A 72,089-nucleotide genomic window follows, 5' to 3' on the forward strand; every position below is an offset into this window, starting at 1 on the left:
AATCTGATCTGATCACCGAATCAGGATGTTTCTACCACATATCTAGGCGATGGAGAGGATTTAAGAGGTTCAGATGGCCAAGAATTCCATATGGGAAATCAAGGTCCAGGAGGCGTACAAAATATTTCCGACAAAGGAGACCAGGAAATTTTCACAAAAAGAACAGATGCTTTATTTGCCACAAGATTGGACATGTCACAAGAAATTGTCCCCAACCGAGTAAATCTGTCCAACTCTTGCAAGAAATTGAAGATTACACTGGCATACATCTTGGAAAAGAAGAAGACCTCGAGTCCATATTCTCTATGGACGATGAACCCAATGAAGAAACTCTATTCTCTCTTGATATATACGAAGATCATAGTGATACCACTATCAAATTTCCGTACCAGCCGCTAAAGCCCAAGAAGGGATCAATGCTATCACAGTCATCCCTCAAGTGGAACTCAAGGTTTATTCATCCAAACAGGATAAGCCAACTCGAGTCATTGCTCTCATTGACACTGGAGTTGCTTGTTCACTTATGAATCCTGCTGTTCTCCTTGAAGATCAATGGGTTCCCCACTTTAAGGATTTCAACACTGCATCAAATGGAATCTTGACTACCACCGTCATCAGAAAGCACCCAGTCACAATTGAGTTCTTTCCAGGATTGAAGTATATAACCAAACTGATAGGGTCAAATGTACCAGGGAAAGATCTTATTGTTGGATTCGACATTTTCAAACAACTAAAAGATCAACTCAAGATCAAAGCTAATGGAATAACCTTCAAGAAGCAGTTCAAACCTTATTATGAAATTCCAAGGCTATTCCAAATTACCAACGATGAATAAATCAAGAAGATTGAACAAAATCTCATTGAGCATTCATGTGCTAAACCCCACAAGGATTTTATGAAGAAAAGAAAAAACCCGCTATGGAAGAACGAAGAGTTTTTTGTCAAGTTCCCTTTCAAGAAGAATGACAACATCAATCTAACAAATGCCAGTCATTCATGCATGAATCCAGATCATCTTCAACTTGCAAAGAAAAAATGTGAAGAACTTTTAGAATTTGATCTGATAGAGTTGTCAGATTCACAATGGGCATGCAAAGCATTTTATGTCAACAAAAGAGCTGAGCAGACAAGAGGAAAACTCAGGTTAGTCATTAACTACCAGCCACTTAACCATTTCCTCCAAGATGATAAATTCCTTATCCCACTTAGCCAAGGCCAAATATTTTTCCAAGTTTGATCTTAAATATGGATTTTGGCAATTGGGAATCCACCCCGAAGAAAGAGCCAAAACGGAATTTTGCATCCCCGACCATCACTTCCAATGGAAAGTCATGCTTCCATTGCACCCTCCTTATTCCAATTAAAAATATTTAATTGCACCCTCCTTATTCCAAAAGGCCATGATAAAAATATTCCAGCCCATCCTCCATACCTATTTAGTTTAAATTGACAACATCCTGTTATTTAATGATACATTGGAAGAACATGTCAACTTGCTTTGTCAATTTGAGGCATTGTACACAGTACAGAATCGTGCTTTTAGCAAAAAAGATGGTTCTTGCTCAAAAAGAGATTGATTTTCTCGGAATGCATTTTGTCCAAGGTGCATACAGTCCAGGACCCCATATATATCAGGAACTACTCAAATTTCCAGATACCAGCCCCACAACAAAGCAAATCCAACAATTCTTGGGTGTAGTAAAATATGTAAGAGATTTCATCCCAAATATCTCTACATACATTTCTCCGCTCACAGAGATGCTCAAGAAAAATGCTCCATCATGGGGAAAGAAACAAGATGAAGTAGTCAGGGAAATAAAGGAGATATCTAAAAATGTTAAGTCCCTCTACATCCCTTTAGAAGGCAAGAAGATACTACAAACTGATGCCAGCAATGAATATTGGAGTGCCATTCTATTTGAAGAAAAAGATGGACAGAGGAAAATATGCGGATATGCCAGCGGAAAGTTCAAAGATGCCGAGCAACATTATCACTCCACTTTCAAGGAAATTTTTGCAGTAAAGAATATAATCAAGAAATTCAATTTTTTCCTGATTCATACAGAATTTCTGATAGAGATGGATATGAAGGCCTTCCCAAAGATTATCCAGATAAATGGAAAAATTATTCCCAATTCTCAAATTCTCAGATGGGCTCAATGGTTCTCTCCATACAAGTTTCAAATCAAGCACCTGAAAGGAAAGGATAATATTCTCGCAAATTTTCTATCTCGACCGGAAGAATTTTCAAAGAGATTTTCCCTAGCAAAGATGATGTCAAAGCAAAAGTTGATCAGCCACATCTTCATATTTTCAAATGTACCAGGAACAAGTTCATTAAAACTAACGGATCATCCACCGGAGTTATTCAACCTTATGGATCCCTTTGATTTATCAATTTTAATGGAAAGAAGAACTTATTATGAGCTCCAAGTTTTCCAACAATATGAAGGATCCATTCTTAAGCCTTATGGAGTCAACCCAGAATATCCATTCTGCCGTATATTCATAGCACAAGCCAAGGATTTTCCCCAAGAACTATTATGATTTTTCTGGTACCTATGACATCAATATTATATTTTCATGGAATTCAAATGCAACATCTTCAAATATTTTGATAACATTGAACCATCTCTTAAAGTATTTTTACTATGGTTCAAGCCTAGAAGATATTGGATAAAATGTTTCAACAATTCCTACACAACAAAGTTATTTATGTGCTATAGGTCAGTGAAGATTATTAATGGAAAAGTCCATGCGCAAGCAGAGGCATCGTTCTGGTGGAAATTTTCCGTGTCCATTTTATCCATGGAAGAAGAATATAGCGAGGCATAAAGAATCCTTTTCCAACAAAACAGGTGCATCCCGAGAGAGATATGACCAAAAGATTGGGCAAGCTAATTATACCAGCACTCATCCGCTCTGGGAAAGGGTCCGGGAAGTAGTAAAGGAATATCAAACCCCATACGAGGTCATCCGATAAAAGATCACTCACGACATTTCCAGATTAAGGTTTGCGGATGACATCTCAATCCAAAGGAGAAGGAACGCAGTGAAGAAGGACCATCAAGTTCCAGGCGTTACTACAGAAGGTCTTTGAAAAGATGCCTAGAAGACAAACCCAGAAAATTAATGGAAGATAATTATCTAAGTCTCTGCTAATCCCACCATAATCCTACATTACCTACCAAAAAACCCTAAAAAATCATCTACCCATACCAAGATAAATTTTTACATCTTTCTATACTATCCGGACCCCACTTTCACATGCTTTCACATGCTTAGTCACATGCAACACCCTACTTTCACATGCCATCACATGCTCCCGCATACTTTCACATGCTACACCATGTATATTTCACCTCTTTCACTTATTTTGAGGAGCTTTTTAGTTGCTTTGCCTAAGGTCCTTCACATGCCAAAGGGACCCACTTGTAGATACGTTTGCTATGTAAGATAGGTTTATTTTATAATATAGGTTTGTATTGTAATAAACTCCTAGTCCTCTGTAAAGGAGGCCATGTAGTAGTTGTAAGATCATTTGGTAACCTTTGTAAATCCTTTGTGATATATTACATATGGGTTCTTTCTAAATTTTTCTCTTGTTCTTTCTTTCGAATGGATGGAAAGGCCGGTCCATGTATGAAAATAGAGTAAGAATACTCTTTGAAAATTAGCTTATTGTAGTACGAAAGTTTTCTGAGGTATAAACAGCTAATGTTGATTATAGTACAAAAGTTTTTTGAGTTGTGTATCTTGGCAAGCCGTCCCTTATGGGCTGTTGAAGCCAGCTCCTTTGTAGGAAATCATTTGTGACTATAAGCAAATTAACTGTTTGTGTAGCTTGACAAGTCATCCCTTATGAGTTATTGAAGCCAACCCTTTTCGTAGGAAAACTTTCATATCTATGATTTAATTTGCATACTTGGAGTCTCTTGCTCTGTTCTTTATACCATGGTATCAGAGCCACGGTATAGTTCCACATATCGTTTTTATGTGCCGACAAAATTTTAGGCGATTTGGGTCCGGTCTACCGGATGCATGCAGATGGCGTGGACTATAGCACACGAAAATCTAGAAATTGTCCTAAATTCCTTTTTTTGGCCCTAAAATGACAAAAAATGAAGAATGGTCATGGTGAAGCGATGACTATTATTCATCGGATCATTTTTATGATCCCACAAAATTTTAGGCTGTCCGAAGCCAGATACCCGAATTAATGAAGATGACATTAGAAATGACCTATTGTTCATCAGGTCATTTTCATGTGCTATAGTCCATGCCATCTTTATGAATTCAGGCGATGGGTTTCGAATCATCCAAGAGTTTGTGGACCCATCAGAATCGACCTAATGAACAATAGTAATTACTTTGCCATAGCAGTTCCTCTTTTTTTGGGCATTTAAGGGTCATAAACAGGAATTCTAGACGACTTCCTATTTTTCGTGTGCTAATGTCAACATCATCTTCATGAATTCGGGCGACAGGCGACATGCTTAGAATCGTCTAAGATTTTGTGGGCCTATCAGAAATGACGTAATGAACAATAATCATTTATTCACCACGATCTTTCCTCATTTTTAGTATTTTAGGACCATAAAATAGGAATTCAGGACGATTTCTAATTTTTCATATGCAATTGTACACATTATCTTCGTGAATTCGGCGGCTCCGAATCGCCTAAAATTTTATGGGCTCATAAAAAATGACCTAATGAACAATAATCATCGTTTCACCTTGATCGTTCCTTATTTTTGGTACTTTAGGGTCATAAATTAGGAATTTAGGATGATTTTCAATTTTTCGTGTGCATTTTGTCCACGTCATGTTCATGAATTTGGGCGACAGACTCTGAATCGCCTGTAATTTCTTGGGTCTATTAGAAATGACCTAATGAACAATAGTCATTTCTTCACCACGATCCTTCCTCATTTTTGGTATTTTAGGGTCATACAATAAGAATTCATGATGATTTCAAATTTTTCGTGTGTTAATGTCCACACCATCTTATGAATTCGCGCATCGGGCTTTGAATCGCCTTAAATTTTGTGAGTACATCGGAATTGGCCTAATAAATAATATTCATTACTTCGCCATGTCTGTTCCTAGTTTTTTGGCATTTTAAGGCTATATAGTAGGAATTCAAGATAATTTCTAATTTTTCTGGTGCTAATGTCTATGCCATCTTCATGAATTTGGGCAACGTGCTCTGAATCGCCTAAAATTTTGTGGGCTTATCGAAAATGACTTAATGAACAATAGTCATTGTTTCGCGATGGTTGTTCCTTACTTTTGCTGTTTTAGGGCCATAAAACATGAATTCAGGACGATTTTCAATTTTCATTTGCTAATATCCATGCCATTTTCATGAATTCGGGCAACGAGCTCCAAATCACCTAAAAATTTATGGGCCCATTAGGTCGTGACCTAATGAATAATAGTCATTGCTTCGCCATGATCGTTCCTCATATTTTGGTGTTTTAGGGCCATAAAATAAGAATTCAGGACGATTTTTAAATTTTCATGTGTTAATGTTCACGCCATCTTCATGAATTCGGACGACAGAGTACAAATCGCCTTTAAACATATAGTTGAAACTTCAGGTCAAGTTGAAGGGATATTTATGTATTTTTCCTAAAGACAAATCCTCGTTTATTTTTCTTTTGATATTTCAAAGGTAGGATTAATGTGCTTGGAAACTACAATATGCCTTTGCCATGCATATTATGGATTTATATGAGTGCTCAATATAATATACAAATTTATAAAGGAGAAGAAATTGTGAGTAAAGCTCCAACTGAGCTAATTAGCGACAGAGAGAAGAAGGGAAGAAGAGAAATTATTTCTATTATTCTGAAAAAATGTATTGAATACATACCAGTACAAGAATATATATAGGCACATTCCTAATCATCACTTAATTAAGCTAAGTGACCCCAATTAGGTGCAACTAATTCTGACAAATGTAACTAATAGTGACAGCTGGCTAACCGTCTCCTAAACACAGTTAACTATTCTCACAGAAATATACCATAAGACGACAAGTTAGACTATAACAATTATTACATCTCAAACCCAATTGCTCATTAGTTATGTTCCTCGTTTAAATTCACCTCAGGTCAAAAACATAACATGAGGCAACTATAAAAAATTTAATTTGTCCCCCCCCCCCTCTCCTCCCCCATAAAAAATATACGATATTATTTTCCCAACTCACAGATATAAGCGCTATGGTATAGTATTGATTGGCATGCTTTGGTGTAATGGGGGGCTGGAACCAAAGAAAGACTTTTCTAATCGTCAAAATTATCTCCCCCAAAAAAAATCCAAATTTAAAAAAGAAAATGAAAAGAAAGGTTTCTAACCCCTGCAAAGTCCTGATCTTTCTTGTTCTTGAAAGATCAACTTGGAAGCTGACACTGAGCTGCCAAGTCCAAGCTCACTTCCATTACTCTTTCTTGAATGGAACTTCTGTTGTTGAGAATTTTTACAGTGAGCAATTGCAGCCTGAATTGGATTCTCATCTTCAACCTCGGAATAATACACATTTCTCCTCCTCATTAACAAATTATGCACATCTTGATTAATCCCATTTGAGTTATTTGAGGAGCCACAAGAAGAAGAAGAAGAAGATTTAGATGTCAAGAACCTTTTAATAGCTCCTGAGAATGATGACTTTCTTTGATTATATGCACCTTTATTATGAATAATTTTCCCAAATATTTCATTCTTGGCTACTAATTTAACACTATTATTAATCAAACACTTGAGATAACCTTTTGAAGACTTAATTTTTGAATCAAATGAGAGGTTCTTGATAAGCCTAAGCTTTCTTGAAGTCCACTTTGATTTTCTTGAAATAATTTCATCATCTGTTGAGTAGCCAAACAAGTAATCTTGTGGATTATTGAGTTCACAACTAACATTACAAGATTGGAAAAATGGGGTGTTAAAAGATTGTTCAAGATCATCAAAACTTTTGCTAATATGAAGAGATTTGTTTTTGCTTGAATTGCGAAGGATATTGCTTACACGAGCTGAGGGTCTTTCAGAAACATCCTCTCTACCTGCATAAGATAGGGGTAAGGTTTGCGTATTCGCTACCCTCCCCAAATCCCACCTGTGGGAATAGATTGGGTATGTTGTTATTGTTGAATTGTGAAGGATATTCTCAAGCATTTGTAAACGAAAAGGGAGGTGAAGTGGGAGGAGTTTGCCATTGTAAAAGAGTTCATCAGCTGTAGATATTGATGTATTAGTGTCTTTACTATCAATAAAATTACTAGACAACATTTGGAATTCAAATTCTGATGATCTTGGTGCTTGTGGTGGAGAGTTGGTTTTGAAATGGAACAAAGAAATGGTGGAATTTGATGAGTTAATTACCTCCAATTCTATGTAATCTTCTTCTGCATTATTTTGTGCATCTTCCATTGTAAAATCACTCTTTCTCTCACTCTCACTCTCACTATGTGTGTGTGTGAGTTAGAAAGTGTATTGAGTTTAAGAGGCAAATGAAAGAGAAGGGGGACATTTTAAAGATGAGCAAGATTTCACTCTTAGTGTAAAAAGAATTTTTACGCGGGTAGTGTATATAAGTTAAATTCGAAAAAATGGGACAACAACGACAATAATACATTCAAGAATTTTCGATAGATATAATTTTTCTCAGGATATAAAAGGGTCCTGTTCCTTGGTCATAAAAATGTGTATACTTTTGTTAATCTATATACATCAATAATGTAAATGATTTTTATGTGATCACATCATATTTACCTATTGTATCAGATAATATGTCATATTTTCAAGAGTACAAATCTCACTTTTTATGAAAGGTTACTTACAAAGGCGTATCTAAGATTTTAAAAACATGACTACACCATTATGTTAATTCAAAAGGGCAAGGGAATTAGGAATTTATTTATTTATTAATTATAAAAAAATTAATTAAAAAGATCTATATGGATATCGGACCCCTTACCCGAGGGACAAAAGGGACATTTAGTCATTAATGCACTAGAATAATAACTTGAGCATGGGCAGCTACAAGTATATTTAAGTATATAACTGAAAAATTAGTACTCTATGCATAGCCTAGGGGGAGAGCATGTGTGCATGTACCCCTCCCGCCTCCACATAAATCCTTCCCCGATTACTTATAAATATTTTTCGTGCTAAATATTATGTAAATTTTATTTTAACAATATCAAAAGATTCATGTCCAAATTAAGGTCGAAAATTAGAACCCCGTACCCGAATCTTTGGTTATTTTATTAAATAAAGATATACTAAGATCGAATAACAATTCTACTGTTTTTGGTTAAGGCTCATTTAGAACACTGTTACTCGTGGAGTTATGTACTTTCTGGACCTACGTATTAAAAGTCTCTTTAACAATTCAAGGTGGCTGAACAGAATACATTTAGAACATATTAATTAATACATCAAAATATTGCTAGACCCCCACCCAACACATTTCTTTTTTCCTTACAGGGAATTAAGTCTAGCCTACGACAATGACATAATTAGCTCATCTGTATACTTAATTTCCTAGTTGAAACTTAACTAACTCATTAATGTTATCTTCATTACGTTATTTAAGCGTGGTAGAGGTATAGGTGCAGATTGAACTTCTTGATGGTTCTGTAACAATTGTTACTAAGTCATTTAACCAAATTTGAAATTTAAGCTGTTTCAAATATTACTGCTATGGCCTCGTGTACGTGTTCGATGTACCACAACAAATAGTTCGGGCTAGCTAGCTTTCGGACCGGTAATCGAAAAATAGCTAGCATTTGCAAATTCATTGAAAAATAGTCACTGTTTTGCTGAAACACGGGAAGTTCCAGCATATTGCGGGATTATGAAGTTCATGTGTATAAACTTCCAGCATATTATGTTGAAACTCCAGCACACGGAAAGTTCCAGCATAATATGCGGGATTATGAAACTCCTGCATATAAATTTCCCGCATATTATGTTGGAACTCCAGCACATTATGCTGGGAGCTCATATATAAGAAATTCGAACTTTAGCATAATATGCTGGAATATTTCCGAATTTTTAAGGGTGTTTTTGTTAAGATTTTATCTCTATATAAAGAAAGGCTAAATTTTAATTACTGTTAAAACTGTGACTATTTTTCAATTACCAGTTGTAAATCTGACTATTTTTCATTTCCCCCCAGTATTTAGCTTTTATAAAAAGGTTACACACTATAAGGAATAATAGTAGAAGCTGATGTGTTTCCTACTTTTAATGGATTCTGATTCTGATGGCTGTTTAAATTCTATTTATGGTTTTCTTATCTTTGGGGAAAGGCCCCCATCAGTTACCACTTGTCCAACTGCATTGTCTCCTCAACTAGCTAAACAACTTATCCCTGGCAATTTGAACTTCTTGATGATTCTGTCACAATTGTTACTAAGTCAGTTAACCAAATTTAAGCTGTTTCGAATACTACTGCTATGGCCTCGTGTACGTGTCTGATTTACCATAACAAACACAGTATTTAGCTTTATAAAAAGGCCACACACTTATATGGAGTAATAGTTGTGTTTCCTACTATTAATGGATTCTGGTGGCTGTTTAAATTCTATTTATGGTTTTTTTTTTCTTTGGGGGAAATGCTCACATCAGTTACCACTTCTCCAACTGCATTGTCTCCTCACCAGAGGCGGATCCAGGACTTCAAGAGAATGAGTGCACTATTGTGAAGAGGTGGATGAGTGCACTATTGTGAAGAGGTGGATCTAGAATTTATATTTGACGGGTTTAACTCTAGTCTCTTACCATAAATCTACTACACTTTTGAAATTATAGGTTCAAAACTATTTTCTTTTTAAAATTTTAGTAATTTTCACATACATATCTATACTACATGTCAAAAACAAGACAGTTCAGAGTGGGATTTGAATTGTCAATTTCACTTATAGAGGTGCACCCAATAATAATTACACCATAAGAGTTTTTGAGCATGGGTTACACATAATATATTTAAGTAATTTTGAAAAAAAATATAACATTGTTATACACGGTTTAGGGAGAAGAGTATGGATTCACGTAAACCCATATCCCTCAACTTGGACTCATAGCCTGTTTGACCAAGCTTCTTTTTGGCCAAAAGTGCTTTTTTCCCCCAAAAGCACTTTTGGCCAAAAATTGAGGTGTTTGGCCAAGCTTTTGAAAGAAAAAAAGTATTTTTGAGGAGAAGCAGAAAAAAGTAGCTTCTCTTTAAAAGCACTTTTTTGAGAAGCACTTGTGAGAAAAATACACTTACAAGCAGTTTTTTAAAGCTTGACCAAACACTAATTGCTGCTCAGAAGTACTTTTCAAACTAATTAGCCAAACACAAACTGCTTCTCACCAAAAATCTTTTGAGAAAAACACTTTTGGAAAAAAAGCACTTCCCAAAATAAGCTGATTTTTACAGTTTGGCCAAACGGGTTATCAACTTGGGTACGCCGCTGCTCCTCGCCTAGCTAACGGCTCCTCACCTATGCATATAGAACGACCATATAATAGACGATTTCACTTATTATATATTTGAATAGAAGAAAATGACCCTAAAATAATCTCCTTTGTTTTATTTACAGATCTTCTATATTAGTTTTAATTGATTTCAAGTGAAAAGGATAATATAACAAAATACTTTTGTAATGAACTCTACAAAACCACAAAACATAAAAAGGAGAAAAAAAAGAGTTAATTTTTATAGGGCGAAAGTTATATTTTCAACTTTGTCTAAAGAAAAAGATGCTCTCTAATTTTATAGACATTTTTCTTCCCCGATTTTAAGATCCCACCATTGACCAGTCTTAAAAATACAAAACCACCTAATGACAAAGCAATTGCATACCAAACTCGTGGTAATAGATTCAACGGACCGATGCCTGCTACTTCATCTAGGAGAGGAAAAAAACAATCGATATGCGGTCGTTAGAAGTAAGAATAGCCATAAAAAGATTGTCTCAACATAATTCATCAACGGATATTGCATCCAAAATTTCTTTGTATTTTGGCATTAGAAGTGGACTTGGCTAAGTATACCTGATCTTCACAGACTCATGTATGTTGCATTATGAAGATACATTTGACTGTTATAATCCTAACAAAGTTCCTAAATGGTTCTGATACAATGCAGTTCTTTCACAACTTCGCAAATTTACACAAATAATAAATACATGGAACTACATCCAAAGATACAACTTGTAAGGAAAAGTCTGCTCAAGTTAGGAGGTTCGGTCTGGAAGTTTCTTATCCTGGTGTACATACATGACTGTCCATTCATTATTCGATATGGATCAAAGATTTCTGTGTTTTGTGTTTAGGTGTTTCTATCTTTCTGAGGTTTGCCCGAGTCCCCAAGATTTAACTCTTTTTCCAGCTCATCAAATTCCCAGCCACCAATCTCTTCTGCTGAGTAATCCTGGTTAATGTTTTCAGATTCAGATTCCAATTTTGCCAACTCTGCTTCAGACACCTGCACGGCTTTAGTAGCAGCTGGTTTCTTTTCCTCCTTTTCCCCAGCTGCAGGGGCTTCTGTTGCCTCCCTCGCAGGAATTGATACACTTTCATCTAGCATTTTATAGGATGGGGCATCAGATACCTGCTCCGGTTTGGTAGAAGTTGCAGTTGCAGGGGCTTCTGTTGCCTTCTTTGCAGTATGTGTACTTTCATCAGGAATTTTATGGGATGAAGCGTCCTCTTGGGTAGGGACCTCCGGGACCTCCATTTCCAGTTCTGGCCTCTCAATAGACTCAAATTCTTCTCGTAACTTTTCAATGTTCTCAAACAGCTCTTTAATCGTTGGCTCATCTTTCCTGAATGAAAAGAGAACAAGTAGCTCACTGGATAGAGTTTGAACCAACAAAAGCTACGTGAAACAGTTAAATTATCAAGCAGAAGCAAACCTGGACACTGTCCCTTGTTGAGCATAAAACTGTTCCATCATGTTGTCGACTACACTGAAGGTGGTGATAATCTGCAATAAGATGAGACATATTACCTTGGGAATCTACATTGATATTGCAAGGCAGATAGAAGAAAGTAAAAGGGGAGAGCAACACAAACAAATGGCCTCTTTGCTGGTTTTTCCAAAGTGAAACGCTTGGATATGGAAACTTAGAAGCATAAAGGGTTATGTGGGATTTGGAATGATAAAGAAGATTTCCAACTCACAAACAAGGGGAAGGTGAAGATAACAAGCTTCAAGTCTCAGAGACAAGGATTGTGCCATGTTGGCTACTCCAATAAGTGCAGCGTGCACAAACATAAAATATCAAATAGAAATCAAATTCTAGCTGTTGCTCCTAACTAGGCAATTAAAGCACTTTATAATTTTCAACACTAATCACAAACCAAGGCGCAAGTTGGAACAGATAAGGCTTGCAAGTCACCAATGACCTCCACCAGATTTAGGTCTTGGACAGAAAGAGTGGAGGCAGCTCGAAACTTGTGAATTGAAATGAATACCAATTTCATAAAGATTCATCAGATTGGTCTCCTGTAGTCAATTTTTACCTTAGCTTCATAGTCCAGGTACTCCAACTCCAGATTTTTCCTAGGGATCAATGCTTTTGATTCCCCAGAAACCAGACCAGATTCTTCTGCTGAGCTGCTATATGAAAACAAAATAAGCGTCAACAATGTGACCACAAAAATGTACAGGCTTATGAATGCCAAGAAAGACCTTACCCTTCACCTAAACTCTTTAAGTTCTCCACATATTTTCTAATACGATCAACAGAAGGCCTCAACTCTTTCTGTACAAGCAACAAACACATCATATATCCAAGAGTAATTCCAATGACATGATAGACAAAGCAACTACGATCATTTTTCAAGCAAGTACCTCGTAAGCAGAGAGAAGTTTCAAGACCAAGTTCACAAAATAATCTTCATGCCTTTCCAATTCAACGCTACAGGAATGCAAGGCAGCAACAATTACAAAATAAAGCATGCTCCAAGTATATCCATGAGGATAAGGGTTAACCGTTTAAAAAACAATAATATTAGGTGTAGTACTTCTAACATTTTTTTTCCTGAAATTTGGAAGAATGATCATGTGGTAAATCCTGTAACATACTTGGCCTCCTTCTCTTTGGTCTCTGTAAAAGAGGACTGAAGAGCCCAAGCGTCCTCCAAAAACTTGATCCACGAACTAAGAACATCTGCTTCCACTCTACATGAGCCAATGGACTTTGATAGCTCGTCTTCCTTCAATGATATAGAGAACTCATGACCAAATGTAAAAGAAAACAATTGGAGATCCATATTGGTGGATACAGCTTAAGAACTGGAGGTAGAAGCTAAGCAAAGAAGCATTGATTTTAAAAAGAAAAAAAAGACATACTCTAGTTTTTAGATGAGCAACAATCTCATCATTAGCGTCATAGAATTGGTCCCTCTCTTCTCGGACATTCTGAAGGCGCGCACTAGCTGCTGCCAAGGAGATATTGACCTAAAAGCAACCCAGTTTAGTCAGGACTGGGACATGGGAAATTAGAACAATTTGAATGCAAAAACACTAAAGCAATGTCAAGCTCTTTTCAGTTAGTGAAGATTGAACATCAATACCTTTTGCATTATCTCAACTTAAGAGGTATCAAAGATATAATGGAAACTTGCGTGGAGACACAGGTGGTGCAATTCAATAATCACATAAGTGGTTAGATATTAAAGTTGATTGAAGAATGCATTATTTAACCTCATAAACTATGTATTGCAGTTATCCACAGCACAGTCACATTGGTATTTAGGCTATGTTCCACCAGAACCTACATACAGTGAGCATTTACCACCATAATTTCAGAGTCAGCTTTTTGTCTAAATATCAAATCTTTTACATACAGTAACCTAAATATTTTTGTGGAAGGTATGTTACTCTTCTTAAACTAACCAAAGCTTACTATGTCAGAAACAGTTAAGAAGATAGGAGCGGAAAGGTGAAATTTTTTAATGTCATCAATAGGTTAGAAGCTTTCCTTCACAGATGATAATTTTTCTTGTCAAGACCTTGCCTATCTATCGTACCACCCCACATCATCAAGACAAATGATGCACCCATATTTCTAGGAATTTCTTTTTCTTTGATTAGCTCAATTTCACAACATGAAACAATTATTGCAGTATTAGGGAGAGCACAAAGTATCATATTATCTGAAATTAATAGATGAGCGCACTTGTCTTCATCTAACATATTAAACCCGTCTGTCTCTGGCCTACATCAAACTACATTAAATGTAGTGTCTAGCATTCTCCTTTAAAATACAAATAAGCATGAAACTTCATACACCTTTCAGTTGATATGATGAAAAGAGATTGTCAAAGGTAGCGCATACGTTAAATAACTTAGCTTAACTCCAAAATGTATGTTACTGTATGGAGGAGGGAGGATTTGTTCTATTTTTATAGGTAAATAATTAAAATATTTAAAAACAAAGCACAGATGGTGTCTTCCATGAAAAACTGATTACCTGTTTCAATTGAGCTTCAATCTCGTTCCTTTGTTTCTCCAGAGCTGAAATCTCGGCTGCTAATTCCTGAAAAACAAGCAAAGGAACCAAAACCTCAAAATTTTCAGTCCAAGCAAAGCTCAAACTGCTTTAACTAACTTGTAAAGTTTAATGCGGCAAATACACAGAAAACATTAGAATAAATAATGAAGGAAGACTGAAACTTCAGTAGACATAGTATAAAGGGTATTTCATATTATTATTTTGCGCAGGGTAATTCATCTTCTTATTCTCTTCTCGAAACTTATGACTACATATTGAAAACCTTCAGCCACGTCAGGAAATTCCAAGAGTAGTATGGGAAACCTATTTTTTTAATGTAAGTACACTTGAACATATGAAGCATTCCAACAACAAGGAAATGTCCTATAAGCACATTACCTTCTCTACTTCACCAACTTCACCGGTCTTGGCAACACGAAATTTTAGTGCTTCCTCTTTCTGAACTCTGTCCACAGTAAGAATTGACCATAAAACAATTAGATATGTAGATATATATTGACATTTTTTCCAAGAAGCAGCATAAAACACTTAATACAAGTCATCTTTGGATGGAGGAAATAAGGTGTTACTCTATATGAAATCATCAGAGATTTCATGCCCATAATCCCTTTAACACACATGATCATAATAGAAAATTTACTCACTGAGATACTTTGATTTGACACTCAAATCACTTCGCAATTTTCTAAAGAAAATCAGAACCTAATTATTAAGGAGAAAGAATTTCAATTCTCTAGCATCTTTTGCATGGGCACCAACAAATTAAATTCATCAGGTCAAGTACAGGTAGCCTGACCAGTCTGTGATTAAGAATCCATGCAACACATTGGTAGGGTCCAGCTTCTGTGGTGGAAGATAACCCCAGTAATTTCGATGCTATTCTCAACAGGGACCGGTACATTGACATAATAATTTCAACATCTCTGAGCAAAACAAAATATTTTTGGGAAAGAGGCATAATAATCTAGTAAGATATTATATGAAACTTCTCAAAAAACAATAACTTTCTTTCAAGCCTTGTTAAGGTGAGGAGCTTCCAGTTCTTGAATGCATACAAAACTAATCACAGAAGTGGATGATCAAAGCCTAAATTCAATTCCGACCTGAGAAAGCAAAATACGTGGTTTTTAACCTAGAGCCAGATATTACCCCAGAATATATGATGTTATTGGTCATGCTTTACCAGAAATGTTGGAAATAACCTCTGAGGTTGTTTTGAAAATGGAATATGCTTTTCATAACAGTTCCAAATTATCCAAAAAGATTATAATATGCTAACTTGGTATAACTCACCCAAACTAGAAAGCCCAAGTAATTTCATAGAAATGAGGCCATTGTGCTTTATCTAGCAATACACCGAATATAGTAATACAAATGCTCTTTTCTTGCTTAAAGAATATCTAAACTTTACTGAAGCATCAAGTAACCAATTAAATAAGTTTGCATTCACCTCCTATGCAGTTGATGGATACCCCCTGCATCACCCTTTTCTTTATTTGAGTTTTAGTATGACATCAATGACATTAAGTAGATGCAAATAGTACAAAAGATAATAAGAACAAAAGTGAGTTTATTAGCCCCATTACAATGTGCCCTATGCTAAAGATAAGGAGCTAACAAAGTCCAAAAAAATGTCAGGGGAGTTTATAGAAGACACTTAGTCTTGAGAATGTGATTAGGAGTTGATATTCCATCAAAACCTCTTAGATTCCTTTCTGTCCAGGCACACCAAAATATACAGGAAGGAATCATTTTCCAGATTTTCCTGACGGATCTACCAACTTTCCAAGAACTCTAGCATATGTAGGAACATCCTTAATCCTCTCAGGCATGACCCATAGTATTATTTTATTTAATTTGAGTTTTTTGGCAACTTATGGCATATTACGTTACAAAACCCTTCAGTTCATCTCTAATCCAATGAACCTAACATGTCACTGAAGTTTCCAAGTCTCATCCGCAATCCCCTCAGAGGTAGTCCTCTCGATAACTTGTGTACTATTTTCCGAATCTCAGTTGCACAAAATGATCTCTTGGTGTATGAAATTTAGTAGAAGTGCAACATGGAAATAAAGAATGAGATCAATTACAGCATAAATCTCGAAGTAAGTTCTGATAACAAATGAACTAGCTCAAGCCAAGAATTGAAGCAAAAAGAGTGCAGATTCTTTCTAGAGGCAGGGTACTAACATAATGCTACATACAGAAGGGATGAAGATTAAAAAAAGGAATATATATGAGGCCAAGGTCTTGGCCTTGTTAGTGACTAATCAAACAATTTGCAGCTTTGTCAACTTCCAAAACACCGAGACATAGAAATTGAAATAAGAGTTTTAACCTGTGATCTGAGATCTCCGTTTCAGCTTTGTTGGTGGAGCTAGCAAGAGATTCAGATAAGAGTTTCAACTTATCAACCTGCAAATAGTCAAATATTGCTTGAATCTTGTGGAAGATGAAAATCACCTATTTTTAAGAGGAATGGATGATTTGCTAGAAACAATGTGCCTCATCAATGTATAATGGGATCTCCAATTGGTGTTTGTGCTAATAAAATTTATGCAAACAGAAATTAACAGAAGCATGATGTTTTCTAAAGCAAAAGTAACTAGGACACGCAGACCTTAAATTTCAATCATATTGTACAGAAGACAAAGGAAGACAAAGTGAAAAGCTAGATTCAAAACTGATAAGAGATGCCTTGATATCCACCATACCCTAAAGGGTCGTTTGGTTGGGAGACAAGTTGTCCCAGGATTAATTATCCCAAGATTAGTTATTCCGTGATTGTTATCCCATCCTCCCATAGAGATAAAAATAACATTACAATCCCAGGATAACTGATCACGGGATTAGTTATACCGCGATTTTATCCTAACCAAACGTGGGATAAACTCATCTCAAATTTAATCGCGGGATTAATTATCTCTTATCCCTCGTACCAAACGAGCCCTAAAAGATAATAGATGTTCCCAACAGATGCAAGGGAAGAACCAAAGCAGCTAATTCACAAAATGTAGTTGTGGAAGTAGAACTTTAGAACACTAAGCTCCTCAGCAAAAAAGTGTAGAACACTAAGCCACAAAAACAAAATAAAAAATGAAAAACAAAACAAACTAAAAAGATAGAAAGAAAGATTTTATTAAACCAAATCACTCATGAGTGAAATTTTGAAATATGGCAAACTCAACCAACAATGGCATGCCTGACAAAAAAAGTAGGTCATAAGCTTGAGCCTAAAGGAATCTTTACATTGCCGTAAATAAGTGTCTCAAAGGTGGGAGTTTTACCTATTCATAGGAGAAGGCACTAAGAAGTACATAAAAATATGGACTGATGGGAAAAAACCCTTAAAATTGTAAAATTCAAAAGGAAAAAATGTACAGAAGTTAAATATCAAGGCCCATAACAATATCAAAGTCAATGAATTCTAAATTAGAGAACAAAACATACCATATAAGTATTTCGCGACATACGGGATAGACAACCCAAGGTATAAAGCATGTGCAGTCAGAAAATCTCACTCATTGCGGCACTAGGCCCAGAGACTTTCAAAACACGAATGTACATCACATATTAACAAGGTGTTTGACTGACAAGTGACAACATATGAAACAGAAGAGAAGCATGATGCACTTCCAAGAAGAGAGAACCAGGCCTTTTGTTAGAGAAAACAAAAACATAATCAGATTAAAGGGGTAATATACCTTTTGAGAATGAACTTCTGGAGAGTCCCCATATTTAAGAGTTTTTTTCTTCAGTAGAAGCCCTTCTAATCTGGAGCAGACTCTAATATGTGCGAGTGCCGCTTTCAGAGCCTATTGGAAAAATAACAATGGCACAATCAACTATGTCATAAATTTCTAATTATAAAAGATAAGTAGGTTTTCCTAACACATGCAGTGCTAGGAAAATTTCATTCATTTTAGTCTCTTATAATGTTCTTGATTAATGAAAGCCCCTAACACAACATCCATCTTAAATAAGCAAAAACTCATAAAATCACAGGGCTCTGAGTAATACTGTTTGTGGTAAGTCAATACACACTCATTTACCACTTATTATAATCCATTGCTTATGCAATGGAAATGAATCTCATGCAGTAACCTCATGTAGAACTCCTCACTTGCATAACAAAGCACTACAATGAAAAAAAGGCAATGTAAAATTCTCCTTCTAGATAAGGCCTACAGAAAGAAAATAACTCGCCAAGCCAGTAGGGTGAAGTATGCTTCTTCACTGATGTGAAACATATGTTACCATCTTATTACACAGGGTCAGACCTCATTTGAAAATTCTGAACGAGTGATCAGATTTGTGAATTGGAAGTGAATGTAGAGGAATGCCTGATAATTCCATTGCTTTCCTCCTATATAGAGCGCATTTCCACTTTATAAATAAACCAATTATATTTTATCAAATACTTACATACATATAACAACTCCTTCCCAGACAATATTCCATTCTGGGACATCTCAAAGTGTTTTGACACACTTCATCAAGTAACAATATTTCATAAAACTTTCATCTAAACTCATTTAACAATATAAGGTTAAATCAAGATGTGTAATTACTTGGTCAATCCAACTTTAACCAACAAATAGTTTCTTTATTCAACTGCTAACATAACATGCGTTTGAATTAACTTCTTAAACCCCGTGCCAGATTGATTGTGTATGACAAAATAGGGCGGGTGGAGTAAAAAGGGAATAACAGAACACCGATCAGGTTCACCTCTATTGAAGCAGCAGTCTCCTTGGAAATTGTTTCATGACCCTCACTTGCATCCTTTACTGTTTTTATTTCTTCAAGTTGTTTATTCAATGTGGAGACTTCAGCATCAATTCTGCAAGTGGAAAGCAATTATCACAACCAAAAAAACTAAAAATCGAGGCCGAAAGCAGAGATCAATGGCACAATATCAAGGGGTTGAGAGGTAGCTCACTTGTAAGCTCCTTCACCTTCAAAAGTAGGTGGAAGGTTCGAACATCACAAGTAGCATTCCCTCCCCCTATGTAACAATAAAAAGTTTCTAAAATGGCAGGATATCTAACTTATTACCTGTATTTTACAATCATTAATCACCAATCAAATTGGTTAAAAATGGTCAAAACGAATTCTTTGCTTGGTAAAAAGGTTATTGAAATGAGCTGGACTTTTACATATATGGCATTGTCCAGGACAGAATAGGATCATAAACAAATTTAAGATCACACAAGCCTCAAAAGATTCCCTGGTCATGTTTCAAGGGCTTGACTACCTCTGAATGATGTATCTTAATAAAAGAACACCTGAAATTTCCTGTCACGGCAAAAAATAAAACACAAAAAAGAAATGCCTTTTAAAATTGTATGTTCCATTTTTCACTCTTGATAGCGCTACAACTATCATTTCATTTACACCGAAGGAATCTTAAGGAATCGAAAGGAAATGAGACACCGTCATGTTTAAATACATTATCATCTTCTTCCCATCCTAAAGAAATTAGTTAGTAGGAGCTTTCCCATCTCTCGACTTTTTTTTGGATGATAGTGGTGTCCGAGCCAGCTTGCGCGCATATTAATCATAAAAATAATAAGATGCAGTTACTCATCGGCTAAAGAACTAAGTTCAATCAGCCAAAGCTCTAAAAACAAGGGAGAAATTCCACTTCAAATTAATTTGGCTCCACGCTGGGGGTTCATTCATACACATATGTCAAAGAATTTCAGGTGTTATAAGAAGTAATACCTTCCAAGATCTGCGTTAATTTTCAACCCTGTGATGGCACTTTCTGCAAACTGCAATAGCTCCTCACGTTTTACCTGTCAATGGATAGAATGGTTGCATAGGCTAAGAAGTCATGATAATAGGTGTACATTTTGATGTTTGTTTCTTTGATAAATAGATACTGAGGGACAATATCAATGAGGAAAATTACCTAAAATCTAGGTGGATGTGGAGACTAATGTTAGGCAAATGCAAGTGTTAAATAGCATGAGAGAAAATTGCTTCAGGCAAATGGAAGGGGGTTGGAGCAAGAGCTGCATCAATTCTTTGAAAAATGCAGCACAGAGTGTTCAAGACTTAAAATCACATGAAAACATCTTCACCTGAGCACAAACAGAAAGCAAAAGAAAGTATAACGAAGTCTCATGACACTCTAAGTCTCCGCATGCAGTTAACTTTGATTCACGGGATCAGAACAAAAGCTGCTGCAGCGAATGTAGCAGGAAACAATTAGCCTGACAATTTACTTAGCTAATACAAAATAAGATACGTGTTTTGAGTTGCAAGCTGTGTTATGACTATCTGAATGACCTCCATAACTTCCATCTGAAGGCTATGCTCATGCATTTTCGCGTTAATTAGAAGCCTTGTGCTTTTTGTTGCATCAATATCTCAAATGAGACTCACTGTCTGTAGCAGCTTTATAATTCACTCATGCTTTATCTAAAAGTCTTCATGTGCAGGCCTGACTCTTTTTCTTGAGAAAAACATGTGAATGTTTTTTCAAAGGTGTGGCAATGAAACTTGAACCAAGGAGATCTACCTACTCTGATACCATATTTAACTTATTGCCTACCTCGTTTAAGAGCTTAAGCTGATAGAGAGGGGATACATTTATTTATTTATGTAGGTATGCAACAGAATCAATAAAGTTTATTCGTTCTTACTTCAAAAGAGAAATGGAATAATCATTGGAAAAGCCCCTGTCAATTCACAAGCTCATAAATATTCCCTTTTAACAAAACTCTTTCATTTATCTTGATGGAATAGAGCTAAACATTCATGAAGGAGAAAATAGAAGTAAATTACGCATCCAAAGGTAACAGACTTCAGGAAACCAAACTTCCTAGAGTAACTGCTAATTTCAGTAGTAGTGTAGTCGACTCATAGTTGGGAAAGGATTTCGGTAAATCTACGCTACAAATCTAGTGGCCCATGAAGAACATAAGTTCACAATATGTGTCAGGGAAACAGAATTTTTCTCTCTCAATATTGCAATGAGAGATCTGGTGATCTGGAACTAAAGCTTGTTGAGGTGCTTTTTAGAGTGATTCTATTGTTAAGATATAAAATACAGAATGCTTTTTAAGGATAAAATAGTATTCAAATTAACTGGAGATCCCGGTTAGTTAACCAAACCAACAGAAGATATTAAAGAAATATCTGGTAGATGATTTACCGCAATTGAACTTCACACCAATTTTGAACTTCAGCATAACACAGATTCAACTAAAAATTATTAAACAGATATGAAGGACCATACGTCATTGATTGTCATGATAATACAACACAATGAGGAGAGCCACCAAAATCAAGAGCTTATCAATTATGGCATACGCTTATAGAAAATAGAAAGACTTTTCCTTACCAATACTTCATCTTTGTAGCTTGAGAAAGCTTTTGCCAGATCCTGGATGCTGCCGACTATTGCATTGTGAACCGCTTTTCCTCCAGTGAGACAGAGTCTGCACGCAACCAAATACAGTAAAGTTTCTGTCAATAACTGTACCTACTGTCCACATACCACGTACTGGACTACAGTTTACATATATGTTATCAAAATCAGATACATGCCATCAAAATCACATAAACTCACCCAAATAATTCAAGGAGGAGAGAGATTTCCTCTTCATTTGGCGTTTCAAGAATCTGAATCACAAAAAAGAGTTAACCTAGGCGATCAGCAATTTGAAATCCACGCGACAAGCAAGGTACATGCTAAAAGTCCACGACCAAAAGATATTACACAACCTGATGGACTAACTATAAAGGACTAACTATAAAGCACTAACTATTCTCCAGAGGTATCATCATCCAAATATAACTTTTTATATAAATATTGTTCAAATAAGGCATTCCCCATAGATGTCTTTACTCAAATAAAACAATAGCTGTAAGACTTTTTGAAAAGATCAAAGCAGTCATGAAGATCAAAATTGAGCCAAAGTGAAACAGGAACAAGAGTTACAAGAGAAGCCAAAAATTACTGCAGCTTCTTTATCCAAGCAAGCAGGACTTGGAAATGTTACATACCATACAAATTGATATGCCCTCCAAAGCTTTACTGTAAAGAAAGACATCACGAAAGTTCAGTGGCTCACCACCCATCTCAGAATCATAATAGAGAACCTATAAAATTGTAAACATGGTCTAAGTCAATCTGTATGAAACAAAATATCACGAATGTAAAGTTTTATGTCAAGGATGCAGGAGAAGAACAGACATTAAGATCAACCCTTCAAAAGATAATTCCCTAAGATGAAACAACGGCAATGAAAATCAATTAAGTCAACCTGTTAGAACATTATCTTTAACCTCATCTGAAAATCTAAGTGGTGAAAAAAGCATCTGAACTGCCTGGCGTCTAAGACATGGAAACCTTAAAAGAAGAAAAACTAGTTCACTAAGATTTTTTTTCTTATATACCATTAAAAGACAAAAATGGAGAAATTTTGTCAACATGGAGCAAACTCAATCCTGTTTCATGGTAATAGGAGAAAGATAACAGACGGAGAGCACTCAAGATCAATCTACTCACCAGTGATTGTTTTCTTGGTTCCTCAGAAGAATGCTGCTGCTCGTTGTTCTTCTCTTTATCTTCAACAGAAACCTCAAACATGTTATCAATTGCCTTAAGTGCAGCTAACCACCTTTTCATCAACTGAACTCTCTCTGGTCCCTTGCAAGAACTAGAAGCCTCTTCCAATCTTTGGACCGTCTGTTTAAAGCTTTTGAAGTTCCTATTCCCCTGTCACGAACAAATGAATTATCCATGCACTTTTTACTTCACATTAAAAAAAATGACGTGCAATCACAAGGGTGCCTAGCCACAGAATTGGATAGTTTGCAGTTTACAAAAGGTTTATTAACTGAGCTCCACTACAGCTCTGTGCTTATATGTGATAGCCCTGTAGCATTTTTTATTGGTCTGTAGCATTTCTTACTTTTACCAACCGTATCTTTTCTTTTTTTTAAACTCTTTTATGATTGATGTACCGCGACATGCTTGCTCCCCTGTCAATCATTCAGACGTGTTCTATTCTATTTGAACTTTATCTTTCCAACAACATCAGCCCCTAAATAAGCAGGAAAGATGTGGGAAGTAACTTAACATCATGTAGAAGTTCATGAAGGTTCAACTTCACTACCTAGTAAATAGAGAAAATTCCGAACGAGCTTGTTAAGTTTGATCCTGGACATAAATAAATCTAGTTTCCCTGATGAAGAACCTTCAGGAAGATAGAGGACTAGTAGGCAAAGTTAAAAATAGCACTCTAGAATGCAAAAGAACAACTTAACATCCGTTTCGTTTCATCATTGCTGCAGACCTAAATAAATAAACCCTATCTAACAACTATGCTATTTACGTGATGGTCACACAATTCAACACGATATAAGAGCACATAAAGATCTTAAATTCGAGTTTCACCACTACCAATCAATATAATATTTTCACATGCTTGGCCCAAAGAAAAGAATCAAACGCACACGTAAGGAGGTGAGGAGGCATGTTGCATATCTAAAACAATTTAATAAATAAATAAATGTGTCCTCTCTCTAACAACTTAATCTTTTACCTAAGGAGGTCACATAATTCAATAAAAGTGACTAAACAAGAATATTCAGAAATTCTTAACACGAAAAGAATCATATTTCTGATTATAAGAAACATGCATACGACACCCATTTGCTTCCTTGAATTAAACTGCCAATAATTTGCAACTCATCCTATTATCATTAAAGTGTTCATAACATGATTAGTTGGCACCCAACCCTTCCATTATATTGCTGCTAGTGTGAGCTTATGAAATTTCTTCTTTCTTTTTTACCATCTATAAAGAACTTACATGAATATAAAAGGCAAAAGACATAGTATTGCAATGGTGTGCTTTTTTAAAAGGTTGATTGAATTGATTTGTAAAGAACTCATATAGTCAATCTCTATTTACCTAGGATTGAGGCTTGGTTGATTGATTGATTCAATTAACTACAAAATATCACGTTAAGCTTAACCAGCAGGTTTAAGGGGCTAAATGCTCAGAAAGGCAAAGCTGATTTTACTCAAATCTTAATTGCTCGACATTCTAAAAAGAATGACTTGCTACCAGCACATCACATCTCGACAGACTACTTCACCAAACAACGATATACTTTTTTTGTTAGGATGGTGGTGTCCTAGCCAGCTTGCGCGCACCTCAACTATTCCACTGGGTACTTGCTACCACTCTCCAGCACAGATACCGGATAACTCTGCCACGGCTTAGGCAGATGGGAAGAAATGACCTAGTATTTTTTGCCTCTGCTCACCTCCCACTTCATTGACCACAAGGCCTAGACCACTGATGGTAGGCTATAATCCCGTATTTTAGTCGCTTATTGCACTCTAATTCACTGCACTTTACTTGTGTTGAGCTTTAATTGATAGTGTTTTTGCACTTATTGTGTGTTTTATGCCTTGTAGGAGTGATTCCGAGTTATGTAGATGCTGTGGAGTTAATTCGAGCTATTTGGAGCTTTGAAGTTTGAGTAGAAGCCCAAGCAATTAAGCCGGGATCACGTCCGGGGGTCGAAGACCAAGTCTGGATGTCAAAAAAATGAGAAAACGAATTCACTCTAAGAAAATTGCACTACTACCCCGCGGGGCATGTGCACAAAGTGGCCAGAAATAATTTCAAACGCTTTGGAATTTCCTAATGCGCACCGCATGGGGCGGCGCGGTAGCACAAAAATGTTAGAGTGACTTCCTATTTCGGCTAAAAAAGGGTAGTTTCGTCCGGGATTATTTTGGGACGGCTTAAATACACCAGAAAATACCATTTTCGAGACTTTGGACAGATTTTAGATCTAAGGAAGGTAAGGAGGAGTAGGAATAACATAAGCATAAGGATTCCATCATTCCTTCCTCACTCAAGATCCGGGTTTAGATTGAATCTATGTTTTCCTATACTTTAATTATATTTGTGATGAATTTCTCCATGTCTATGGAGTAATTCCTTTTGGGGTTTGACGGATTTGGTGTATTGATGATTGTTTGTGGATTATCTCTAGTTTTATGTATTTGAATCGTTTTCGAAGATTTAATTGTTGCATCTATATTCACTAGTTCATGTAATATAGAGAGGCATAACTTGTGATGTCTTTGCATCATTTTGTTGGTTGAATTCATAGATTCTTCTAAGTAGCCGAAAGAGGCTAGTTGAATCATTGATTAAACCTAGTTAGGAGAATAATCGAAAGAGGTTTTCCTAAAGATCGATCCACTACGCATTCTTGCACATCTTCACAGTGCCTAAATCAGTGTTTAGAAAAGCGTGTGCTTCGTCGCTTTAAGCGCGAAGCGACGCGACCCACTGTCGCTTCCCGCTCCCTGAGGCTACTCGATCTGAGGAAGCGCGCGCTTCACTTGGAAAAGCAAGGAAGCGAAGAAAGCGATGAAGCGATCGCTTCTGTGCAAAAAGCGCAGGGGGGTCTTTTTTTAAAAAAAAAAAACTTTGGGTCTGTTATTCTATTAGACAAAACAAACCCTAAATCGACAAAAAACTCCTTCCCCTTCGACAAAATAGAGAGTCACAAAACCTACGGTTTTTTACCTGCTGAAGCTAAAATCGAGAAAACAGAGACGCCATTGCTGACCCTTTCTCTCTCGCTCGAGCTCGACCCATTCTCCTTTCTCGCTCGCGACTCGACCAGTCCAGGACCCAGGTAATTTCTTCTTCTGTTCTTCAGTTTTTCTCGTTTTTTTTTCTTTCTTCTTCTTCTTCTTTCTTTCTCGGTTTCTCCAGTCCAGAATAGAGTAACCATTTTTTTCTTTCTTTTTCCTTTTCATTTGTGTATATTTCCGCATATAAATTTAATTATTATATGTATTACATTTTATTATTATATTTCAGCATATAAAATTAATTATATATATGTTATTATTACTATTATATTTCAGCATATAAAATTAATTATATATATATGTTATATTTTCAATTTATTTGATTAATTTTATATGTATTTCATTTTAGAAAATTCATTATTATTTATATATATTATATGTATTTTCAGTTTATTTGATTATGTATTTTCTTATATCTTAATAGGGATTTCAAAATGTCTCAAAGTTCTAAAGAGAAAGACCCAGCTTGGCAATATGGTGATAGAGTTAATGAGAAGAATACAAATGTTGTATGCAAGTTTTGTAACAAAACGACAACGGGTGGAATTTATCGCTTTAAATACCATCTTATTGGTGGCGATGGAAATGTCACAAGTTGTCTGAAATGTTCGCCGAAGGTGAGGGAAGAAATAAAGAATTTTGTTGAGAAGAAGAAGGAGCAAAAAAATCAAATGAGTCATCAACCAATGGTGACAAATCTTGATGATGATGATGATGATATTGAGGAATTGTCACTTCCAACAAAACGGGGAAGAGATGGGTCAAGCCATGGATCATCGACTAAAGGTCCTATAGATTGCTATTTCCCAAAGAAGCCGGAAGCAAAGAGCGGTGGAAAAGATGTACAAAAAATTGCTAAAGACATTTTGAGGGATCGTGCAGTTAGAGCTTATGCACGATGGGTCTATGATGCTGGGCTCCCCTTCAATTGTGTCAACTATGACACTTTTGGAGACTTTATTGAGGCCGTTAGTCAATACAGACCTGGAATGAAGCCTCCCACTTATCATGAAATAAGAGGTCCTTATCCAAATAAGGAAGTGGAGGAGATTATAAAATTGTTGAGGAGCATAAAGTTGTGTGGAACAAGTATGGCTGCTCCATTATGATGGATAAGTGGACGGCAAGAACGGGGGAAATGATTATTAATGTGTTGGTGAATTCTCCCCAGGGAAGTTTGTTTCTTGAGTCCATTGATGCTAGCGACTCATCCACTGACCACATCAAAATGTTCACCTTGATTCAGAACACCATCGAAAAGATTGGCCCAAGCAAAGTTGTTCAAGTGGTCACTGATAATGCAAGTGAAAATGTGAAAGCGGGTGGCATGATTGAAGGAGCGTACAAGAATGTCTATTGGACTCCATGTGCGGCTCATTGTATCAACTTGATGTTCGGGGACATTTTCAAGGAAAAACCCTTCTTTACAGTTTTTGGCCAGGGCATTAGGGTACATTCTTATATTTCTCAGCGACCCTTGTTATCGAATATGATGAGAAGATTCACCATGCAAAAAAATTTGGTGAAACCGGGCAAGACAAGGTTCGCCGCTGCTTTCTTGACTTTGCATAGTATCCACTTGCAAAAACGCAATTTGAGAAAGCTGTTCACTTCAGAGGAATGGAGCAAGAGTAAATTTGCAAAGGAAAGTGCGGGGAAAGAGGTTGCACGCATTATTCTTTCTTATTCTTTTTGGAATAATGTCCTTCATGCTCTTAAAATTGGTGGCCCTTTGGTTAAAATACTCCGTTTGGTGGATGGGGAGCAAAAACCACCAATGTGCTACCTCTATGAAGCTATGGATAGGGCCAAAAAGGCTATTTAGCATCATTCACTGATGAGCAGAAATATGCAAAGGTCTTTCAGATCATTGATGCAAGATGGAATGAGCAACTTCATAGACCTTTGCATGCAGCTGGACTTATTCTGAACCTGTCACTCTTTTATGATCAGTATGAGAATAATTCATTGGGTAAAGAAGTGTGGACAAGATTTCATCAGGTTGTTATCAAGTTGACCCCAGATGAAGACTTGCAAGAAAAGATAGTAGATCAGCTTGCTACTTACAAGGCAGTTGAAGGACTTTTTAAGCTCCGACTTGCTATTAAACAAAGAAAGACGAAGTCGCTAGGTGACCAAGTATTTCTATATTTTATAGCTCTAACTTCAATGTATTTTTTATACTTATTAACTCTTGAACATTTTTTTTGACTTCTATAGTTGAGTGGTGGGACCAATATGGTGTAGAGACTCCGGAGTTACAAACTTTCGCCATCAAAGTTCTAAGTTTAACTTGTAGCTCATCCGGATGTGAAAGGAACTGTAGTATTTTTGAACACGTGAGAAATAAAAAGAATTATTTCGTGTTTTGAGATAAAGTAAATTATATCTCAATTGTCCAAACTCCTACTAATTAGTTGACACATCTTGTTTGCAAATTCATACAAAGAAAAGGAATCGACTAACCTTGAAGCGCCTCTATAATCTAGTGTTCATAAAATACAATAGAGCATTGAGACATCGCTACAACCACCGCAATATAATTGATCCAACTCTTTTGGACAATATTGACGAGGCTAATGAGTGGCTAACCGGAATTCCCGAAAATTGTGAAGATGAAGAAGTATTTGAAGGCGACTCCGATTTCACTTGGGGTGATGTTGCGGTTGGTAGTGGAGTTGGGGAGAATCCTTATGGTTTAAGAAGATATACTCCAAGTTCAAGCTCGATTAGGAAGGGAAAAAGTGTGGCTACCACAAGTCGATCCTTATCCCTAATTGATGAAGATGAAAGAGGAGGGGGAAGAAGAAGATGACGAGCAATATGAAGATAATAGAGGAATTCAAGATTTTGACAATCTTGAAGAAGAAGAAGAAGAAGAAGAGTAGAAGAATAAGATGTTGATTCTAGTAATTTAGTAGCTTTGATTTTGCTTGTCCTATGGTTTGTGGATGATTTGGTGGTATCTAGTACCTACTTTTAAGTTTTTAAATTGAAGTTTTTGATTATTTATAATTTTACTTTATGTTTTTTAAGAATTGCGCTTCACTTTAATAAAGCGTGTGCTTCGCTTTTGAAGCGAGGCGGCCCTTGTCGCCTTTTTGCGTTTCGCGCTCTCAAAAACACTGGCCTAAATTGGTTCATCTCATAAGGTTAAAGACTTAATCGAGAGAGGAGTTTCTGTTGAACGTTTGAACTAATAATAAAGTGAATTCAAGAGACTCACTTGAAGATTGGAAGTGAATTATTTAGAGTTAGATCCCGAACAATTATGTTGCACCTATCCTGTCAAGACCCTATCTTCTCCCACTGATAACCTTAGTTGCTTATTCCTTGTCTCGATAGTCATTAGTCAATAGTTTTAGATTCTTAGTTAATTTCAATTCTTAGTCATATAAATCTCAATTGTTGATCCTCCTGGATAGCAATCAAGCTAGAAACTACGAGATTACTGTTTAAACCCAATCCACGTGGATATGATATTATATTATGCTATCTTTGATTAACGAGCACAATTTAAGTGTGTGTTTTGCGCTTGTCAACCACAACCTTGGGTGCACCAAATAACGACATAGAGCCCGTTTGGATTAGCTGACTGTAAATAGTTGATAAACTTGAAGTGTTGAAAAATATTTTTAAGTGCTGAAACTGATTTTTTAAATAAGCATTTACGTGTTTGGATACACATGCTGAAACTGATAACAATTAGTTGATGTGTTTGGTAGAAAAGTGATGATAACAACGGCAACAACATACCCAGTATTATCCCACATTGTAGGGTCTGGAGAGGGTAGTGTGTACGCAGACCTACCCCTACCTTGTGAGGATAGAGAGGTTGTTTCCAATAGACCCTCGGCTAAGGAAGAAAAGTGATGATAAGTTGTTCTTTTATTAAAATGACTAAAATATCCTTAAAAACTTTACAAAAGATTATAAATTAAAAAGTTTTTTTAAAAGAAAAAGATGAACAACGAATATGGAATGAAAATAAAGTTAGAAAATTTATATTGGGAATAAAATTTTGTGAATCAGAAAATATTATTAAAGATAAACTAGTAAAAGCCTTGGTCAAACTAAAAGTGCTTATAAGTTAAAAAGTCATAAGTTGGGGGTGACCAACTTATGACTTATGACTGATTTTAGCTTATAAGCACTTGACTTATAAGCATTTTGGGTGTTTACCAAACGCGTAGATGAGCCAAAAGGTGCTTATAAGCCAATTTTACCAGCTTGTAATCTTAGCCAAACACCCTCATACTTGCTTCTCCTTCTAATTTAAGTATACACACAAGCACAGTTTAAAAAGTGCAGCAAATTTGTTCCCTTCACACATGTACAACTATCAAATACCAATATCACTTAAATGTACTACATATTCATCCTCAAGAAAACAGTCTAGTAGCTAAGAGTCCATAACGATTTTAAAAAAAAAAAAAAAAGGAAAAACGCACTATGTTTTTTACATTTGATTCTAACATGTATTTACTAACTCAATAAATCGACAATAAACTTGAATAGTGAAGAAACTTACAATGCGATCCTGTAAGATTTTAGCGCCCTCGGCAACTGCGTGACCGGCGTGTTGAACGACGGAGTCGGCGTAGTTCTTAACAGTGCGTGTGAGGTTGTTATTCCCAACCTCCACCGCTTTATTCATGGCTGATCTCAACCACGACATTTTCAATTGAAAATTTCAGCTTCAAATTAGGGTTTCACAACAGAGAAGAAAGAAGGAGGAGGAGGAATTTAGAAAAATGGCGTCGTTTGTTGATTTTTATTATAGTGAAGAGGAAGAGTAAGATCGTGCATGCAAATGCTGCAAAGTGTTGCGCTGTGGACAAAGTTGGGATTATTGTGAATTGCGTGCGAAGAGCACTGTTTTAGACATATTCATGGTCCACCACCATGGGAAATTCATTTTTTGTAAAATTACACTTAGACCACAGAAGTTTTATTTTACTCCAATTTCCTTTTCTTTTCTTTTTTTGATAAACTAGAAATTTTATTCATTAGAAACTACTTAATAACAGTCCTTTGATCCATTGGATCATTACATAAAGAAGATAACCGATGCATGGCATGGAGATTACCAAGCTTAGCTAGTTGCCTACAGACATTAATAGAAACAGTCTTAGCATAAAAATCACCCACTATGTCCGCCAGCATCGTGGTCATGACATAAGGTGGTAGACCAACAAGACGATTAAGTTTATTAACACTTGGGAGCATAGTTGCATTCTTTGCCAAAAGATGAGCCACTTCATTTTCTTGACGGAAGTTATGTCGGATCATCACTATCTCCCTTCTGGAGGTTAGCCACCTGCAATTATTAATAAAAGCGTCGTAAGTTACACATCATGGTTAATGTAATTTAATATTCATGTTGCGTCTGTTTCCACTTCCAGTGGATATAGTTTCATATCCCAGGCGAGTTGTACACCTCGGTATAGTGCTTGTAATTCAGAGTGGATAGATGCTCTTGAGTAAGTTTTTATCTGGAATCCCACAACCCAATCTCCACTGGAGTTTCTAATTAAGCCCCTGCTCCAATTTCCTTAAGAGTAGTAGCATTCAAATTATACTCAAAACTGTAAGAAGTCTTGATTTCTATTGCAGTAACAAGGTTAACTATAGTACTCCCTCTATTTCATTTTATGTTAATTTGGGTGCGAAATTTAAGAAAGACAAAAGAACTTTAATTTATGATTCAAAATATGTACAGCTAAATGATACGCTCAAATTACACTTTAATAAATAGTGTAAGACGGTCGGTGTCAAATACAATAACCCAACAAGGTTGGGGTCGAATCCCACAGGGAATAGGTGTGAAAAGGTTACTTGATTAGTGTGTTGCTCGACTAGAGTCGTAGTTCTATCCAGTTAACGGTAGAGTATGAATTGAGTTTGATTTGAAGTAACAGCTAGTTGAAATATTGAGAATGTAAATAATTTGATTAAAGAAACCAAGGTTGTGTCCCCTTTAATAAAGTGTAATTCTATCGGTGTTAATATGATATATTTCTAATGGAAGGTCTTTTTGATATGCAAATGATGTCTAAATGTCTACCCAATATTTTTCAATAGTTGGGTAGTATTTCCTCTTTATAATTTTTTTCCAAATATAAAAGAGTTGCAATTAAGAACAATCAATATATGCCAAATAAAATTCACTTATTCCTAAGCGATTCTATTAAACAAGGTTTAGAGCCTTGAGTCTTTGATATTTACTTCTTCCAAATTCCAACCCACTTTCCCAAGCAAAGCAAGAATTTAATGGCACTTGTTAATGTTTGCAACCACCAACAATAAATGAAGAATGAGAAGTAAATAAATATCACTCAACCATTATATATATATTCAATGTTAAACACCCATTAACATAACACACATTTAGGGTCCACAACCTTAGTATTTAAAGTTAGCTACACATGCTAAAATACAAAAGGAAGATACTATTTAATGCCATAAAGCTTACAAAGTGAAAGATTCTTGACCCAAAAGCTTCCAAAAGAGAGGAATATTAATGCATTGTATTGTAGCTTCAAAGTCAGACCCGATGAGCCCACAAAATCACAATAAATCTATTTATAAAGGGCCAAAAATCGAGACAGAAAACGGACAAAAATTCCCTTTCGGGTCAAGTGTGCGACCGCATTTCTGTCGCAAATCAGACATGCGGTCCGCATTCTCTTCATGCCCATCGCACTTCAAAATCCTAATTTCCAGGCCGTCGTCGCATTGTGGGTTTGCGTACCGCATTCAAGCATGCGATTGCATTCTGCGTCGCATTTTCCACCATCAGCACTTCTCTTCATGAGTTTGCGGTCCATTATGCGTCCGCAAACCTGTTATGCGATCGCATTCTGGACCGCATTTCTTGCACCAGATTTTGGCTAACTTTCTGTTTTGATTTGCGATACTTTGCACCTTATGCGGCTCGCATGTAGGATTTGCGATCACATAATGCGTCGTATATCCACATTTTTGCTACATTTTGCTCTTTTCTTGTCTTTTTGTGGCTTTTTGCTTTCATTTCCATGCTCTTGGGCCCTTAAACCTCATGTACTGCAAAAACACTAAAATTACATAAGTAAGGGAGGTAATTGCATTCAAAACAAGCTAAAATCTAAGTAATTAGTATTGAAATGTGTCGAAATTCTCCGGCACATCAACACCCCCAACTTAAACTCTTGCTTGTCCTCAATCAACTAAAACAACACTATTCTAGTCTAGACTCCATCTACCAAACATGAAACAATAATGACCATGGATGGTGTTTGTTGCTAGTACTTCAAGCATGCATCTTCGGTTGTTTTACCCTTCCTGAACCGTCAATATATACAAGGAAAACTAATCAACTTGTGAACTTTGAGCCTCAGACAATGTGACCAAATTCTACCCTCAACTGAGTGCACTTGCATTTGAATCAACAACTCAACTTGTGTTCAACCTTACAGTTCATGTGTCCTCACTAGAAAGAAAGTCCCAAAATCACAATATGTACAATAACAACAAAAAGGGACGAATTCACAAAGACAGTCACTCTCAGAAAATTTCAAGTGTTTCAACATACTATATCATAGACTTGCCCTTATTTTAATTCATCGCTTTATTCTAAGAACGCTCGGTTGGGGATCCCATAAGGACTTTTTAAGTTTGTAATGTAGGCTTAGGGAAGGGTCGGATAATATTTGGATACAAGTGACTTCATCCTCCTTGAACACTACTCATAATTGTCATTCTTTTTACGCTTTTTTTTTCTTCAACCCCCATAGCCTCATTGGCATCTAGTTCCCAATATAGAACCACCTTAACTGCCTCTCTAATTTTCTTCAAGGCTCCATAATTTATATACATACAAATATTTCTCTCTTTTTTTTATAATTTTTTTTCTTTTGGAGCTTGAATAATTTCACATTTTGAGGTTCACTTTCCTACGCTCATTGTACAATCTTGCCAATTTCTAACTTTACACCACACCCCCAACTTAGACTTTTAGCCTCATTCTCAATGCTCAAGGAGGGACGGGTTCAAAAGAGGGAATTATTTCACAAAAAGGGAAAGTTTTGTAATGAGGTAGCCAAAGAAAAGGTTAAAGGCTCAAATGGGGTAACTAGTGATACTATCTGTACAATTGGTGGCTTGAAAGGCTAACTGGGTTTCCAAAAAAATCACAAAGATTGCCTAAGGTCATTTCTCTAACCAAGTGTAATTATTATAAGCATCGAAAAACCAACGGGGCAAGTTCTAGATGGCAGAAGCAAATACAAGAATTATTTACACAAAGAACTCACACACATGGCACACGAACTGTTTGGCTAACATAGTTTGAAGCCCTCGAGTCAACACTTGGCAACTCAAAACTTTCATCAGATATACAAGTATAACTCTAGGTAGACATAGAGTCACAGAGCGAGCTTTAAGTTCACACAGTTGATCTTTTTTTTTTACATATATATGGAAGGGTATATGCTATATACAGTCACACCTGCTTGAGACTAGATAATTACACCAAACCGGTCAATATGTTTCATTCTACTGTCCTGGTTCTACTATTACACCCTTGGAAAAGAACCTGGCAAAGAAAAACCAAGGGAAATTCATTGCTAATTCTTTTTGTTGTTCTTTTTGCACAAGGATAACATACTTTATGTACAGAGATCACAAAGCACTAATATATACAAATTACGAACTATACAACATAACTTATGTACGGAAATCACAAAACACTAACATACATAGAATCACAAAATACACATGAGTACATAAGTTTGTTTAATACATAAAGGCATAAATATGTACAACAATTGCTAATGTCACAAAAGTATAAACAAGGCTACCACCCCCAACTTAAAGGCATGCATTGTCCGCAATGCATAAGAACATAGAGTAGAGTTTAAGGGGCTCCCTGACACGCACTAAGCGCTATGGGAGTCGGCAGCCAGCTGAGTGATGGTGGGGTCACCCTCTGATGCTGAAGCTGGGACCGATGAGAGGTCGGCCTGAGGAGTGACCTCCACTGATGGAGGAGGGATCTCTGGCTGGTCTAGAACTAGAGCCGGGGCCTGTGAGCTGCTAGCCTCGCCCACTGAGGGCTGAGTGGCCGAAGGATCTACATGGGCGGCCAAATCTGCTAGCGAATGTTTGATTGCTACCTGAAGTTCTGCTTGCTCTACTTCCTCAACTGTAGGAGCAGCAATCTACTTACCCTTCTTCTGAGGGCCATCATCATCCGAGGACCATGAACTCTCCTCATCCTCGCCCTCATTTGCCTCCTCCTCCTCGGACTCAGTAGATCGTACGAAAACCTCCGCATTAGGAATATCAATACGTACCGGAGGAGCTGGAGGCTTGGGAGTCCCAACTGTCTGAGGCGCAATGTCTGCCATTAGGGTAGTAAAATCAAGACCCAAGTCTGGAGCTGTTGTGCCTGCTCCCTGCTCATCATCTTTGGACAGAAGGGATGATAGATCGAACTCCAAAGTCTGCATCTTGTGGAGCTCGGTATTCATAGAAGCAACCTCCTCCATGAGCGTAGGTAAACCACTAACCTCACCGCGCTCTACCTTCTCAACCCTTAACTCAAGCTACTGCAAGCGATCCCCATACACTGTTTGTTGTTGTTGGAGAGCTGTCATGGAGGATTGTATAGGAGTTAGGGCTTGTTTGATGAGGTTGGGCAGGGTATTCAAAAGTTGGTCTACTTTGGCATTGTCATGCTGAGCAATGAGACCAAGCCTCGAGACTGTTGGTAGTGCAGCAGAAGTTTGAGCAACGGTGGACTGAGAGGCAGGCTGTGCAGTGGAAGTAGATGCAATCGGGGTCTGAGGGGACACAGGAATCTGGGACTCTGAGGGCTCTACTGGAATTGGGGTCTGAACCTCCGGGGGAGTGACAACATCACTAATGCGAGTGATGTCAATATCTTTTAGCACCTTCCCTGTCTTGTCGGAATGGGACATGAGTGGGACGTTTACAACCTTGCAGAGGGCTGTGATTAGACGGGGGAAGGGCAGTAAAGTGGATTTTTGCCTTGCTCAGATCCCTAACTCTTGGAAGATAAGGGCACCTGCATCGATCTTGATGCCCGTCATAATGCATGCAATGAGAAGAGCCTTCTCAATGCTGATGTCAGTTTCATTTGTGGATGGTATCAGTCGAGATGTGATGAAACTGAGCCAAAATCGACCCTCTCTAGTAAGATCCTCTTTGTAGATTTTGTGCACAGGGCTGATCCATGCAGGGGTCCCCTTTGCGATCATAGATGCTATCCAACCTCGCTCATTCTCCTGGTTCACCCATTTGGCTTGGTACTCAGCTGTTCCTGGGCTCTAGTCAGGGATGTAGAATTTTTTGATAGATTTAGCGCTGCAGCTCACTTCTTTCCCCCGAACTAGCACAATATCATAGAAGACCATGTTGCGTTTGTGGTGAGCAGTCCGGGAAGCTCCGTATGAGGCATAAAACTCATGGACAAGAGTTTCATTATAGTCATCTGGCAGCTCAGTGAAACACTCCCATTTTCTAGCTGTTATGTTCTCCCAAATGTGGGGGTGTTGTTCCTTAAGTCCGTTCATGCTCACTTGCTTCTCGGGAAGAATTTTTCTTTTTGTTAGCCCTTCTCGATAGAGTTCTCTAGAACCCTCGACTGCAAACCGAAGTTGGTAATCATCTCCTCTCTTTCGTCTTGCCTCTGCCTGTAGGTCTACTACAGGTAAGGTCTCCTCATCATCATCAAACTGGAAGGGACGTGGTATGTTAGGATCCGTCCAGGGTCGTTTTGATTGTAATGCTTGACGACTGGTGGAGGCCCTTTTTAGTGCAGAAGATGCATATTTCTTGGCAGCCATATCTGCACGAAAGTGAACTGTGAGTGACATGGCAAGCAACAGTGCGAAAAAGATAGAAAAAATTAAAGAAGAAGTTAAGAATGCGACAGGTATGCGATCGCATAACCACTATGCGGACCGCAAACCTGTCGTAAACTTGCAGCTCCCGAAATGATACAAATATGCGATAGGTTATGCGATCGCATAACCACTAAGGGACTTCATAACCATCGCAAACCTGATTCCGCAGAAAACCAAAACCTAAAATGCGATCGCAAATCCTACCGCAAAGTAGGAAATGCGATCGCAAAAATCATGTTGAGAAACTGGGTGCACTGAATCAATATGCGTTGAGTTTGCAGTCCGCATATCAACTATGTGATCGCAAACTCGCCGCATTTTGTCATCTGCCTTAGCCAACCTAGGGTTCTGATATGCGGCAAAAATGCGAACCGCATCTGGGTTTTTGTGAGCCGCATAGTCCATCGTCCCAATAAATTCAACCTAACCTTTAACAATGGCGGCCCTGTTTCTTGCTACCCAGCATCCCAATTACATTTTCTACCCAGAATCGACAACGATATGTACAAACAACTATGAAAAACAACACGATCAAAAATGCAAGAACGAAAATAAAGAAAAACACAGAAGAGATAGATGTGAAATTGGAACTAGAGAATTAGACCAAGCATACATACCAGTGAAGATGAGTACATTCCTTATGGAGATTATGAATGGGTGTTCATCCTTTGTCAGACTTGATCACTAGCTGTTTTTCCCCTTTTTTCGGTCTGTGTTTGCCTCTCTTTTCTTTTCGTTCCTTTTTCTCTCTCTCTTTTTTTATTTTCTTCTATTAGAAAAATATTTTTTTGTTTTGTTTTGAATGTGTGAGAGATGAGAGAATGCGACGACTTACCTGACCACTTTACGGTTGGAAAGTCACCGCATAACGCACTATGCGACCGCATAAGTGTTATGCGGTGGATTCAATTAACTTGCTGAAGGGTGATAATGCGGTACACAATACGATCGCATAGTTGAAATGCGGTCCGCAAAGTGCACCACCTTGTCGCATTCTGACCAACGATTTTAGCCAAACTCACTGTTTTGGTTTGCGATAAAAATGCGGTCCGCATAGTGAAAATGCGACCGCATCTTTGCAGCAAACTTCACACAGTGGTTTTTCTTCCATTTCTTATGCATTCTTACCCAGTGTTGTGATCTTTTGGATCCCCTGCACTCTACCTCACACTTTAAATTGCTCCAGGAAACTTTAAAGAACAAAAAGGGTATTACCACACATGGGTTGTCTCCCATGAAGCACTTGATTTAACGTCGCGGCATGACAAAGTTGTTGTTCTTTTGGATTCATTCAATGGTCCGGCACAGACCATCTTTGAGAGCCAGCTACTCCACCAAATGTTTTTCTCCATTTGTGCCCAAGTAGTGTTTGATTCGTTAGCCATTTACTTTGAATGTCCGGAGCCCATCTTTCGATGCTAGTTCCACAACTCTAAAAGGAGAGACAGTGACCACTTTGAATGGACCAGACCATTTTGATTTGAGCTTGCCCGGAAACAATTTGAGCCTTGAGTTAAAGAGCAATACCAAGTCACCCGACTTGAACTCTCTTTTTAAGATCTTCTTGTCATGGACGAACTTCATCATTTCTTTGTACACAGCTGCACTTTCATAAGCCTGGAAACGGAATTCCTCCATTTCATTGAGTTGTGTTAATCTCAAATTTGCAACTTCAGCCCAGTCCAAGTTCAACCTTTTCAACGCCCACATAGCCTTATGCTCCAATTCCACAGATAGATGACAAGCTTTTCCGAAGACTAACCGATAAGGAGAAGTACCAATAGGAGTCTTGTACGCCGTGCGGTACGCCCACAATGAATCATCTAGCTTCCTTGACCAGTCGGTCCTGTTTGCATTAACAGTCTTTGCTAGAATACTCTTGACCTCCCGGTTGGAAACCTCAACTTGACCACTTGATTGCGGATGATAAGGTGTGGCTACCTTGTGCTTGACGCCATATTTCTCAAGTAGCCCCGTGAAAGCCTTGTTACAGAAATGAGACCCGCCATCACTAAGAATGGCTCTAGGAGTGCCAAACCGAGTGAAAATGTTTTTCTTCAAGAATGTGGTCACACTCCTTGCCTCGTTGTTTGGTAAGGCAATCGCTTCAACCCATTTGGACACATAGTCCACAGCCACCAAAATATATTTCATCCCCCAAGAACTTACAAAGGGCCCCATGAAATCAATTCCCCATACGTCGAAGATCTCTATCTCCATCACAAAGTGCATTGGCATTTCATGCCTCTTGGAGATTGAACCTTGTCGTTGACATTTGTCACAAGCCTTGACCATTTGATTGGCATCATGATAGATTGAAGGCCAATAGTAACCACATTCAAGAACCTTAGCCGCTGTTCGATTTCCTCCATGATGACCCCCAACCGGTGAGTCGTGGCATGCTTTTAGAATTGGCATAATCTCTTCTTTCGGAACACACCTTCCGATAATATTGTCAGCACAAACACGGAACAAGAATGGCTCCTCCCAATAGTATTTCCGACAGTCTCTCAAAAACTTCTTCTTTTGATAGGATTCCAATCCATTCAGGATAAGGTCACTCACTAGATAGTTAGCAATATCGGCATACCAAGGAGCAAAAGTGCTAGATAGTGCCAATATGTGTTCATCAGGTAATGCATCGTTGATTTCAAGATCTCCCTTTGGTCTCCCTGCCTCCTCAAGCCTTGACAAATGATCCGCCACTTGATTTTGAGTTCCTTTGCGATCTTTGACTTCGAAGTCAAATTCTTGCAACAACAAGACCTATCGAATCAACCGAGGCTTTGCATCCTTCTTTGCCATGAGGTAGCGAAGAGCCGCATGATCTGTGTACACTATCACCTTGGATCACAACAAATAAGCCCGGAACTTCTCAAAGGCATAGACAATGGCAAGAAGTTCTTGCTTTGTTACCGTGTAATTCATTTGTGCCCCATTGAGTGTTTTGCTTACATAGTAGATCAGGTGGAGAACTTTGTTGCGATGTTGGCCAAGCATTGCTCCAATAGATACACCACTGGCATCACACATGAGCTCTAAAGGAAGGGACCACTCGGGTGTGACAATAATAGGTGTCGTGGTGAGCCTTTGCTTCAATTCCTCAAAGGCTTTGAGGCATTTCTCATCAAACACAAACTTGGTATCCTTCTCAAGGAGTTTGCACATAGGGTTTGTAATTTTGGAAAAATCCTTGATGAAGCGTCTATAGAACCCGGCATTCCCCAAGAAACTTCGAACACCTTTCACGGAAGTAGGTGGAGGAAGCTTAGAATAATCTTGATCTTTGCCATGTCGACCTCTATGCCATGCTTTGAAATTTTATGCCCCAACACAATGACTTCGTCCACCATGAAGTGACATTTCTCCCAATTGAGCACAAGGTTGGTTTCTTCACATCTCTTAAGCATTTGTCTAAGATTGTGAAGACAATGCTCAAAAGAATCACCAACTACCGAGAAGTCGTCCATGAAGACTTCTAGAAAGCCCTCTACCATGTTGAAGAAAATGGACATCATGCATCTTTGAAAAGTGGCCGGAGCATTGCACAAACCAAATGACATCGGGCTAAAGGCAAAAGTTCCATAAGGGCAAGTGAAAGTCATTTTCTCTTGATCCTCCAAGACTATGTTGATTTGGTTGTAGCCAGAGTATCCATAAAGGAAGCAATAGAATGACCTTCCCGCTAGCCGATCAAGCATTTGATCAATAAAAGGCATAGGGAAATGGTCTTTGCATGTGGCACTGTTAAGCTTTCGATAATCCATGCATACCCTCCATCTGGTCACCGTTCTTGTTGGGATGAGCTCATTTTTCTCATTTTCGATCACGGTCATGCCTCCCTTTTTCGGCACACATTGCACCGGGCTCACCCAAGAACTATCGGCAATGGGGTAGACTACCCCGGCATCCAACCACTTGATGATCTCCTTCTTTACCACCTCTTGCATTGAGGGGTTCAATCGTCGTTGATGTTCCACACTTGGTTTTGTCTCGCTCTCTAGTTGGATCTTGTGCTCACAAATTCCCGTTGGAATCCCACGGATGTCTGCAATTGTCAATCCAATGCTTGCCTATGCTTCTTCAAGACTTCCAACAATCGTTCTACCTGCACATCATTCAACAAAGAAGAAACTATTATCGGTAAAGTATCATTTGAGCCAAGAAATCTATACCTCAAGTGCGGTGGAAGTGGTTTGAGCTCTAGTTGTGGTGGCTCAATAATAGATGGCTTTGCGGGAGGTGTGGCTCTATTCTCCAAGTCGAGAGAGAGCTTTTCTGGAACATAAGTGTAAGAACCAAGCTGCTCCAATGCATTTACCGATTCCATATATACCTCCATATCCTCACCATCAAAGTTCACCAAAATAGCCGCCAATGCTTCGCCGAGGCATTGTTCTTCCCTTTTTATTTCAACCTCATCCTCTACTTCATCAACAATATCGATCACCGAGATGCTTTCATACTCATGCGGTAGTTTCATACCCTTGCTTGCTTGGAATGTAACCTCTTCATCATTCACACGAAATTTAATCTCATTCCGTTCCGAATACATGAGTGCTCTTCTCGTGGCAAGGAATGTTCTCCCCAAGATGATAGGGATCTCTTTGTCAACCGCACAATCAAGGATTATGAAGTCGGCGGGTAGATGAAATTTTCTCACCTTCATAAGTACATTATCAATAATTCCCACCGGGCGTTTGATGGAACGATCGGCCATTTGCAATCTCATACTTGTGGGCCTTGGCATACCCAATCCTGCTTTCTTGTAAATGGCAAGAGGCATCAAGCTGATGCTCACTCCATTATCACAAAGGGCTCTTGCAAAATCATGTACCCCGATGGTACAAGGAATGGTAAAAACTCTTGGGTCCTCTTTCTTTTGAACAGGTGATGTTGCAATTATGGAACTAACCCGGTGAGTCACATTCACCACTTCATTTTTGGTGGTTTTCTTCTTGGTGATCAAATCTTTCAAATACTTAGCAAAACCCGGCATCTCTTGAAATGCTTCCACAAATGGGATATTCACCAATAATTGCTTGAGAATATCATATAACTTCTCGAGTTTGCTATCATCAACCTTCATAGCGAGTCTTTAAGGGAATGGAGGAGGAGGTCTAGGAATAGGTGGAAGAGTTTTTGGAGTCTCTTTTACCTTTTCCTTTACCGCTTCCCGGTTCTCTTCTTGCACTTGCGCATCTTCCAAAATTTTCTCAATTTTGACAACACTTGGATCTTCAACCTCAACCCCTTTCTTGAACTCTTCTATCTCAACCACTTGTTCACCCTCTCCTTGTAGTATCTTCCCACTCCTAGTAGTAATTGCCATGACATGAGAAGTTGGGCCACTCCCACTACCATTTGGGTTTGCAATTGTGTCACTAGGGAGTGTTCCCTTTTGCTTTGGATTTTTCTCCCTAGAGAGGTCTCTCATTTGCATCTCCAATTTTTGAATGGATGCGGTATGAGAGCCAACAAGCTAGGTCATGTTCCTCATAGAAGTGTCGGATTTTTCTTGATTTTGCAATACCTGTTCAAGCATACTTTCCAACTTAGACTCGCTTGAGGAACCTTGATTTGAATAGTGACCCTTTGGGGGGACATAAGGGTTTGAACTCTGGTTTGAGAAGTTGTTGTTGTTGTTGTTGTTGTTGTTCCAATTTCCTTGGTTTGAGCCACCTTGGTGATTTCGCCATTGTTGGTAGCCTTGCCCTTTGCGGGTTTGGCCTCCATTGATTTTGTTGTCCTTGACCTTGGTATTTTTGCCTTTGGTACCCTCCTTGAGAGTTGTTGACATAATTTTCTTCCTCAAAATCCTCATTGGATACGGGTTGCACATCCTCAATCACATTTACCTTCTTTGTTTGGCTTTCAGTGAACATCTTTGTCAACACATTAACATTTGTAGCAAGCCCTGCAATCACTTGATCTCTCTCTTGATTTTCCTTGATCATGTTGCTCAAGGAAGGAGAACCATATGTAATTTCACCTTTGGTATCCTCGGAGTGTCATGCTTGATTATGCTTTGTCATTTTGTCAAGTATTTGTGCCACCCTTGCGAATGATTTGTCCATGAAAGATCTGGCAGCTGCATTCTTAGCTATAGATTGGTTCATAGGATCCTAGCCCATGTAGAATTTCTCCAACAAAATAGAATCCGGAAAACCATGTTGGGAGACCTCACCAAATATAATTTGAAACGATCCCATGCCTCATGTAGATGTTCTCCCGGTACTTGCTTGAAAAAGAAAATTTTATCCCGGAGCTCCGACTTCTTACTTTGCGGGAACCATTTAGACAAGAAGGCTCGGACAAGTTCGGCCCAAGAATGAATGGAGTTTGGGGGCAGATTTTGGAGCCATTTCCTTGTGTCCCCAACTAGAGAATACTTGAAGCATCTCAACCTTAGGGCATCATCAGAGACATTATTCTGCTTATGCATTGCATACACACCCAAAAAGTTTCTAAGATGTTATGTCGGATCATCATCAGTGGAATTCCTAAAAAACCCATTCGCTTTGAGCATAAGGATTAAACCATGTTCCACCTTGAACGTTGCAGCGCCAACAATCGGAGGTACAATAGCATTTGTATCCTCAATGTACTCCTCAATGTCCGTAAAAGGATTTTCTCACATTTCTGCCTCTACATCATCACCATACTCAGACATGTTTTCCTATCAACACTAAGCAAAACAAGCAAAGTGTGATAGAATAGAATAAGACGTAAAGTAAAGCACACACTAATTAGTAATTTCAAAACCGTATTCCCCGGCAATGGCGCCAAAGTTTGATACACTCAAATTACACTTTAATAAACAGTGTAAGGCGGTCAGTGTCAAATATAATAACCCAACAAGGTTGGGTCGAATCCCACAGGGAATAAGTATGAAAAGGTTACTCGATTAGTGTGTTGCTCGACTAAAGTCGTAGTTCTATCCAGTTAACAGTAACAAGAGTATGAATTGAGATTGATTTGAAGTAACAGCTAGTTGAAATATTGAGAATGTAAATAATTTGATTAAAGAAATCAAGGTTGTGTCCCCTCCTTAATGAAGTGTAATACTATCAGTGTTAATATGATATATTTATAATGGAAGGTCCTTTTGATATGCAAATGATGTCTAAATTTCTACCCAATATTTTCCAATAGTTGGGTAGTATTTCCTCTTTATGATTTTTTCCAAATATAAAAGAGTTGCAATTAAGAACAATCAATATATGCCGAATAAAACTCACTTATTCCTAAGAGATTCTATTAAACAAGGTTTAGAGCCTTGAGTCTTTGATATTTACTTCTTCCAAATTTCAACCCACTTTCCCAAGCAAAGCAAGAATTTAATGGCACTTGTTAATGTTTGCAACCACCAACAATAAATGAAGAATGAGAAGTAAATAAATATCACCTAACCATTATATATATATATATTCAATGTTAAACACCCATTAACATAACACGCATTTAGGGTCCACAACCTTAGTATTTAAAGTTAGCTACACATGCTAAAATACAAAAGGAAGACACTATTTAATGCCATAAAACTTACAAAGTGAAAGATTCTTGACCCAAAAGCTTCCAAAAGAGAGGAATATTAATGCCTTGTATTGTAGCTTCAAAGTCAGACCCGATGAGCCCACAAAATCATAATAAATCTATTTATAGAGGGCCAAAAACCGAGATAGAAAACGGATAAAAATGCCCTTTTAGGTCAAGTGTGCGACCGCATTTCTCTCGCAAATCAGACATGCGGTCCCGCATTCTCTTCATGCCCATCGCACTTCAAAACTCTAATTTCCAGGCTGTCGTCGCATTGTAGGTTTGCGTACCGCATTCTAGCTATGCGATCGCATTCTGCGTCACATTTTCCACCATCAGCACTTCTCTTCATGAGTTTGCGGTCCATTATGCGGTCCGTAAACCTGTTATGCGATTGCATTCTAGACCGCATTTCTTGCACCAGATTTTGGCTAACTTTTGTTTTGATTTGCGATCCTTTGCACCTTATGTGGCTCGCATGTAGGATTTGCGATCGCATAATGCGTCGCATATCCACATTTTTGCTACATTTTGCTCTTTTCTTGTTTTTTGTGGCTTTTTGCTTTCATTTCCATGCTCTTGGGTGCTTAAACCTCATGTACTGCAAAAACACTAAAATTACATAAGTAAGGGAGGTAATTGCATTCAAAACAAGTTAAAATCTAAGCAATTAGTATTGAAATGTGTCGAAATTCTCCGGCACATTACTAAATCACATCATTAAGAATAAAATAATAATTTAAAGGTTGAATGTTTTTAAATATAAAAAAAAAAGTCATTCATTTTTAAAGGACTAAAACAAAATAGTGTAGAAATTGGATTACTGGGAAATCAGTTGCTCTAATTGTTTTATATATAGTCTAGCAAGAGTTTTCCTTGAAGGACATATTTATCTTGAAGTGAGCAATTTACGCATTGGATGATAAGATAAAGATATATACTCCACTTTAATATGCAGCTTCCACAAAATTTTAGTCAAGTTAAAGCAGCTGAATTGAGCAGCATTATATATATATATATATGAATGATAAGATTATTTCATGGATAGTCTATAACATCAGTTTATTGATATTAAAACACATTATGTCTGTAGTAGTAAAGTTTATCTGATAATTTATGAATGACTCAAACATGTCTTTGTCACTTATATATGCAAAGTACAATATAGTCTATCTTGATGGTCTCATCATGGTCCGCTAGGAGTAGGGCATAGGGATGTTCAAACCGAACCAAAAAATCGCACCAAATCGAAAAATCAAACCAAATCGATTAAAAACCCCGATTAGGTTTGGTTTGATTTGGTTCGACTTTGGTATTGATTAAAAAAATCCAGACCAAACCGACATATAAATATATATTTTTTATACATACTTTTAAAATTTTAGAATTTTCTTATCAAAAAAAAATTTAGGATCCTCTAATGGGATGTAATATTTAACAGAGCTGTGAAGTTCATTCATATTTATTTAATTTAAATAATGGATTGTATCACTTTTTTATCAAGTATTCTTGAAATGCATCAATCATTTTTTGTTCTTCCATATATATATATATATGTATATATATATATATATATATCATGATTTCTTATATATTTTTCGAATTTGAAATAATATTTCGATAATTCAAATTTAAATAGGACACATCATTAGTCGGGTATCATATTATATTTAATTATTAAATTCGGTTTACCTTGAAAAGCGTACATCAACAAAAAATTATTGTTAGACGATTAAGAAATAACTATCATGTATTACTAAAAAAAAAATCTCCCATAAGAATATTCTAATAGATCATATATTTGTCAATTTTTTAAATTTTTACTAAACACTTCACTTAGCAAAATTTTATTTATAGCTTTAACAAAGTAAGATTGAAATAATATTCATGTAATAAAAAAAATCCGAAAAATCTGACAAAACTAAACCAATCCAAATCGATATAATGGGTTTGATTTGGTTTTGATAAAAATCGAACTAACCCGGTCTATGTACACCCCTAGTAGGGCATATATTTTTTTTTTCACTCCCACTACAACACGAGTAAATACCTTAGGGTAATGCACCAGGTGCCATAGCTAATCAAGTAGCTCCAAAAGCATATGTACAAGCTCGTATGAAGGACATGATCTTGCTCATAAAGGTAATGAAACTATATTTTATATATAGGTCAATGAGGATTAATATAGTTGATCCAGACTTATTTAGAATCGAGGTGCAGTTGTTGTATTCTACAGGTCAAAATGTCGCCCATGGGTTCTGTTTAACCAAAAAAATAGATTTTTCAATTAAGTCTATATTTAGAAGAAAACGGGTTACTGATAACCAAACTCTACTTCACTTTCTCAATGATATTTAAAGAAAATTTACAGAATGAAATAAGGAATAAATTAATGGAAAAATTATAGAATCAAGGCTGGGAACTTCGAGAAAGCAGAAAAGTAAAGAGTATATTTCAATAGTACTTGGGATCTGTCCTTACAAATAAAATTTTGTATCCTTATATAGGAATGTACAATCATAACAGTTTTCTCACATAATTTGGGTTTATTATGGGCATTAATTATATTGATTGTTCATTACCACAGGTAGCCATAACTAGCGTATTTACTGCTATAAATGCCCTATAACTATTCTGATTCACCTTCCTTATTTACTTCCAGTTTATGTATCTTTCCTTCTTTTTAATCTTTATTCATTCTGTCCGCACCTCTTCTTTGATAACTATTAGGCCCGGTTCTCTTCTTTATATTGTCCTGTGGGTGTTTCTCCCGTGCCTTTATCTCTTAATTAATAGAATTAATTGAAAACACCACTTGTCGCTATATTATTGATCCACGCATCATTCTTCGTTAGCATACTAATATTCCACGTGTAATGCCCTTTTTACACCATTACAGATAATCCCCCCACCCCACTTTCTGAATATTCACTACTGAATATTCGGGAAGTGAAAAGATTTTACGGCGGGAATTCTCTGCCGCCGTTTTTCGAATATACTCATGCCTTCTTAAGAACTGATGCGACGTACATCACATATATTTAATGCTCATGCCACATGGGCTCTGTCAATTAGTTCTACAGTTTCTCTGTGCTTTTTAGGGATTTTCTGCGGCCGCGTCAGTCACAAAATGACGGTTCCATTATGACGCTTCATAATGACCAATTTTAACAACGGCCATGCTTCCTTATAAATACTCCACTCCTTTTCATTTCTTAGAGTCTTTTCTCTTCCATATCTGTCTCCTTCTTCTTGCTTTTCATTTTTCTGCGTCTCCCTTTTGTATCTCTCTAAACAGTCATGTCTTCCCTAGATCCTCGTAAGGTTGTGATTGTTGACGAGTTTGCTCCTTCTAATGCTCCCACTAGAAGTAGGAGGAGTGGTAGGCTTTGTAACCTTGGTTCAATATCCAATCGTGGTTCCCCTTCTCAGAGTAGTGCTTCTAAGCCATCTTCCTCTAGACCTAGGGCTCCTTTAACTCCTAGGTCTTCTTTTAGGAATAGAGACTCAACTGATACTGTGCGTGAACCCACAATTGCAGATATAGTTCCTCAATAATTTTCTTTTGTCAATGATCGTGAAACCATAAGAAACCAAGTTTCTTCCGTGGCCTCCTTAACCCTACTGATCTTTACCTGAGTTTAATTACTACTGGTCTTCTTTCCCTCGTCCGAAGAGAGTGTTACTGGAAACAAGATTTTCCAATTTCAATTCTTGGTGCCAACTAGAGAATTACTTCCTACTATATTGGTTTTTCTTTTGTCTATACCTACCCCTTCACTTTAGGGTTCAAACCCCCTATTGATCTTGTAATCCTTGAATTCTGCCACTATTTCAACTTGTGTCTTGACCAGATTGACCCTATTGTATGGAGGGTTGTTGCATGCTTTCGTTATTTGGTAGAACTAGTTTCCGTGCCTTTTACCTTTCAGCACTTGCTTCATTTATACTACCCCAAGTTGTTTCGTGAAGGTGTTTTTACTCTCGTGGCTAGAAGTAAGAGAGTTTTGGTTAGTCCTGAAGATGATCGAGATCGTGAATGGTATGCTCGTTTTGTTGCTGCTTCTACTAGTGGGTTAGTGGGCGAAGAAAACTTGTCTTTTCCAAAGAAATGGAACTTTGCACGTAAGTTCTTTTTCTTTTGTTTTTGAAATATCTCAAAAGATTTCATTATAATAAAATACCCAACCTTTCAACATCCATAGAAGTTTTTGATGAATTTCCCAACTTCCGTGCTTGGATAGAAAAGATGTTGACTGCTGCACCTATAGAGAGAGGTCTTGGAAATACCTTTCTCAAAAATTTGGTTGGAAAATGAATATGCACGATGATTTTTACCTTTATTATTTCTTTCTTCCTCTCTCTTGTTTATTCAGAATTTCACATCTTTCCCCTTTTTACTAGGGTTTCCCATTCGTGGTATTAGTCACGCGTCTGTTTCCTCAACCAGGCTTTTTGTGAGTCTTGCTCAGGAAAGAATTTTAAGTGCTTCTACTTCTAAAAGGAAAACTGATGGAGTCCGTGGCTCTGAGGGTGAAGAATGTGGGTACGTGATTTTTGTCCTATATGAGTTACTCCCACAAATTCAAAACAAAATAATCTTTTCCATTATTCGCAATTTCGTGGATTTTTTGTAGCATTTTTCATTAATTGTTTGCATTTGTTTGCACATTTTAATTTTTGTTTAATTCATGAAAAATACAAAAATTTGTTGCATTTACATTTAGGATTTAATTTTACATTTTGGATAAAGTAGTAAATTAGTTATTTTATAAGAAAAGGAAAAAATCACAAAATAGTCTTTTTCCACCTTTTTAATTTTAATTTTAATTTTGAATTTTGGTAGTTTTTTCCTTTAATTGGTTTTTAATTAATTGTGGTAATTAATTAATTTAAGTTGTTAGGATTGATTTAAGTTAGGAATTAGTATAGGTTTTATTTCAAAAAAAGAGAAAATTTGAAAAGAGTTTGAAAATCAAAGAATTAATTTGAAAAAAGAAGAAATGGAAAGGAAATGAAAGATTTCAGGTTTTTGGGCTTTTCATTAAATCTTCCCACAAGCCCAAACGATTTATTCCCCTGTACCCGTCCAAGCCAATCAAACCCGACCCAAGAACCGTTCCCCAACCCGGCCAGCTCTTTTACTCCAAAACGACGTAGTTGTGTGACAAAACTACGTCGTTTCCTTTATTCCCACCCATTAAATGACCAATGCCCCTTCTGTCTTCATTAGTTCCCATTTCTAGACCAAAACCTAATTCCTTCCCCTTCTCTGAAATCGCTGCCCATCTCCACCATAGCTCCGCCGTCTGGAAATCGCCTCACGGCGGCGGAGCACCTCCATATCCATCCAAATTTTGACTGGACAATCCCCATTGTCCCCTCTTTCATGTCCCGCTACCAATTTCTCCAAAAGACCACCTGATTTCTCCGAATTTCAAATCAAAGAATAAAAATCCAAGCTTTTCCTCCTTTTCTCAAATCTTTCGGATTAAACCTTCAACCCATAGTCAACACTCTATGAATTACCCAGCCTTTCAACAAAATAACTCTGTTTGAACAATTAAGAAGGTCTTCTTATAAATTTGGTCAAATTTCAGAAATCTGGTGCTTGAAGCTTTTCAGCCTTTCGAGCCTTTGTTCCTTTTTCTCCTCGGCACATGGTGAGGATTGCTGCATGAATTATTAGCTATGAACGAAAGTTCGGCCAATATTCGTGTTACAATTCTCACCGTTTGGTCGAGTTTTTGGATTCGTCGGAGTTCGAATATGAGTCCTCTTTGTTCTTGAAAATTCTGAGCTTTAATTGGACTCCAATGGTATTTTCTTGTCCCTTTTTTCTCTCTTTAAATTCAATTGATAGTCATAAAATTTCTTCTCCTTTTCTGTAGATTAAATTAGATTTGTTGGTCATTAGTTTAGTGTTAGTTTGCATTTTTCTGTTAAAATGTTTTATTCAAAAAAAAAAGAAAGGAAAAGAGTAATTATACTATCTCAGCCACGACTTGGTTTACCATTTCTTTTCTCTAGTTTTGTTTTTTCCGTTTGTTTGGAATGGGTTTGGGGGTTTGTCAGTATCAACCCATTGAACGAAAGTCCAAATTTGGAGACCCGTCCGTTGGCCCAAGTTTGGGATTGGGTCTTTGGTCAATTGACCCCGTTTGGTCTTAAGGGTAAATACCAGGGATTGTAAGGGTAGTTTAGGGATTATATGGGAGGGAATAATTCTGTAACAGAATAGGAAGCTTCCAAGAAGTTGGGGTGGGGACCCGAGAGAATTTCTAAATTTTAACTTAAGGACTCTCCTAAGCAAAAAAGAAAATTCAAAAAGGGTAGAAGTACAAATCTAATTTCTTTATTGTTGCCCTACTTCCTTGACCATAAAGGCACACTTCCTTCTAATCCAAGGCAGGGGGAAGAGAGAAAAAGGTTCAGAAAATCAGAAACGACTGGAAAAATATTAGAAATTACTGTTCCATTGAATATTTCTGTAATTCTTGAGGCTCTCAACTTCTGAAGCAATTTCTGGTTCACTAGGTATTGAAAAATGGATTGAGAAGTTTGGCTTTGAAGTTTGCTGTGGTTAGTACTCGATTGAGACTGGTTTTCAGATTGTTTCACACTATTTTTCTGGTTTGAAACTGGTTTTGCTGGTGCTGGGTTCTGCTTATTGCTGCTGATCTGTACTGACTTCCATTTCCTTATTTCCTCTCTTATCCCAGGTATATTTTGGCCCTTATGGACATCACCTAAGTGTAACGTGAAGCATGAATCTGGAAATATGACAAAGTTGTTGTTGTTTGTTTTAAGTCTTCTCTTCCTTTTAATCTCATGTTCTGGTTTCTAGTTAGTTTCAATTTTGTCTAAGTTATATAACTTTGAGCTTATACAATGCCCTGCAGCATGTTAATTGCTAATGAGATCCCTCTAAAGGGCTGTATTTGATCTGTACTTAACAAGGATTCATTTTTTTCCCCACTTTATAACTAGATGTTTGGTTTGTAATAATTGGACTCTCATTATAGCAAATCAGTGAACTATTTTTGACTAAGTTTTGTGTTCAGCTTTGTTAAGTAGTATATATATTGTATTGGGATCCTTTATTGTTGCAAATTTCAATTGAATGCTATAACATAGTGCAAGAGGTGGTTTGATTTCTTTCTTAGATAATAATTAGTAGATGTCGTGTTATGAGAAGGAGAAACAGGTTTAGTCTGCTTAAAAAAGGAAAACATGCACCGATTTATCTTTGAAGGGTATGTGAGTATTTTCAGAATTGGTATTTGAAATCTAGAACACGCAATTAGTCTGTTCAAGTTTGAAAAGTAGATCACAATTAGTTGTTTTTTTTTTAGAATAAAATTTTGTTTAGAAATGTTGGTTAGTTTAAATTGGCGCTGGCTGTGAATCGAAGCTGCATAGCTGATACCCTTTTACTCTACCAAAGTTGGGCTCACCTTGGGCCCATGCCCGGAACGACTTGTAACGATTGTGCCTATGATGTGGTCTCATTTAGGCTGGTGCTGCACTGCTGGCTCAATTTGCTTCGTTTGGTTGGCTGTTGAAGAAACAACTTTGATTTAGAAAACTGCCGGTTTAATAAATTGCCTATGGGCAATTGATTAAGTTCGAACTTTTAACACATAAGGTATTCAGAATTCTTTTAGGCTTTTCCTTAAATAATTTGATTCCCTAAAATGAATTGGAGGTGAGCCATATTAGGTGACACACATAGTTTATGACCCTTCAAAATTTAGTTTGAATTCCCTTGTTAAAATTGGAAGTAAGGTGCGCCGTGCCAAATAAAATTTCAATTGCCTGGCCATCGTTGAATTAATCTTGTTTATCCTTAGAAATCGAGGCATGCCATTTAGCGAATTTTCATGGCCCTCGCAAAGTTGCAAACGCGTAGATGCTTTAGGCGCGTTATTTTAATAATTTACCTTCCTAAACTCGGGTGCGCATTTATGTGACCCAAATCCAAATCTCAACAATGTTATATAGAATGTGTTGCGGACCATGGGTGCATTTATGTGACGTGGTTCAAGACATATTTTATATGACGTTAAATCTTCCTAAAAAATATTAAATTAAAATGGTTATAAAGCTAAAAAATGCACATAGTTTTCAAAGTGTTTTAAAATCAGATAATTAGGCCAATAATAACAGTTGAGCGACTGTGCTAGAACCACAAAATCCGGGAATGCCCAACACCTTCTCCCGGGTTAACAGAATTCCTTACCCGAATTTTTGTGTTCGCAGACTGTAAAAGAGAGTCAATCTTTTCCTCGATTCGGGATTTGAACCGGTGACTTGGGACACCCTAAAATTATCCCAAGTGGCGACTCTGAATTTAATAAATAAATAATCCCGTTTTGATTGTCATTTTAAGTTGGAAAAAACTCCCTTATATACCCTTCCGGGGTGTAGGAAAAAGGAGGTGTGATAGCTCTGGCGACTCTGCTGGAGACCGAATCCATAATCTCTGGTTCAGGGTTCAAGAATTCGAGCTTAGAATAATTGTTATAGTTGGCTTTGTTTATTATCTGATTTTATTACATGTTTGGTCCTAATGTGCTAAATGTTGCTTTTTACCGCTTTGATACTATTTGAACTGTATATAAACTGCTACGAAACCCCTCTCTTCTCTCTCTTGAGGAGTGCACGCTGGCGTGACTTCTTTTTGTTAGTGTCATATCCCAAATAGAACGAGGTTCAGACAAGTTGCAAAGCCGGATAATTTTTTGGTTACCGGTACGCAGCCCCCCCTCGGCTCGAGTTGTCTACTCGGGTAAGCCAGGTCTAGAACAATACATCAGGTTTTAAACCTAGAATAACTCAGCCTCATGCCGTATCCCTAGTAGGAACGCTTATCTGCATCATGTGCATTTGACTTTGGAGACTCAACACAGGGGTTGGGTCTGTCTAGGACAGGTATACCCGAAATAAAAAAGACCATCCTGATGCATCCTACTTGCTACTTGTGCATTCATTTGCTTCGGATTTGCATGTTGACCAGCTTATATGGAAAAGGTTGAGGGAAGGAAAGTCAATGTGAGGGCTAAGAGAGATAATTGCTTGTTTTTGAAAAACTGATGTCCCAAAATATACTGAAACTCTGTTGAAATTTTGAAAAAAAAAGAGAGAGATTTTTTTTTTTGTTTTAAGAAAAAAAAAGTTCGTCTTTGTTTTGTCAAAATTACCCGAATTACGCCAATTTGAATCTCACCGGATGTGGGATACGTAGGCAACTCTCATCGGGTCCAACTTCCTTTTTGCAAAAATAGCTCAAAAGGCACCAAAATTTTATTACTTTGTTGGAAATAAGTAAGGTGAAGTCATTCTTGTCAAAAATAGCCGAGCGTCCCTAAAAGGACACCGGAAGGCTGTTTTTGCAAGAACAACCACATTTGGTCTCTTTTTTGGCATTTTGGCCGGTTAGCAAGCACAACCTTAAAATCTTCTCCCCGAAAGTGCTGAAAGGCCGTATTTGCAACACCGGGTTTTATTTTGAAATAAAAATTTGAAAAAAAAGAGAGAGAGAAAAACAGTGTTAACTTTGTTTTTGAGTGAAATGAGTCTTGATTTTGCTTAATCACCCTAATAAATATGCAGAATGAGTACGAGTCAAAGTTTGCCAATAACAGTCATGAACATGATCCCTTTGGAGTTGCATATGTGGTGGGAAGATCTGGGTAAATCAGAGCAAGATAAGGTCAGTCTACACTTGGGATGTCTCACCGGGTTATTGAAGATCAAGCCTAGAGGAGATATCATAAAGGCGTTGGTTACGTTTTGGGACCCAGCTTACAACGTCTTGTAGTTCTCGGATTTTGAACTCACACCCACCTTAGAAGAGATAGCAGGTTACATGGGAAGTACTGAAGGTCTGAGGCATAAGTATCCGATCGCTCCAAGAGCCGTTAATTCTCACAAATTCATGGATTTACTAAAAATAAGCAAGGGAATCCCGTACTCTGAGTTGGAAGATGGTTTTTCCACCCTACGTTTCATATACCAGAGGTACGGGTATGTAGGAGGATTCGACAACCCGGAAAGCGGGGTTTGTAGCAAAGGGAACCGAGCAAAATGGGATGAGCATAGGCGTTTCGCCTTCATGGTAGCTTTCTTAGGCCTCGTGGTGTTCCCCCGGAAAGATGGGAATATCGATCTGCGGGTGGCTAGGGTCGTCAAAGTCTTGATTACCAACGCCAAGAGCACCTTTTCCTATATGATAGTGTCTAAGATATACCGAGCTCTCATAGCTTGTAAAGCTGGGGCAGATTTCTTCGAGGGATGCAATTTGCTACTACAGATGTGGATGATCGAACACCTATGTCACCGCCCTTAGTATATGAGTTATGGGTCCGCAGAGAAAAACTGCATTGAAGAGTTCGATACAAGGATTTCAGGGTTCAAGTTACCAGAAGGGTTTGGAGATTGGGTATCCCGCCTTCGCTCCATCACTGCGGGGAAAATAGAATGGACACTGGGTTGGCTTCCTATTGAAGAAATTATGTATATGCCCGCCACCGGTCCTTACTTCCTCCTAATGGGTCTTCGAGGCATTCAGCCTTACGCTCCATACCGGGTGATGAGACAGTTGGGAAGGTTCCAGGTGACGCACCCAGATAACGATCTTAGTGTTTATGCGGTCGAGGTTAGCTCCGATGGCCTATTTCATGAAGAAATAGTTTGTTCTATTTGGAACGAGTGCCAGTATTTGACAGCGAACACTCGAGTACGTGACCTATCTAGAGGCGAGGTCTCACCCGCCTACCTTGCCTGGTATAGAAAGAAGAACACTGCAAGAGCCGAACCGGAAAGACCAGCCAAAAAGCCTCACATTCAGGAATTCGTTGAGGCGTCGCAAGAACAGTGGGCTTGGTTGGCCAAGAAGAATGAGTATAGGGCCACAATAGGAAAGCTGGAAAAGCAAGTCAGGGATCTCCAATTCGAGAACGGTTTGCAAGTTGCGGCGGATGAGGGTGAAAAGAAAAAGTTAGCCAAAGAAAATGAGGCCCTTCGAGCCCACATTCGAGAAATGAAAACAACAGCTGAAAATCCCGCTAGAAGTGCAAAGGATGAAAAGCTTATAAAGAACCTTAGGCAGAAGGTGGATGAGTATGGTTTTGATTTGAACAAAGCAGAGGGTGAACTAGCTAGGGTTCGAACAAAATTGGCTAAGAATGGGGAAGAACAAGCGCGCCTGGTTAAAATGTTAAAAGAGAAGTACGACAATGAGGTTGCGAGGTTGAAGAAATGGTCATCACCATTGAGAACAAAATGATCAAGCAGGAGAAAGACTTTAAGGCTGAAAGAGAACACTGTTATACAGCAATGGCACAGTTAGAAAGAGATTTGCAACAACTTCAAGAACAGAATCATGTAGCCGAACAAACTTTGGAAGCCAAGGCCCAGTAGATTGGGCGTTTGTTGCAAGAAAAGGGTGTCATAAGAGAGAGAGTCAAAAGTATCACCGACTACATCACAATGAAATGCAGTAAGTGTGAGGACATGACTAGATCCATGTTCTTCGCCACTGTGATGACCTTTGTCCGCCAGATAATGGAAGATTTCTACCATCTCCAAGAGGATTTGGCGCGTAGGCCCGTGGCGAGACCGAATGATGTCCCGCGGGCCCCAAGAGTAGTTGAGGCATTGATGTATTCATGATTTTCATTGGAGTCTGTTAGTCTGTATTTTCATCTTGGAGTCTGTTAGTCTGTTTTTAAGTCTGTATTTTCATCTTTCTATTGGAGTCTGTTAGTTTCTTCTTCGAGTCTGTTAGTTTTTGAGTCGTGGTAATCAAAACATTTATTTTATGAAAAAAATTTAAAAATCCCAAAATATTTTTTATTTATTTTCTCACTTATCCCCCATAACTACGCAAAGATCTAATTCATGCGGGGTCATGATACATAGGTAATCCCCATAGGATTCGATCATAACCGAAAAAGAAAAGAAAAGATAGAGAGAAAACAAGAAACTGTGGGAAGAAAACAATGGCAAAATAAGAGAGAAAGATGAGAGAATAAAAAATGGCGGGAATCAAGCAAAGAAAAAAAAGAAGAGAAAAGAAAAAAAAGAGAAAAAAGAAAAAAAAAGAAAAAAATGAAAAAGAGAAGTTTCAAATAGAAATAAGGGAAAGTCGGGATGACGCAAGCAACCGATCAAATGCATAATAGAAACGGTAAACTGTTTAGGTGTATTACATTCCCCAAATGTGCGGTTGCCTATCTGTTAAACCCTGATCGCTAATGAGTTTGTTTGTTGTCATCAAACAACAGGCAGTGGTTAGTTTGTGTGGCATTCTGGCAACTCACCCATACAACACCCGGTCCAAAAACAAGTCGATCATGACCAACCAGGAACTTGATACGAGTGTTATCGATCCTTCGAGAGAGGGGGAAGAGTCGGATGTTAATTTGAAAGAAGAGATGTATAAGCTGAAACAACAGATGGCCAAGATATACCAAGCATGGGTAAAAGGGCACCTGCCACCACTTTACCCCGCCAACCCCGCCTTTGTCCCGCCATTGGCTCAGTCCCAGGAACCTCTCACGGCCGATTCATCCTCGGGTTTTCCCGTTTACTACCACTATCAGGGCACTACTTCCCAAACACCACAGGCTCCACCACCCAAACCAGTTCCATACCCTCCTCCACCAGCTACTCCTGTCTTCGTGGCACCCCCACCCGCTACACTCCACAGATCCTCCAGCGATCCCTTACTCCAAGCCCATAATAACCAATATTACCCCTCGGAGCCCACTTTCAAAGCTCCAGAACCCTATTCCTACACTTCTCGTTTTGATCTCCCTGTGGAAAATGAGAAACCATCTAAAAATCCCGAACAGGAGGAGATGTTCAGGAAAGTTAAAAGCTTGGAACAGTCATTCAGAGACATGCGAGGGTTGGGAGGTCAGGTAAGCGTGGCTTATAAGGATCTATGTCTATTCCCAGATGTTCAGTTGCCGACAGGATTTAAGATGCCCAAGTTTGATTTGTATGATGGGCACGGTGATCCAGTGGCACACTTGAGAGGTTTCTGTAGAAAAATGAGGGGAGCTGGCAGGAAAGACGAGTTGCTAATGGAATATTTCAGTTAAAGTCTGAGTGGTTCGGCACTGGAGTGGTACACTCGGCAGAATCACGGAAGGTGGTATACATGGGACGATCTAGCCCAAGCATTCGCTTGTCACTTCCAGTACAATCTCGAGATTATTCCGGATCGTCTGTCCATGACAAATATTGAGAAAAAGCACAATGAAAGCTTCAGGGAGTATGGTTTTCGATGGAGAGAACATGCAGCAAGGGTGGACCCTCCAATGAAAGAAAGTAAAATGGTGGATTATTTTATGGAGGCCTTAGAACCTACTTATTACGGTCATCTGGTATTAGCTATAGGCAAGTCCTTCAATGAAGTGGTTAAGATGGGTGGTATGGTAGAAGAAGGGCTCAAGACAAACAAAATCATGAGCTATTCGGCTATTAAGGCAACCACCCAGGCCATTCAAAGTGGAACTGGGGGTAATTGGAAAGAAGAAGAAAGAGGATATAGCAACGATTGATTCAGGAGCTTGGTTCGGACCTAGGGGCTCACCTCACCACTATAATCAGCCTCGACCCCACCACCAAACCTACCTTCATACCCCGTATAATCCACCCCAACACTACTACCCACCACCAGACCCTCATTTTTCTATCCACCATGCCCAAGCATACAGCCAATCCCCCGCCCATGCACAATGGCGTGCACCAGCCCCGCAAAATATCTACCCAGCTCCACAAAATGCCTACCCACCCCCGTGAGCTTACCAAAACCCTACTAGACCAGCTTTCTGGCCTAATCAAGCATTTAAGAATGAGAGGTTGCAGTAGAAGAAAACCTTCACTCCATTGGGAGAGTCCTATACTAGTTTGTTCCACATGTTGAGACAATTAGATATGCTGACGTCGATCGAGTCAAAATTGCCAAATCCTCCTCCGAGAAATCTTAATTATTCTATAAGTTGCGAATATTGTTCTGGTGCTCCGGGGCACGACACGGAGAAATGTTGGCAATTGAAAAATGTTATCCAAGAGCTCATTGATACGAATCGGATTGAAGTCCAAGCTTCGGAGGCACCCAACATCAACCAGAACCCGTTGCTAGCCCATCAGGAGGCAAATATGATCGAGATAGTGCATAAGGGAGGGGAGCCCAAGAAACCTTCACAGATCGTCATGATAATTCGGTCCAGCGAGGTCAAACTGGTTGAAAAATTAACAAGTGAAATATCAGTGATCAAGTTGAACGGGACAAACAGTGAGCCATCTACAGTGGTCACGAAGGGGTCCTCAAGTGATGTTGCTATGAAACAAGATAGGGCAAAAGTGGTTGTGCCAGGAGTGGTGAAAAAATATGTCGTAATTGTGGAGAGTGCCCGCACAGATCCTGTCATTATCAAGCCGGTAACTCAATTATCGATAGTCAACAACAAGGCCATCCCGTGGAATTATAAATGGGTGACAATGACTTACAAAGGCAAAGAAGTCAAAGAAGAAGTCTATGAGACCCATGAATTGACTCGGTCGAGGAGATGCTTTGCCCCCGAGGAGTTAAGAAAAGCTAAAACCTCCAAAGATAACCCCGTGCTAGTGAAGAAAGCTGTGACCGAAGAAGAGGCAGAAGAGTTTTTGAGGAAGATGAAAGTACAAGACTATTCCATTGTGGAGCAGTTAAGGAAGACGCCTGCTCATATTTCACTGTTGTCATTGTTAATCCATTCAGACGAACACCGACGAGCTTTGATCAAAAAACTAAACGAGGCTCACGTTCCTTACAAAATCTCAGTAAACCATTTGGAAAAGATAGCAAACAAGATATTTGAGGTAAACAGAGTCACTTTTTCTGATGATGAGTTGCCCGTGGAGGGTACTGAGCACAATAGAGCCCTCCATCTTACGGTGAAATGCGAAGATTCCATGGTTACTCGGGTATTGGTCGACAATGGTTCTAGTACGAACATTTGCCTTCTCTCCACTCTGAACAAGTTGAAAGTGGATGATGAAAGGATTCACAAGAACAATATCTGGGTGCGGGGATTTGACGGTGGAGGAAAAAATTCAGTCAGTGATATAGTCCTCGAGCTGATAATAGGACCAGTTGAATTCACCATGGAATTACAGGTGCTGGATATGGCTGTTTCTTACAATTTGCTGTTGGGTCCACCCTGAATTCATGCTGCCAAAGCAGTCCCGTCTACACTGCATCAGATGGTCAAGTTTGAATGGGATAGACAGGAAATCGTGGTGCACGACGAGGATAACTTGTGCGCTCACAGTGATGCCATTGTACCATTCATTGAGGTTGAAGACAACAAGGGGCCATGGGTTTATCAGGTTTTTGACACGGTGTCGATAGAGAAAATTCTAGAAGGGAAGTGCGTTCCAATTCCAAAGGTAGCTGCCGCATCAATCATGGTAGCCGTTGAAATGTTGAAAAATGGTTTTATACATGGCAAGGGTTTGGGTGCATCTCTGCAAGGTATCATACAGCCGGTGTCCCTCCCCAAAAACTTGGATACATTTGGTTTGGGATTCAAGCCCATAGTTGCAGACGTGAAAAGAGCCATAAAGTTGAAACAGAGGGCATGGGTCCTCCCAAAGCCTGTCCCACGTCTCTCCAGATCATTTGTCACGCCTAGCACCAAGAAACGCCCAGTAACAACAGTTCCCAGTTCTGTGGTTGGTCCTGACAAAGAGTTGATTGAAAGGTTCGAGAAGTTATTCGATGATGTGAACATGGTGGAAGCTGGTGGGGGGGTTCTAGCAAGGCGGACGTGCAATTTGTTGGGCCTAGTGCAAAGATTAATAATTGGGAAGCTACTCCTCTACCCACCAGGAAGGAGTTTTGGTAGTTTGTTTTGATTTTCTTTCAGTTTATCTAGATTATTCTAGGGTTGTAATTCAGATTCTATGTTCCGTCTGTTTGGATGTATAAACCTTGTTATCTTTTAGTTTCAATGAAATGTAATTTCCCTTTTTCTTCATTCCTGAGAGTTTTATTTTTGTTTTTTTCTTCCTTGTATAATTCTTTTTATGTTGGTTTCAATGACATGACATACATGAGGAATTTTCGGCCAGTCTTAAAAGCCGAAGATGAGGCCAATCTTAAAAGCCAATCTAATTCTAAAATAGTAATTCAAGAAATAGAGTGTGATGATGAATCGAAATATGATGAGGATGAGGCCTTTGAAGAGATTAGTAAAGAATTAAGCCATTTTGAAGAAAAACCCAAGCGTAACCTGAGTGATACAGAAGCAATCAATTTAGGGGACCCAGATAATATCAGAGAAACTAAGATAAGTGTCCATCTTGAACCTCAACTCAGAGAGGAGATAATTAAAGCATTGTTTGAGTACAAAGATATTTTTGTATGGTCATATGATGACATGCTGGGTCTAAGCACTGACTTGGTGGTTCACAAATTGCCCACTGACCCGGCATTCCCTCCCGTCAAGCAGAAGTTGAGGAAGTTCAAAACAAACATGAGTGTAAAGATTAAAGAAGAGGTCACAAAGCAGTTTGAGGCAAGGGTCATTCGAGTCACGCGGTATCCCACTTGTTTAGCCAATGTCGTGCCTGTACCAAAGAAGGATGGTAAGACTAGGGTGTGTGTTGATTATCGAGATCTCAACAAGGCAAGCCCAAAGGATAATTTCCCATTGCCGAACATCCACATTTTGATTGATAATTGTGCCAAACATGAGATTGGGTCTTTTGTGGATTGCTATGCGGGCTATCATCAGATCCTAATGGATAAGGAAGATGCAGAAAAGATGGCATTCATCATGCCATGGGGAACATACTGCTATAGGGTCATGCCTTTCGGTTTGAAAAATGCTGGGGCAACTTACATGAGGGCAATGACAACCATATTCCACGACATGATACACAAGGAGATCGAGGTTTATGTAGATGATGTAATCATAAAGTCTAGAAAGCAGTCTGATCATGTCAGAGATTTGAGAAAGTTCTTCTAAAGGCTTCGCAGGTAAAATCTTAAGCTCAATCCTGCAAAATGCGCATTTGGTGTGCCATCTAGAAAATTATTAGGATTCATAGTTAGCCGTCGAGGTATTGAATTGGACCCATAAAAGATCAAAACTATCCAAGAATTGCCACCCCCAAGGAACAAGACTGAGGTGATGAGTCTATTAGGGAGGTTGAATCACATCAGCAGGTTTATTGCTCAGCTTACAACAACTTGTGAGCCTATCTTTAGACTGTTGAATAAGGATGCTGCAGTCAAGTGGACAGATGAGTGTCAAGAAGCATTTGATAAGATAAAGGGGTACTTGTCAAACCCACCTGTGTTGGTGCCACCAGAACCGGGAAGACCTTTGATTCTGTATTTGACGGTCCTGGACAATTCATTTGGTTGTGTGTTGGGTCAATATGACATCACCAGCAGGAAGGAGCAGACCATCTATTATATCAGCAAGAAGTTCACATCTTATGAGGTTAAGTACACTCACCTGGAAAGGACATGTTGCGCCCTAACTTGGGTAGCACAAAAGTTAAAGCATTATTTGTCATCTTACACTACTTACCCCATCTCTCGCTTGGATCCGCTAAAGTATATCTTTCAGAAGCCTATGCCTACAGAGAGGCTCGCAAAGTGGCAGATCTTGCTAACAGAATTTGATATCGTCTCTGTGACTCGGACTACGATGAAAGCCTAGGCATTGGCCGACCATTTGGCCGAGAATCCAGTGGATGAAGAATATGAGCCTTTGAAGACTTACTTCCCTGATAAAGAGGTAATGCACATTGATGAGTTGGAACAAGTTGAAGATCCATTTTGGAAACTTTTCTTTGATGGAGCTGCTAACATGAAAGGTGTTGGGATATAAGCTGTACTTATTTCTAAAATAGGGCATCACTACCCTGTTACGGCTCAGCTTCGTTTCTATTATAATAACAACATGGTTGAGTACAAGGCATGCATTTTGGGTTTGAGGTTAGCTGCCGACATGGGTGTCCAGGAAGTCTTGGTCTTGGGAGACTCAGACCTTCTAGTGCACCAAATTCAGGGAGAATGGGAAACACGGGATTTGAAACTCATATCGTATCGATAATGTTTGCATGATCTTTGTCAGCGGTTTCGATCAGTAGAGTTCAGGCATATTCCAAGGATCTATAATGAGGTTGCCGATGCTTTGGCTACTCTGGCGTCAATGTTACATCACCCAGATAAGGCTTATGTTGACCCTTTGCATATTTAGGTCCATGATCAGCACGCTTACTGTAACATGGTGGAAGAAGAACTTGATGGTGAGCCTTGGTTCCACGACATCAGGGAATACATCAGAATGGGAGTATATCCGGTACAAGCCACAAGTGATCAAAAGAGAACAATTCGTCATTTGGCAAGTGGATTTTTCTTCAGTGGAGGAGTTTTGTACAAAAGAACCCAGATCTTGGATAAGATGCATAGATGCTAGACAGGCCACGACTATCATGACCGAAGTACATTTTGGAGTCTGTGGACAGCATATGAGTGGGTACGTTCTGGCAAAGAAGATTCTTCGAGCAGGTTATTATTGGCTCACCATGGAGCGAGATTGTATCAATTTTGTGCGTAAATTTCATCAATGCCATGTACACAGAGATTTGATTCATTCTCCGCCATCTGAATTGCACACTATGTCTGCACCATGGCCTTTTGTTGCTTGGGGCATGGATGTCATCAGACCAATCGAGCCAGCAGCATCCAATGGGCACAGGTTCATTCTAGTGGCCATTGACTATTTCACTAAGTGGGTTGAGGCTAAAACTTTCAAGTCTGTAACCAAGAAAGCAGTGGTCGATTTTATGCACTCAAATATCATTTGTCAGTTCGGGATCCCAAAGGTGATCATCACAGATAATGGTGCTAATCTCAACAGTCATCTGATGAAAGAGGTATGTTAGTAGTTTAAGATTACGCATCAAAATTCCACCCCATACCTCCCCAAGGCGAATAGAGCAGTCAAGGAATCCAATAAGAACATAAAGAAGATACTTCGAAAAATGGTGGAAGGGTCCAGGCAATGGCATGAAAAGCTACCCTTTGCATTGTTGGGTTATCACACTACTGTTTGCACTTCAGTAGGGGCAACTCCTTATTTGTTTGTATATAGCACTAAGGCGATGATACCCGCGGAAGTTGAAATTCCATCCCTTCGGATTGTTGCTGAAGCCGAGATTGATGATGGTGAGTGGGCCAAGGCCCGTTTAGAGCAACTAAGTTTGATTGATGAGAAGAGATTGACAGCAGTGTGTCATGGTCAGTTGTATCAAAAGAGAATGGCAAGAGCATACAACAAGAAGGTGCGTCCCCGGAAATTTGAAGTGGGTCAGCAAGTATTGAAACGTATTCTTCCACATCAGGCTGAAGCAAAAGGCAAGTTCACCCCAAATTGGTAGGGGTCGTTCATCGTAATGAGAGTATTGTCCATGGTGCTTTTTATCTAACAGATATAAAAGGCAAATGTGTAGATATGGCTATCAATTCTGATGCAGTCAAAAGATATTATGTATGATTTCTTTGGTTTGAATTGTGTTTGTTTGTACTTGGCATATTTTGAAGATTGGAATGACGAAGGCATTTTGTTCTGCTATCTAAACACTTTATCCTTTGTTAACCCTTTGAGCCTTATTTATTTCCTTTCATACCCCTCTTTTGGAATCAGTAGCAAAAATCAGAAACGCAAGCGTGAAATGTAACACCCCAATTTTTTTTATAATATTTGCATTCTTGATTGAGCATTTTTATAACGAGGAAATATTTTACTTTGCACTTCCTAAATGTGAAATGGTCAATATATGAAAATTTCTTACTTTAGGCTGTGTTAATATTGGCAATGAAGTTCCATGATGTTGCTATATGTAACACTTAATATTATTTTGTCTAGTTATTATTAAATATAATATATAATTAAGTTTTTGGGTTTCCAACCTTTTATATTTATCTAAGAATATTTAGTAGTTGGGTAACCATTGTAGACATGTGATTTTTGACCCTCCCCAAGATCTTTTATATATTAGCGTAAAATATTTAATTTAGGCATAATATAGATATTTTAAGTAATTTTGACTCTTTTACTCTATTTTATTACAAGAAAACAAAATCACAAAAATAGGTTCATTTATGTTTTGTAGTCATTTTTAATTAAAAAAATCTTAAAAATATATACGACAATAGTATCGTATTTTTATTTTAATATGATATTTTGAAAATATCAAAAATAGATTTTTTTTAATGGTTAGTTTTATTTTAATAATTATTTGAATAGTAGGAATAATTAACAAATGGGCGCGTATTTTTAATCTCATTCGCGGCAAAAGAATAGAGCTTGGGCTCAAGCAACCCATCTTTAGGCCTAATTTTGGACCTATCCCACAATTGCCAAGCCCATAATTCCTAGGCCCATACCCCTTAACCTAAAACCCTACTACTAACCTAGACCTATATATATTAAACAAAGCCTAAAACTAAAGGGGGGAGCTGGAGGAAAAGCAGCAAAGCTGCGCATGAAGAAGAATAATAAGCAGCTAAAGAGGATGCGAACAAAAACGACCCCCCCCTAAGATCGTCTTCTCCAAAACACCCCCCGTCACGTCATCGTCTTCTTCAACAAAAGAGCACCCAACGACCCCCCCTGCGCGTCGCTGTTCTGTCCAAACGATCAGCCTACACCTTGAGCAGCCATACACGACCCATGCACGCCAGAAAAAACACCAACGACCTCGTCTCAGCCTGAAACTCGCCGAGATAACGAGCTCCACCTGCTCATCGGATCAACGAGTTCTAGACGCGACAAACAGAACCAAAAGACCTCACCCCGCTCACCATCGTCGATGGACCCTTGCCGCGAAGCCGCCATTTCGGTAAAGCTTCACGTCATAAACGACTTGCCATAGAATCCAGCGAACCGGGTTCGAACCCAGTGGTAGACCTAGCTCCAAAACTCCCTGAAATACCCCAAACAGACATGAAAACAAGCGCAAGAGCTCTGTTTCCACTCTAAAAATCAGCTGGTAAACATTCAAAAAAACCATGGTCGAACAAGGTCAGTCGAGGTCGCCGTCTTGCGTCAAGGTCCAATCCCTTTCCCTTCTCTTTACTTCATTGTTATAATGATGGCTAGAATATTGGTGATTTTAAACATGATGCGGGCTCATTGTTTTCTAGTTCTTCTGGGTTCAAGTCAACGTTGAAATTGTTAGAAATTTTTGGAGTATTATATGAAGAGATAAAATTAGCTTTGATATGAATTTCTGTTTATAGTTTATTCTTAATATGCCACTGCAAAACTTTGGCGTATTTTCGTGGCCAGTAACAATCTTGAAATGAGTCTGCAAATTGTTTCTTAGTTTGTAGTGGTTGTCTTTGACAAGTTGGCCAACCCACAGATCGTCTGTACATAGTTTGAGGACAAATAACTTGTGCTTGAATTTCAGTGCTAATTCCAAGTTTCACGTTGCCATCTTGCTCCACTCATCAGTGTCCCATTCTTTCTTGGTAATCTAATTAATTAGTTCTTTATTTCTTGTTATTGATTGTTAGTGTTTGCTCATTTGATCTTTGTTAGAATTGTTTGAATGATCGTGGGATCGTGGGGAGTGATAGAAAGGTCGAAGCCCATTAGCAATTAATTTGTTCCGTATTTTAGGCATCGGGTTCATCCGGATAGGAGAAGGGGTTAAAAGGGGATTGTTCATGAAATCTCATTTTGTAAAAGTGTTCCATAGCTCATGGCCCTCGAAAACTCGGTTTGAATTTACCCAAAAATTGGAATTGATGTGTGCCGCGCCAAATAAAATCTTAGCTGCACGACCCTCATTTTAATTAGTCTTCGTTTTAATCCTTAGAAATCGAGGTGTGCCATTTAGTTGAAATTCCATGGCCCTCGCAAAGTGCAAACGCGCAGTTGCTTTAAACGCGCTCTTAATAAAATTACCTTCCTAAACTCGGGTGCGCATTGATGCGACCCAAATCCAAATCTCGATGAAGTCAAAATGTATTGACAATCACAGGCGCATTGATTGCGACGGGGTTCAAAATGCGTTTTCACGACATCGTAATTCTTATAAAATAAATAATGATAGAAAAGAGGTTCACAAATTAAGATGAGCTCCACCGAACGAAAATAAATAAATGTGGGGCCCTCAATAAATCGTTATTAAAAATTATTAGAATTTGGGAGGGCCATTTAGCGAACTTCACAGTTTTTCCCCAAAATAATATTACGTTAGAATCTTTAGGCGCGATTTTAATTAAATGACCTTCTTAAACTCGGGTGCGCATTGATGCGACTCAAATCCAAATCTCGACAAAGTCGAAATGTGTTGATAATCACGGGTGCATTGATTGCGACGTGGTTCGAAATGCGTTTTCACGACGTCGCAATTCTTTTAAAATAAATAACAATAAAAAGCGGTTTACGAATAAAAGGCACATAAGCTAGCATGTATTGAAATTAGATAAAATCAAATACAACAGTTAAGCGACTGTGCTAGAACCACAGAACCCGGAAATGCCTAACACCTTCTCCCAGGTTAACAGAATTTCTTACCCGGATTTCTGGTTCGCAGACTGTTAACAGAGTCATATTTTTCCTCGGTTCGGGATTCAACCGGTGACTTGGGACACCATTAATCTGCCAAGTGACGACTCTGAATAATTAATAACTAAATCCCGTTCTGATTGTCCTTTAATTGGAAAAACTCCTTTACGCTCTTGCGGGTGTAGGTGAAAAAGGAGGTGTGACAGCTCTGGCGACTCTGCTGGGGACCAAACCTAGAATCTCTGGTTCAGGGTTCAGAATTCGAGCTTAGATAAATTGTTGTATTTGATTGTATCTGATTTTCCTACATGTTTCGTGCTGAATGTGTTAAATGTTACCGCTTTGATATTATTTGAACTGTATATAAACTGTGCCAACACCCTTCTCTCTTCAACTCCGGGGATGTGCTTACTGGTTGAGACTTCCTATTCTGTTAGTGTCATACCTTGAAATAAGAAAGAGGCCAGACAAGTTACGAAGCCGGGTGGCCTTTTGGTTCCCGGTAAGTTGCCCCCTCCTCGACTTGAGTTGTCCGCTCGGGTACACAGTCTAGAACACCGACTCAGGATTTGAACATAGAATAACATGACTTCATGCCGGATCCCTAGTATTAACGGTTGTTTGCATCATGTTGCATTTGACTTAGGGGACTCAACACAGGGGTTGGGTCCGTCTAGGACTAGCAACCTGAAATGAAAAGACCATCCTGATGCATCCTACTTGCTCTGTACATATATTTGTTTCGAACCTGTATGTTGACCATTTTCTGAATCTCGGGAATGTTGGAAAATTGAGAAAAAAAAGAGAAAAGAGGAAAAAAAAGAAATATCAGTTAGGGAGTTAATTAATTATTTTAGAAATAAAAATCAATGACCAATTACTGGCGAAACTCTGCCGAAATTTTGAGGAAATAAAAAAAAAAGGAAAATGTTTTATTTTGTTACTAAAAAAAAAGCAAAGAAAAATAGAAAAAAAGAGTCTTTTAATTTTGGAAAGTTGGTTGTTGAAAAAGAAAAGGATAAAAAGAGTTTTTGTTTTAGTTTAAAAAATATAAGTTGTTTCATTATTTGTTGAAAAAGAAAAGGAAAAAGAGTCTTTTATTTTTAGTTTGGAAAAATAGGTTGTTTTATTGTCTGTGGAAAATGAAAAAGAAAAAAAAGAGTCTGTTATTTTTAGCTTGGAAAAATAGGCTGTTTTATTTGTTGAAAAGAAAAAGAAAAAAGAGAGTCTTGTTTCTAAAAATAGTTTTTATTCGCTTATGAAATGCCAAAAATAAAAATGGAAAAGAGTCATGTTTAAAAATAATTCGGTTAATTCGCCTGAACTGCGCAGGTTGATTCTCACAGGGCGTGAGATACGTAGGTAACCCTCATCGGGTCCAACCTCCCATTTGCAAAAATAACCAAAAAATATCAAAATTTTAATTTTTGTCATAAATAAACCAGGTGATGCCATTTTTGTCAAAAATAGCCAAATGTTCCCAAACGGGGCGCCGGAAGGCTGACTTTGCATAAACAACCACCTTTGGTCGTATTTTGATTTTTGACCCTCACAGCCTTAAAATCTTCGCCCCCGAGGCGCAGGAAGGCCGTATTTGCAATACCGGGTCATTTATTTTAATTTTGAAAAAACAAGAAAAGAGTCAGTGGATACCGTTCGAATTTTTGGGTCAAAGTTGGCATATAGGAAAAGGAATCTGTCATTGTGTTTTTGGGTTTGTATTTCTTTTGATTAGAGTATATGGGTCGTTTGATTTTTGAGTATGTATTGCATCGTTAAGTTGGTCAGTTTTGTCGTTATTATAAAATTGGAAAATTCCAAAAAAAAAATATTTTTTATTGTCGTTTACCTTTTATTTTCACGAACTACGCCTGGTCTGATTCGTGCGGGGTCACGATACGTAGACAATCCACATAGGATTCGACCACAACAAAAAAAAAGTATTGAATAAAAAAATGGAAATGATGTTGTTAATAATAAGGACCGACCCAATCCATTCTAACATGTTTTGTTTTGAATTGTGAAGAAAGTTGAGGTGGTCGGTTGTGGTAAGCTGGAAACACAAGATCCAAGGAAAATGATAACTGACATCGAAGCTGTTACGAGTGCTCAAGAGACTTAGGGTCAGAGGATTCAACAAGGGTCTAATGTGGTTGAGGAAAATAGAACACTGAAACAACAAATGACCAAAATGCGTCAAGCCGGGGCCAATGGCCAAGGACAGTCTTGTCACGAGTCACTATTTGCTACACAGCAAGAGCAGTACCACTCTCCCGAGTACCACTCGTACTCGTTTGAGCTTCCTGTAAACATCGAGAAGCCTTCCCGAAAGAGAGTATAGGAAGAAATAACCCAAAGAGTGAAAAGATTAGAACAACGGTTGAAAATCACGCAAGCAATGGCAGGACAAAAGAGTGTTGCCTTCAGAGATCTATGCATGTTCCCCGATGTCCACTTGCCGCTTGGCTTCAAGATCCCCAAATTTGAAAAGTACAATCGACACGGAGACCCCATAGCCCACCTGAAAAGGTATTGCAACCAATTGAGAGGTGTGGGAAGAAATGAAGAATTGCTTATAGATTATTTTGGGGAAAGCCTCACAGGTGTAGCATCTGAATGGTTTTTGGATCAAGACACATCTTGCTGGTACGTATGGGATGACATGGCACAAGCCTTTGTCAAACAATTTCAATACGACGTCGACATCGCCCCAGACCTCCCTTTCTAACCTAAAAAAGAAACCAACTGAAAGTTTCAGGGAATATGCCATCAAATGGAGAGAGCAGGCAGCTAGAGCTAAGCCACCCATGGATGACCACGAGTTAATCACTGTCTTTCTACAGGCTCAAGAGCCAGATTATTTTCAATACATGACATCCGCAGTGGGTAAATCCTTCCCGGAAGCAATCAAAATGGGAGAAATGGTGGAGAACGGTCTTAAGACAGGCAGAATTATAAGTCAAACAGCTCTCAAAGCTGCAGCTCAAGCTGTCCAAATTGAATCTGGTAACACGAATGAGGGGGATGAAGAAATCATGGTGATATCAGGGTCGAGAAGAGGTCCTAGGAGAACATCCCGAAGGTATGTGCAGCCTCATCAAGTTTCCCATGACCCCCTTAAGCATTACTATCCACCTCCAAACCCCCCATACTCTATTGATCCTTCCCAGTATGTTGCCCAGCCATCAAATCACCCAAGAAAGCGAGCACGAGTATCACAAAATCTCCACCCGCCTCCGCAAAATTTTCAAGTACCTCATAACCCACATCCAAGCCAGGGGTATAGAAAGAAACAAAAGCTGAAAGATAATTTTACACCAATAGGAGAGTCCTATGCAAGCTTATTTGAGAAGTTAAAACAACATGGCATGATTGCACCCATTCCTCCAAATCAGGTGGACCGACGTGCGAGAAGCTTTGACTCATCTAAAAGGTGTGAATACCACTCCAATGCTCTGGGGCATAATGTGGAAAATTGTCGGGATTTGAAAAGAGAAATAGAAAGGATGATCTGGGAAAATTTGATTCAAGACAGTGGCATCCAGAATATCACGCTGCATCCCTTACATGAGGAGGCACACTCGGTGGGGATGATGCCCGGTGACATAGGGTATGAGAATCCTCGTGGGAACTTATTGACTGAAGTTGAAGATACTGACGCAGATAGTGGTCATGGAAATATGGATACAAAGCTTAGTGGCTAAGATGCCGTGCTTGTAACTGGAAAGACGCTTCATTCCCAAGTCAGCTAGGGAGGAGCTTTGGTGGTCCATTTTGCTATCATTTCTTTTGTCCGGGTTATTTGTAGGGTTGTAATCCGGATATTGTCTTATGATCAAACCCTCTTATCCTAGCTTGTTTAGTCGTAGTGGTTCATTTAAGTATTGTCCATGGATGTTTCAGGTTCATTCTAGGGTTGTACTCCAGTTTGTTTGCTTGTTTTGTTATTCGAGTTATTTCATCGTTGTCTAAATGCAAAATTCCGGTCTTTTGTTACTTCCAATCATTGTTCTTCATTTAGTTATTGTCTATCCTTTTGTTTTGTCTTTTGTCTAATGCTGGTTATAGTGCCATGACATGCACGCATAATTCTCAGTCGGATCTTTAAAAGCTATGTTAGTCGGGAAGCAAGGAAACCATTTTTGAAAATGATAAGGGCACTTGAGAGAATAAGAACAGATTGGGACGTTTTGAGATTGTTTGACGCCCGAACCATGTGAAACTGGGACAGATAAAATATAAAGAAACCTTAAAAGCAAGTTGGCCAAATCGACAAGGGGCCGATCGTGGTAATAAGAGTAAGAGTGTTGCCCAATGGTGCATTATATTTGACAGATGTAGCAGGAAAATGTGTGAAAATGGCCATCAACTCCGAGGCGGTCAGGATATACTATGTGTAATTTCTGTGCATTAGTCGTATTGGTTTGCCTTTGGCATGTCTTGAGGATTGAAATAACGAAGGCATTTTGTTCTGCTATCCAAACACTTTTTTCCATTGTCACCCCTTTTGAGCCGTGTTTATTTTCTTTCATACCCCTCTTTCGGAATCAACGACACAATTAAGAAACGCAAGTGCCGCAAATAAGCAAATGAAAAGAAAAAAAGGAAGGAAGGAGAAAAAGAAAAGAAAAGAAAAGAAAATAAAGAAAAGAAAAGAAAATAAAAGAAAGAAAAGAAAGAAAAGAAAAGAAAAGAAAGAAAATAAAGGAAATAAAGGAAAGTGAAAGAAAAGAAGAACAGAAAAGAAAAGAAGAGAAAGAAAAAATCGAAAAAAGAGAAGTAATTCCTAGGTCGTGAACTACGTTTGACTTGATCCTGAAAGGGTACGTAGGCAGCCTCTCTGAGGTTCAGTCATACCAAAATAAAAATCCAA

The 72,089-nt window shown here is 38.3% G+C and overlaps 3 protein-coding genes across 4 annotated transcripts; all 3 read right to left on the minus strand.

The window, feature by feature from the left end:
* Positions 1–6,360: 6,360 nt before the first annotated feature.
* Positions 6,361–7,434, minus strand: LOC104226564 (probable membrane-associated kinase regulator 4). The gene has a single exon (XM_009778590.1). It carries the CDS (start codon positions 7,432–7,434, stop codon positions 6,361–6,363), a length of 1,074 nt encoding a protein of 357 aa, XP_009776892.1.
* Positions 7,435–10,976: 3,542 nt separating this feature from the next.
* On the minus strand, positions 10,977–31,021 carry LOC104226559 (uncharacterized). Of its 2 annotated transcripts, none has more exons than XM_009778586.2 (18): positions 30,698–31,021; positions 23,044–23,253; positions 22,539–22,634; positions 22,102–22,154; positions 21,874–21,970; positions 20,247–20,320; positions 19,251–19,362; positions 18,224–18,334; positions 16,858–16,934; positions 14,898–14,964; positions 14,478–14,543; positions 13,355–13,462; positions 13,088–13,218; positions 12,854–12,920; positions 12,697–12,764; positions 12,523–12,616; positions 11,913–11,983; positions 10,977–11,822 (listed from the first exon to the last, which is right to left on the minus strand). In XM_009778586.2, the coding sequence occupies exons 1-18, from the start codon at positions 30,842–30,844 to the stop codon at positions 11,327–11,329; spliced, it is 2,145 nt and encodes a 714-aa protein (XP_009776888.1). In that variant the 5' UTR covers positions 30,845–31,021; the 3' UTR covers positions 10,977–11,326. The 2 variants fall into 2 exon arrangements, with proteins under 2 accessions (XP_009776888.1, XP_009776887.1); XM_009778585.2 differs by having other exon boundaries at positions 12,523–12,619.
* A 10,112-nt stretch (positions 31,022–41,133) lies between these two features.
* On the minus strand, positions 41,134–42,165 carry LOC138889264 (uncharacterized). Its single transcript, XM_070172546.1, has one exon. It carries the CDS (start codon positions 42,163–42,165, stop codon positions 41,134–41,136), a length of 1,032 nt encoding a protein of 343 aa, XP_070028647.1.
* Positions 42,166–72,089: the final 29,924 nt, after the last annotated feature.

The sequence above is a fragment of the Nicotiana sylvestris genome, chromosome 4, assembly GCF_000393655.2.
Source record: "Nicotiana sylvestris chromosome 4, ASM39365v2, whole genome shotgun sequence".
NCBI lineage: Eukaryota > Viridiplantae > Streptophyta > Magnoliopsida > Solanales > Solanaceae > Nicotiana > Nicotiana sylvestris.

Excerpts from the sequence above, each read along its gene's own strand:
- LOC104226564 (XM_009778590.1), bottom strand. The coding sequence starts at position 7,434 with ATGGAAGATGCACAAAATAATGCAGAAGAAGATTACATAGAATTGGAG.
- LOC104226559 (XM_009778585.2), bottom strand. The coding sequence starts at position 30,844 with ATGTCGTGGTTGAGATCAGCCATGAATAAAGCGGTGGAGGTTGGGAAT. Across the intron at positions 18,335-19,250 it reads AGACTGCTGCTTCAATAGAG|GCTCTGAAAGCGGCACTCGC; the intron begins GTGAACCTGATC and ends TTTTTCCAATAG. Across the intron at positions 12,921-13,087 it reads ACCAAAGAGAAGGAGGCCAA|CGTTGAATTGGAAAGGCATG; the intron begins GTATGTTACAGG and ends GCATTCCTGTAG.
- LOC138889264 (XM_070172546.1), bottom strand. The coding sequence starts at position 42,165 with ATGAAGGTTGATGATAGCAAACTCGAGAAGTTATATGATATTCTCAAG.